Here is a 72,089-nt window from a genome sequence, read left to right on the forward strand (position 1 = left end):
TGATATTAACATTTTTATTGTGTACTGTATTATACATGTACATGAACATTAATATAAACATTTGATAAAGCATGGAGCCAAATTGACCCTCCTCACGGAGAGGAACAGAGCCAGTGTTCTTTCCTATTCACAGCAGGCACTGTCCAGAATAACAACACCAAGATAAATAATGCAAATGAACCAGCCAAACGAATTTTTATTAGAACACTTGGAATGGAAGGTAGACAATGCAATGATATTTTAAAGACCAGTTTTATATGTGTTATAAATATTTACTTTCTCATAGACGTAAAAGGTGATGAAGTTTTATCTTTTGTCATATATCTTCCCTGCCTTCCCTGCCTTCCCTACCTGCCTATTCTGTACACGACTCTAAAAGGGTTAGTTTAATACTTTAATGTTATACGTAATATACATACATAATGCATGTGTTCTTGGTGTAGCCGCTAACAAGCTCTGTGTTGCTTCCATTCCACTGGTACAGATACGTGACGCGCCGCCCAGTGTAGCCCAGAGTGGGAACAAGACATAAACTATAAATATTGTCGCTGTGGGCAGCCAGAAACCTCTTATCTCCTCCTAACTTTCAAACTTTTTTGTGTTTTCCTAAATTAATGCTCTACTTGAACGTACTACGTGTCACACAAAAGTATCAAGATCCACAAGCATGTCATGAAGTGACACATTTTGAGGTTGTAGGTTCTACTACTTTTACTATTTTGGAATTTGAATTCTGAAAAGTAACAGTTTTCGGGTGACAGTGGCATTCTGATGCACCGCCATTCAGATCATGTGGCTTCTGCGTGCGGTTAGGGTTAGGGACAGGATTAGTAATGTGGGCGAGTCGGAATGGCGGTGAGTCGGAATAGCGGGATTCGAAATGTCTTTTTTATTAAAAGACACCACGAAGAATTGTCATCAATACTAACAATTATTGATACAATTTACAATTTAGGCATTTAGCAGACGCTCTTAATCCAGAGCGATTTACATTAGGCAAGAACAAAAAAGCATGGGAAAACATCACATATATAAAACATATATGACACTATACATATAAACTATACATATTTACTATACTATGCTATACATATGTATGAAGTGCTATGACTATATACAATGCAATTATTGTGCTGTCTACATGACATGCTATAGGTCTGTTTCAAATGCTATCTAAGTCTAAAAGTGCTATCTAAGGAGGTAGGGTAAGTGCTATGGGCCATTTCATTATAATAGGCCTATTCTATTTAAACTATTCTACATATACGCTACATCGGTAAAGCCCTCAGTATAAAATTAACTCTGACATTGTACAAACGTAACCAACTGACCCTCATTTGGAATACATTTGGTTACATTCAAATGAATACATTAACATTTTACTGTGCAGTTTGTGTAGTACTTTGGGTGTCTTTGTTCAGGTGCAATGGCGTGATGCATGAGCGTTGTCCTATATGTGCACTTAGTGATAAGTGACTGCATGGGCTCTCTCGTGCTGACATCGTCTCTGTCGGGTGGAAACCTCACTATGTCCAACCATTTGACTTTTCAGGATTCACGTGCAAAAGTATAGCAGATCGACAGGCTTGTGGATCAGCTCATTTCGACTTTTGTGTGACGTTGTACTAGTAGTATGATCAATTAGGCTGTTGATTTATGAAGAAAAACACAAATAAGGTTAAAATACGGAGATAACAGGTTTCTGCGTGACAGCAACGATATATACTCCCATGACACCTGCAGTCTGAACCAGTACTCAAGTACTGCACTTAAGTATCATTTTGAGGTACTTTTACTATTTATTAACAGTTTGCAGAATTACGGTACAGTACATTGCAAGTACAACTCAATACTTCTTTATACTACTCCACTACATAACAGATGCAAATATTGTACTTTACACCACCATAATATTTTTTTTTAAACTTTAATTGCAAGTTATTTCATAGATTCAGATTATTGGGAATTAACCCATTTTGGGTGGGAAGTCCCTTTTGGTGTTTTAAACATTATGTTATAATTTAGCTATTGAAAAACAGCAGATCTACAAGCTCGTAGCGCGCCACCGAGTGGCGCGCTACGAGCTTGTAGGTCTGCTATTTTACTTTCCATATGCATTCTATCTCAGCCTCATTTTCTCGTCTGTCTGTCGCTGCTCTTCTCCCTATATCTCTGCCTTTAGTTTTCTCTCTCACTCTCAAATTCTTCTCTCGTCGCCACCCGCCCTCTGCCCTCCCCCACACCCGACCCGCCGACCCCCAGCCAGGGGCATTAAGAATAAGAACAGGTGGGTTCAGCTGGAGGGATTCCTGGCAGAGTGATTTGGTTTTGATCTCATATAAATCACATTGCCAGGGATTTCCAACTAGCTTGAACCAAAGGCCACACAGCAGCAGCAGCCTCTCCCTCCCACAGTGTTTATTCACATTTATGCCTGTGTGTTCCCCAGGCATTTCACAGCCTCGCCAGGGTTTGACCCGGGATGCCAGACTTGCTTTATTTATAACAGTGGTGGAAAAAAGCACTCGCAATTGTTTACTTTCAGTTAAAGTATCAATACTGCAGTGTGGAAATACTATGTTTCTAGTAAAAGACTGGAACATTCCAAATGTAATCTAAGTATACCATAGAAAGTACTCATTTTGCCGTTTTTCAAATGTATAAAAATCTTTTGAAAATAGCATACAAGCTCACAATGCGATATAACACATTGTGAACTTGTAGATCGGCTATTTTCCAATGGCCAAAATGTATACAGGGCTGAAGTGGGAAACTCATGTTTTGTAAAAAATAGTTTTAAAATAATTGCTGTGGAGTAAAACTGTAATTTTGCCTCTGAGATGTAGTGGAGTAGAAGTAAAAGTACAGAAAATTGGAAATACTCCAGTAAAGTAAAAATAAATACCTCAAAATTGTACTCAAGTACAGTAGAGTAAATGCACTTACAGTAGTTACCAATCAGAAAGCAAGCGTGGGGTGTTTTGTGGTGAATAGTTGATAGGGCGGGGCATTGACAGTATATGGGCAGGGTGTGGGGTTCCCCAGGTGCGCACATATAGGGGTGCAACAGTTAATCAATTGAATTGATTATAAACAATAATGAATAATGAGAAACCCTCGATAGACTTGCTACTAAGAAGATAATGGATAGTTGCAGCCCGACGCATATCAATTACTCATTAAAACAGGCAGCAGGTTGTTGATTGATGTGTGTTGCCAGATGGATGTCTTTAAATAATGATATGATATGCAGTCCACATATGTTACCTCGGGCAATGTTTTTGTAAATTTCGCTTCCATTTTTTATATATGGATATTAAGTACGTTGTTTTGATCACTTCCCAGCTGGTCGGCAAAAAAAACAAACAGATGCTATTTGGTCACAACGCTTTCAAAGTTATTATATTAGTTTTCAAATTATTCTTATTCTTGTGTGTTCACAAATGTGCTGGACTACAGTACCATTTTTACTTCATGTTCATGTCTTCTACTATCTGAATTTAGCAGGAGAAGAGCCAGAAGAAGGCGCGTGTGATGTGGTGGCCTCCTGAGTGAACATACACCCAAACAGCCGCGGGCCGGCAGCCGTGCAGCTCCTGTCCAGTTTGTTGGAGGTACAGGACTTGGCTTGCTTCGTGAACAGTTCAGTGAAAAGCCTGTGTTCACAGTGGCTAAGTTCCGCTCCTCGCAGACATGCCTTCGTTAAAAGGCTTCAGTAGATCTACGAACGAGGGCCCGTTCCAGGAGGCATTCTGAATGCTGCTGATGCTCATACTGTTGTTGTTCAGTCATCACCGACTAGCTATCATCCCTCTATAGACCAGATCAGAATGTTGGTAATCAAGTGAGGTGTTTCCGTGTAGGATATGTTTTAACAATAGAAAATACAGTGTCCAGAACATGGCTAGTTTCTCAACCTGTGGATATTTATTACAAAACAATTAGTAATTAAATCTATCTATCTATCGGTTAATTTATTAATTCGTTCCAATAAATGGTAACACAGCAACAATAAAAACATTTATTACATAGCCTGTCTGTGGAAGCATGCTTACTGTGTCTACATTTAGTTTTTGGGTTGGGTTGGCTGATATTTTTGTTTAAAACCCATTTTGGGGGCGGGAACCCCTTTTGGTATACATATATATATTTAGCAATACGTTATGCTTTAGCTATTGAAAAATAGCAGACCTACAGGTAGGTCTGCTATTTTTTTTAAATCAAAGAACGACTGACATAGAAACACAGCTTTTTCAGAAAACTGTCAAGATGTAGAAGACATTTTTAGAATCTGATCTCAGGTCAAAATGGGTTAATTCCCCCCCCCCCCCCCCCCCCCCCCCTCTCGTGCTCTCTCTGTCTCTCTCTCTCTCTCTCTCTCTCTCTCTTTCTATCAACAACCCCCCGTTATAATAAATAAATAGAGAAGTAGGAAAGCCTCATTCGTGCTCATTTGCACGATGGTGTCACGTGCTGGAAATGCCCCCCCAAGCTCACAACGTGTGATGCATTGTGAGGCTAGTGGGTATGCTCTGCTATATTTATGACACGCGTCAATCCACCGCTGTGCGAGGCGAGTATATGAGTCGGGCTGAAAGGAGGATGGGAGAGAGAATGAATGGTAAGCATGGAGGGAATGAGGGAGGGGTGCTTTGCCATACGGGAAGGAAGTACAGGAAATGTCCCATTGGAGAAAACAAGGAGCAATCTAAATGTGAACCCCCAAGCTCATTTACAGTCAGGGTGGCCATGTAAGGCATATTTATGCTTTGTCGTAGGACAAATATCACACGCCAAAAATAGCAGATCTACAAGCTCATTGTGAGCATGCAGATTGGCTACTTTTGGCATAAATTAGGCATTACGGAGCGATTGTGCGTGCGTGCAACTGTGTGTGTGTGTGTGTGTGTGTGTGTGTGTGTGTGTGTGTGTGTGTGTGTGTGTGTGTGAGGGTGTGTGTGTGTGTGTGTGTGTGTGCGCATGCACTGTGTGTTTGTGTGCGTGCGTAAAATGGTGACTTGCTCTGTGTTAAGTACTTTATTTATTCATACTTTATTACTTCATTTTGTTTCCTTTGAATGTGATAATACAGTATGTATTTCCTGTCCTATCTTCATATTTACATGCTGTTTTTGTACCTGAATAAATGGAAACTATAGCGTAAGAGAATGGTGGTACTATATACTGAAGAGCACAGTGGGAGACTCACTTCAGCATCTATAGACAAATCCACAGAGGGGTGCCCTGGGCGCAGCCATTACTGGGGTGTACCATTAAACTGATTAGCTACACCTAGGCCTAGCTAATCAGCTGAGCTAAATGGTACACCCCAGTAATGGCTGCGCTCTGGGGCCTGGGCACCTCTCTGTGGATTTGTCTATAAGGCCATTGTGGGCACCTGCTGACTGCTTCCCCTTGTGGTGAGAGCAAGCCAAAGCCAGTACAGGTATTCTGGGCTCAACCTCCTGTGCCTACTGAGCTGATAACAGTTTGATATAAAACAAGCACTGGCTCAGTTCAGCAGGAACCGGAGTTGGGCCCTCTATGTGGCAGCAGTGGAAGAGACGAAGAGGCCTGGATTTCTTTTTTATATATTGTCACTGTCAGGTGGAAACCTTGTATGTTTTTAAATTGTTACTTGTTAGGAAATAGAAGAAGGAAAGAAAGATAAAAGGTGTTCCTGTGGATTACAAACTCTTGCTGTCTTTTCTATACTTTAACTTTCAAGCTAAAATAGATAGAAATACAAGGTTTCTGCCCGACAGCAAGAATACATGCATGATGGAATGATATGTATATATGTTTGTTTAAGTATCATAGTCTATGTTCCCCATAGCTCTTTTCTTTCATGTATTAGTTATGTAAGATAATAAAATATATGTATACCAAAAAAAAGAGTCCTGGTACTTTTTGGTCACTTACGTTGGCACTAAATGCTACATAGTTGATATCCACTAACAAATGCCAAATTCATATCCATATCCCAATACAATTTATATACAATATAAAATACAACGTGCTCCCAGGTTCACCTATGGATCTATGAAGGGAGACAGTAAGCCTCCATGTGACTGCAGGCTGCATCTACTGACACTGTCCAGATGTCCTGATGTAATTATACTGACTAGACCTTACGGTTCTGAATATATGAACACCAATTTATGTACAGTGTGGGTAATGCGATGTAATAGATCACATTACTGATTGGGAGGGAAGGCTCCACTATGGCAAACATAGCAGATTTCCCCCCAAAAAGCATGTTTTTGCAATAAATGTTTTTAAATGCTGCATTTGCGGCGCCCCTATGGATGAAAATGGAATTGCTTTGGGCTCTACGTTGGTTAAACCACCCTCAACATGTGAATGAAATTTGGGGTGGATTGGATTCCGTTGGTGATTTGTGTCATTTGTTGTAAAACAGGCCCCTCCCACTAACTTTGGACGCCGATTACAGCTGAACGATACGGACTATGAAAGTTCTGCCTGTGGTGTTTTAATCGGATAGGGCCAGATGTCATGTGTACTGTTTTTGGTGAGATTTGCACAGAAGCTGTAGGTGGAAGAGCAAAAAGTGTGTTTTCAAGAAAAGTAAAAATGGCGGAAAATCTATCCTGACGGGAGATGCGTCATGACCCAAGGAATCCAGGGAACTTTACGACCAACTTTAAGGCAAAATGTAAAGTGGGCTGTTATAGCGCCACCATGAGACTGATGTAATTATTTATTACATTAATTTTAATAATTAGTATGAACCTCTCCTCCAAGTCTTGTAACTGTAGCTCTGATGGTTTCTGAGAGAAAAATACTTCCCATGTAAGTGGAAGGGGTCATTTTAATGCACTAATAAATTAATTATTAATCATTAAATCATTTGTTAAAGTGAAAAAGACCTCTGTAATATTATGGTCAATGCCTGTGTGAAAAGTCAGAGCGATTGGTGCAGGCAGTGTTTCAGACAAACAGACATTCATTCGACAGACAGACAGACAGACATTGAGTGAATTATAGTAGAATGATGATGATTATGTATACAAGGCTCATGTTCAATTTGAGTGATCGCGCGTGCACGCACACACACACACCCACACACACACACACACACACACCCAACGATCAGGATTGTTGGGTGGAAACCTCATTAGGCTCAACACTCCAAAAGATCTACAAGCTCAAAATGTGTCATTTTGCGCCACATTTCAAGCTTGTGGATTTGCTACTTTTGATGCTTTTGTGTGACGCTGTAGTACGCCGATGTTCAAGTATGGCATTAATAATTCATGAAAGAAACTGAACAAAAACAACAACAGAAACACACTAGTGTGGGTAGCTGTTCAAACACAACTTCCAAAATGCACACAACATATTTATTGATTACGAGGATGCAAAATTAGAATGTGTAGAGTGTAGACTACTGTTCGCATTAGTCGAAATTCTAGCACCTGATGTGCTTGTCTTGAGTTCAAGTTGGAGCATTCATTGCTTTATTTGGCTGTTGGCTGTTATCACTTGGCTTCAAAATGATTGGAAATAACACAGTATACTAGCTGTTGAAACATCTGCTGTCCATTACCCGTCTTCACTCCTCAGCGTGTGGCAGCCTGACCAGTGACTCATGTTGCCTTTTTTGGCTCATCATTTGGCATGTTTTAACCTCTCACTCACATTTAAGCCATATGCAGACGTCGTTCAACTGCGTTGTCCCCAGAAAATAAGTTACTTTCAACTGAAATCTAATTTAGAACTACATTTTGTTCACTTGAAAGTCAGTTTCCCCCAAAAAAACATAAACACACACAAGCACACGCTCGCACTCACACGCTCGCACACACGCACATACGCACACACGCACACACACACACACACACACACACACACACACACACACACAAACACACATAAGCTGGTGAGGTTTTACTGTGTAGATGAGATGCCTGCCAGGTCTGTCTGGTCTGTTATTACTGCATTTCTCAGAAAATAAATCTTACACTAGCTATAGCATCTCAACCGTGACCTGCCTCACCTCTTCTTCTTACACTGGCAGTAGCATCTCAACCGTGACCTGCCTCACCTCTTCTTCTTACACTGGCGGTAGCATCTCAACCGTGCCCTGCCTGAGGCTGCCTCACCTCTAGCATTCTCAACCACCTGAGCTCACCTCGGCAAGGCCACATTTTGTCATCATGTGTATAGTGGTGAACAAGAACTCAACCCCCAGTACTCAAACTCTGAATCTCAAAGTAAAGATAGGCTTCTACTTCTGGTCAAATATTACTGGACTATACTGCAACAGAATGTTTGCTCAAATTTGTACTTAAGTTAAAGTAATGGAGTACTTTAAATAATAAAATGTTATAATACTGAAAATAGCCAATCTACAAGCTCACAAACTTTATAAAATATAAAGTAAAATGGGGCTTAAGTGGTTAACACAATCTTTACATACGACGCGACATGAGGCCGTCATAAGGATTAGAAAAAAATAGTGCCTTGGACGTCTGTGTACGTCCTAGCGCATCCTCAATGATACGGGGCGAGATAAGAATATTCAGAATTTTTCCTTCTTTTTTTTTTGGCATTTCGCTTTTCGCTTGCCGTAGGCTAACGCTCTGTGCAATTATTAGCTTGTCATTGACTCGCATGTTAGCGCGGCGGAAAGAATGACTCGTATCTCCTAATCCAGGCTCTCCGTGGTGATGAATGCTCCTCATCCGTCTCTCCCGCAAAATATGAACGCTTTTTGGATCATATAATCGTATAAATTAAAACGATCGGGATGTTAGGTCAACTCTGTCAAGTCAACTTTTTTAGGAAAGTGTTTCCGGTTCATGGCTTTCAGAGTAAAAGCGATCAGACAACTCCGGCACCCCAGAGCTCCTATTTTGATGCACTTCCGGCACAAAAAGTGTTTAATGTATACAAATTGTATAACCTGCAAAACTCTGCAAAGCTCTCAAATTGTAGTGGGTAAAAAGTACAAGAATTGTCTCTGAGATGTAGTGGAGTAGAGGTATAACGTATTAAAAACAATACTCAAGTAAAGTAGTGCCATCAGAAATGTACTTAAGTCCTGTACTACTGTTACATTGCCCCACTGCTGCAAATATGTAGGACGACGAAGCACACAGCTGTGATGTCACAGTGGCGGAGGAGCCGAGGAGGGGGCTCGCGTGAGACCGCATCATCTTCTCCTTTCGGACTGAAACCACAGCTTTACATCAGCTGTCTGTCTTTCAAGTCTTTGTCTGTTTGTGTGTGAGCGTGACCGCGTGTGTGTGTGTGTGTGTGTGTGTGTGTGTGTGTGTGTGTGTGTGTGTGCGTGCGTGTGTGCGTGTGCGTGTGCGTGTGCGTGTGCGTGTGCGTGTGCGTGTGCGTGTGTGTGTGTGTGTGTGTTGGGACAATAAATCTTTCAAATTGGATGGTAAGTTGCTTTGTGATTATGCCAAAGCCGGCTCTCTCATTTCGAGAACAGACTAACACATAGATATAAATGGCAATCTATCTTCAAGTAAAGTCATGTCCACATGTATTCATGAAGCATGTTTCACTTTTTTTTTCAATATTTGGTGACCCCAGGGTCTGTACTTGGTCCCCTCGTATTTTCCCCTGCCAAAATGTGCTGATCTATAAGCTCTGTAGATCAGCTATTTTCGCGGAATGTTTGTCTACGAGGATGTGACAAAAAATATGATGCTAGGGTTTATGTGGTTAAACACACAATCACATAGATCACAAATAAAAGAAACACAGACAAACAACAAACAGATACAGCTCAAAGGCACAACAGAGAAATAGTATACATGGGCACAAGTCAAACATCAGCTACATCAGGAAGATTCAAACTCTAAACTAACTAAATAATTAATATCAACCACCTGGCTTCCCAATTTTGAGCATGTCATATATATATATATATATATATATATATATAATTGTTTTCCCACGATTTTCTAAGCCATCTTTTTCACCCGGTGCCAATTTCCTAAGCTATATATGGGCACCACTCTCCCTCTGCCAAACTGGGGAGAGCCCCGGACTGAGCTCATGCTTCCTTCCTGAGCATGTCATTGTAGAGAAAAATAGGCCTAAAAAAGAAAACAATCTTGATTCCCAACCATAAAACATTTGACTATCCAAGTTTTGGTCCAAAATATTTATGGTTTCATAATGTGTTATCTGGCATTGTAAAATGGAATCATTTTAGTGCCACCAAGTCAATCGAAAACCATTTGAAAACTGATCCTACAAGCTGGAAGGCTTTGTCACCTACGGGTGTATGTCTAGGGGATGTGTCCCAAAAATGTACAGTAATTGCTTTTTATTATGTTGTACATTCCTTATTGATGATGTTAGAGCCGAACGCCAAGTCAAATATCATATGCACACTTGTTTCTCATTCTGTAATAAATATTGGTAAATCTATTCGTGAGTTGTCTGACTGAAGTCTTGTTATTTGTAAAACACTCATCACTTCCAGTTTGTGTTCAGAATACCAAGACAAGTATTAGGCCTAAACTAATTAAAATAGAAATATCATTCTTAGTTTTACTGCTATTTCTTAGTCTGGTAGCAGTTAAGCAGTAAATGGTGCCAAGGTGTGGTCATTTTGACAGGATATCACCTCATAACTAGGGATGCACCGATCCGGCTTTTTGGCATTCGATACCGATTTCGATAAATGGGGGTCCAGTATCTGCCGATACAGAGTACCGATCCGATACCCCCCACAAAGAAACGTAATAACCTATTAAGCTGTATGCCTCACTGTGGACACTGTGGAGTCTGGAATCATTATTTTGTGTAAGGCAACATCAAGGCTTGACTTAAACATTACTTTCCCAACTTTGTAAAACAAAATGTAACAGACACAGATATAAATGCACTGAATTATTTATTAAATAACTGTGCAACAATTAGACCAGGTTAATGTGTGAGCAGGCTAGCCTGGCTGCATTCCACATGTTATACTGTCAATACTACACTGCTGTGTCAGAGGAGGTAGAGTTGTTTTCATACTGTAATTACACATAATTATCGGATCAGATCGGATCGGATAATGGATCGGCCCATTTGCCACCGATACCCGATCTAGAATTTTAGCCTGGATCGGCGCCGATCTCCGATACGAGTATTGGATCGGTGCATCCCTACTCATAACTACTCTCTGAGTCAGAGGAGAATGAGTAATAGCTGTCTTTAGTCATTCATGTGTTATGATGACCCAGTCACTGTTGTTGTGGTTTGTTTTCCTACTGTGTGTGTGTGTGTGTGTGTGTGTGTGTGTGTGTGTGTGTGTGTGTGTGTGTGTGTGTGTGTGTGTGTGTGTGTGTGTGTGTGTGTGTGTGCGTGCGTGCGTGCATGCATGATGCATGCATGGGTGCGTGTCTGCGTGCATGTGTGTACTGTACTAACTAGTGATGTGATGGGAAAAAGGTTACAAACAAAGCTGTCTGAAGAATTATTTCCAGTGTCCGATACGCATTGGGTTATCAGCCTGTCGAATGCACTGAGTTTTGTCATGAATCCCACTTCCCCATGTTTCTACAGATGCGGGTCCTGTAATCGGTCCATTCGAAGTTATTGCTACCGCTGGATTGAACTCCAACTAACATCAATTTGCCTCGATTTACCTCTACCACTTTCACCTCTTTTGTGTCCGAGCATAGACATGGTAACGTCCCGCCTGCCTCTGATTGGCCTACCGATACTGCCCGGCTTGACTGTCCTCCGAGGTGGATATAGCTATGCTGGATAGTCTGTTGCGAGGTTACTCCGTGGTGGGAAATAATAAAAGTAGTTACGATATGATACAAGAGAACTGTAACTTGTAACTTTTATTTTTGTAGGCGGTTCATTTTCTCTTCATGGTCCTCACTAATCACACTATCACAGGCTACATTCATGAGCTGGACAAAAACATATATAGTTTTCAAAGGCACAATATTTTTGTTGGATACAGCCACATTTGAATGCATCAATTATTTGTTGTATTTTTCCCTGGACCAAACGGGATACCCAAATAAATAAATAAATAATTATTTGCTACCATGTCATGAACCATACAGTCACCCTGTCAGTCACAATAACTCGAACCTCAGCAACCACAACACACCACCTACTGTTTATCAGTCAATTGAAAATTGACATTTGGAATTGTTGGCTTTCATGTCAAAGCCCAAAACCTCTAGCTCGAACCAAAAGGAAATAGCAAATTCACTCCTAGGATTATTATGAGTGAATGATCACTCATAATAATCGCCCACATACACATACTGTTCCCATGCAGTTACTCACATACCTTCCAACGGCAGATAGTGATACAACACAACATACAAAACTGTAGATTCACATCAGCGTTCAATTCCAGAGCCACAAACAGTTGCTGAACGTATTTAATTGCAACCCAGTCATTGGGTCCCAAAATGACAGTATACCCTGGTAGTACACCAGCTTGAATCACACAGTAAGCACACAGCATACAACACAAGCATGCAGCAGCAGTAGTAGCAGCAAAGAAGGAAAAAACAAAGTTCCTACCTTGAGCCGTCTTCACAACTAGTTTATGATGAGCCCTCCAGCGGCGTCTCCAATCAGCTCGTGTACCTGTGGAGCAGGTTGAGAGACACACCATAAGCTTTGTGTATAAGTAAATAAGTAAGGTAGAAAGAAAGTAAGCTGACCATGAGCCACATACTAGTGTACACCAGTGGGTTTCAACCCTTTTCATAACAAGGTGCATTATTTATTGGCCATTTGAGCCATAGACCACCGTTTGATGTGATTTAGTCTCTCAGGCCCCAAACTAAAGAATATTTTGTTGTTGTTGGATAAGATTTTGTCCATGCTGTATTGATGTTGGTACCATTAGAGAGATAACAGGCAAATGTTGATCATAATAACAATTCTTCTACATTATCTAATATACTTCTTGTAAATTAGGAAATACAGATTTAACAATAATTTAATTCTTGAGAGCGTAAAATGAAACCCATGTCCATTTGGTTTAATTTTAAATGGTAAAATCATTGATAAATGGTGCATTTCTAAAGCGTTGTTTGGGTAGCACTGCTTCTGGTTTGTTGGGCTGAGCATAGGGAGCCCCCTCATGCTCTGCTGGATGTCTACGACTACCACAGTTGACAGCAGGGCAAATATAATTCCAGAAGACATGAAGTAAAAGTAACACTCCAGAAACATACTGTTTGAGATGATGCACACTGGAAAACGTAGGATATTATATTCAGCATGTGGACCGTCTCCGTCTGACTGATGGTTGCGGGCTTGCGGCACCGTGCGCTTGTGTTTGGAGTTCATGATTCATCCATGGTGTAAATATGTTCCGACACTACCACAGTGTGGTGAAGCATGATATTGCACAATTACTGCTTCATTGCATGGACTGCAAAACCAATACTTTATGTTGATAATTTTGCCTATTAAATCCTAAATCCAAGTTAATTCCGTAGGACTATGTGGTTTGCATGGGCAACAGTGTGTCTTTATATCATTAATTAATAACGTAACATAGCCTAATTTCAAATTGAATATCATTTTTGATTGATTGATTGAAATATTTATTAACAGTTTGCAGAATTACAGTACATTTCAAGCACAAACTCAATACAAAGACTGTTAACTGTGAGTGGACGACCCAATAAAGCATTACACTTGTTTACAACAGGGTCCACATTGTTCAATTCATCAAAACATTTAGAGACATACAAATAGACATTTCTATGTAGCTAAAGAACATAACAGGAATTCATCATATAGGAAGCAAAAAGGGAAAAGATACATATACAGTGAGGGGAAAGGGGGGGTATTCATATATATCATATACCCCAATGGATGGAAGCAAGCCGTATGCTTTCTTGGGTTTAACATTCCTGTGCTTTTTTCTGCAAACTGTTAAGTAATCAATCATTATATTGATTGAATTTGCCCAAGTCAAACCAAACGCCAATCGTCATCAGTCTGATCATGACAACTTCCTGTCATTCGACCAATCACTAATACTCTATGCCAATCACGTGTTCCAAAGTGCTGATAAAATACCAAAGAAGCAGAACGCAGCCAATCAGCAGCCGTTCTCAACCGGACAACGGTTTGATTCAAACGAAACGCAGGCAAACAGTGCAGTGGTGTGTTTTTGTTGAAAAATAAAATACTCTGCGTTCGCTCGATTAGTCTTCTTTTTAGTGGTAAGTACGGTGATCCAATGCTGTTCTTCTTTTCTTGACCAAATGTTAATGTTATTTAGATGGCCAGTTGTTTAGACAAATGCAATGTTTAGCCTGCGGTGTCTAGTTTATTCGAGGCACCACTAGATGTTGTTCTCTCGGCACTCCAATGCGACGTGGAGAACTTTGACAGGAGTTCATGCTTATTCCGATAAGTCGATCGGGATAAAGGCCCTGCTAAATGGCTAAAGTGTTGTTCATTGTGTTTAATTTCGCAAAAAGTAATGTTCGGCTAACGACTGTTACTTTACAGTGTTTTCGGCGCAGGCGGAACTACTTACCTCGAAGAAATGGAGGCACATATTATTGGGAGTCTGCTCGGCCAGACTGTGAACATAAGCAGGAGCGATGGTCAGTCCATGTCATTTCTTTGCTCTATATTCCCACAATCATTGCAGTTATTGCTAACTAGTCTTTTTGTGTAATTATGGGAAGGTTTTTTAAAATAGGATAAGTATTTATCCTATTCTACTTTTCTTCAACTGTTCACTCGGCAAATGTTTCAGCTTCTGAGCTATGCCTTCCTCTGTAGCGGCTATTTGTATTCAGCCCTTACGTACGTCTCACACCTGAAGCTGATTATCTCAATCAACAATGATTCAATTGGGGTCGCGTAGGAGTACTAGTACTTCAACTCCTAGAGCTGTAGGCTATGGACCAGAGCAGGTTCAATTATATGTATGCAAACCACTGCCCCTATTAAAAATGCACTTATATCTTGGCCAGAGCTTACTTGCCGTATGACTATTTCTGCGTTACATCATGCATATAAATTGTAAGAGCATAATTCAGACTTTTCTTTTTAGTAATGGTCCAAGTATGCCCTGGTTGAGCTGTGTATTTTGAATAGGGGCATGATTTGTATGAGTTTATTGAAAGGGCTTTGGGTATATGACAGCCTTGCATAAGCCAGGGACAAAAGGACTGAAGACATGGCCAACAATGATTGAATATGACATGGTATTATAAAGAGCATATTCCTGATTTTGGGTCTACTGTAATATTATTGCCATGATAACCCTATGTTGTAGTGAGTGATCCAGTTGACTATCTCTGATACATTTTTTTTAACAAATGTATGTTCATACCCATTTCATGAATCTATATGCAACTAGGCCGAGTTCATTCTTCAGTGGTCAAGTCTGTGGACGAAGCCAAAGGTGCGGTTATGGTTGAGTGGACAGAGAGGAATGCAATCAAAAGGAAGGAGGCAAGTGTCAAAGCTGGTGTTTATGGATTTTTTTAAGTCGGCCAGGTCAACAAGTATTCACCCTTGGTTGACAAATGTTTCACAGAAACCCTGCCTAACCTCTACCCATGTTCATCTGTGGTGTACAGGTGGATTTTGAAGACCTGAACGCCAACAACAAGGAGCTGCTGCTTCACCTCACCTCTTTCGTTGTGAAAGAGACTCCATCCATGGACAAGGCAAGTGTGAACAAGATTTCCATGCAATCAAGCTTCTTTGGCTTTTCCATTAAAGTGAAACTGATCGATGGCCTGCACTGGAGAGTGGAGATGTCCCTAGCCTTGTTTGTACTGATATGTACTTTTTGTTTTGTCCCCCCCCCCCTTTTGGAATATCCACATAGTGAGTCTGTAACCGGAGATGAAACTGCATGCATGATTGTGAGCTTCATATAATTGGTCCTTGCTAATGTTCATAATCATTTTGTCTACTGTGCCTCGGAGGACTAGACGCGTCAAAAACCTGCTTACCATTGACATAAATGGATGATGAATCTAATCTAATAAGAACTCAATGCTTTCTATTACTGGAAATTTGGCATGCTGTAATGGAATCCATTGTACTTAATCTAAAACATCGAAATTGTTTGCTGGGGGAAAAAAACTGCCTAATGGTGTTCTGGTAAATCGCTCCTATGAAACACAGAAGAAACTTATCATGAGCAATATGAGTGATATGGCTTGTTGCATGAGCTCATAGTGTCATGTCTGTCATGATAACTGTACACCTGTCTCTTTTCTTTCCCTTTGCAGAAATACCTTAGCCGCCTGCGCTCGTCCAGGATTCCTGCTCCTCCAACTGGTATGTAAATTGGTTTTCACTACACTTCTGATTCATGTCCATTTTGGCATTTGTATATATTGACTGTTTTCTCCCAACAATTTCTTTCGAAAGCCACTGTTCCAGCAGCCGTTGTGGCTGAACAGACAGGTTGGCATGCTATACATGTTTCTCTTTGTAAAGCTGACGATCACATAATCACAATCACTTATTCTCCATAAGGTCATGAATGGGTGTTTTGGGATTATGTTGCCTGTAAAGTCATTGTGTAGCTGATGATCATATCTGAACAGTTGAATCGTTACAGGTTAAGGAAGGGGTGAAATGAAATCGTAATTTAATGGTTTTACGCATGTCCCATCTCATGGGACATGTGTAGATTTTTTTTAAATTATTATTTAAGACAATGCAAGGACAATGCACCTTAATCAACATGTGATATTGCAAATGAAAATGGAACAGTTGCCCATAAGCTAATTATAATACATTTTGTTTAGATATTTTAATGTGAAAACAGTTAATCACATCTGACTATGCAATGACTTTATGCATGTTCCCTTATAGGCAACCCCACGAAATGCTGTCTTCAATTGATAATGTAATAATCACCAAATGGGATTTAATATGCTTTTAAATGTGATTTAATGTGCTTTTCGTTTCAGTCTTGTAGATGATTTTAATACCTGCTGAGCTTAGCCTTTCACTTTTCGGTGGGGGTGCATGTCAGTCTTTAAGGGCAGCCCTGCCGATTTAACCAGACTGTTAAATCTGTGATGGAGCTCTGACATTCTGATGACACTTACTGTAGACTGCCTACCTACCTTTGCAGTTGTCTTTTGCAAACTGCTTTTGCTGTGTGGCTCAGAAACCCCAAGTCTTTGTTTCTCTCCCCAAGTAAAGTGCATGCTTTAGTTTACTTTACACAATGTGGAAAAGGAGATTATTTTAAAGTTCAATCATTACCATCACAACTTGGGTTCCTGTTTGACTTACATTTCACTTCTTTAGTTTCCAGGGCTTCGACAAGGCAAACATGCATGTTTGTGGCGCCACTTCAACCCACATTCGTAGAGCCAACTCCTCCATTTGCCCTCCCCTCAACTGGTTGGTATTCACTTCACCCCTGATCTGGCTACATAAGACTAACATGCATGCATCTGTATATTTATAACTAACTCTTATCTCTCTCTCTCTCTCCTTGGTAGCCACCAAAAAGGTGAGGAAGGATGCAGGCGCCAATAATCGTCACCGTGAGGAGGCAAAGGAGAACGATGAGGCCCAGGACATTGTAAACAACATGGTCAAAGGTCAGGATTGGGGGGTGGAATCATATTCGCTGAACTACAACTGACACTATAAAACAATGTTTTACATTGTGTTAAACAAGAAAATGTTTCTTTAACCCATTCTGACCTGAGATCAGATTCTAAAAGTGTCTTCGATTTTTCAAAAATAGCAGACCTACAAGCTCGTATCGTGCCACTCGGTGGTGCGATATGAGCTTGTAGATCTGCTATTTTTCAATAGCTAAAGCATAACATGATGCCAACACCAAAATGGGTGCCCGGTCAGAATGGGTTAACAGGACTAGACTTGTTTTTTCTTTTCTTTTACTGACCGTAATGTTGCATATTCTGTACACAGGCCCAAGACCATCCATGGCTCCAAAGGATAAAATCAAGCCCAACAAAAGGATGTCTGGTGTTGTGAAGCCCCCTGATGCTCAAATGAAGAGGGGGAAGGTGAGACAAATTGCCTAGGAATCCAGTTAATAGTCTAAGGCAGGAGTTCTCAACGTTTTGGGCCAGGGACCCCCGGAAATGCTTTGGCTATGTCTCATGACCCCCTCCCCCCTCCCCACCCCAATTCAAATTGACCACTACAAATACAATAACCTTAATAATACAAGATGCATCATAAATAAATTATGCATGTACTATGTAAACTCTTAATTTCCATTGTCCAGCCATTCAGTAGCAAAATAAATAATTACATCAACTATGTTCATGCACTTTCCCTAGCCATAATGGCCTTACAGGCGTATGCAAAGGCAAACAATTATGAAAGTTAGTTTGTATATTATGTAGACATGGTTGCAGTCAACTGTGTTTTGTATATATTTATTTAACCACAGTAGTTGCAGGTGAAAGTAGCTGGTCCAGTGTCTATGCCTTCTGCAACTATTGTCACTCACTGGACTGGCAGATTTAGGCTGAGGCGTGCTGGTAGACTCTATTTGTCCTTTGGTTTAATTCCCATTTGTTTCCTGCAGTTTGGAGAGGTCTCCCAGTCCCGGCCCCACCAGAAGTTTTATGAAATGATCGAGGAGTTCAGAGAGACCCTGGACATGAACCCTCCCAAACCTATGGATGAAGTAAGATGTTAACTTTGTTATATTTTCTTGCTCAATGGGTGCATGCTGTATCAATTTTGTAACGTGTATATGGATGATTGTAGCATTCACCCAGAATCACTAATGGGAGTTGTACTTATTAGGGCTGCAAGATATTGGCGAAACGTGCATTAACGGTGTTAAATATTCTGGCGATGTGATCCGGTTTGCTGCTCACATGGAACCCAGGTGTGCGACTGGGTCTAAAAGAAGGAAAAAACATAACCTGAATTGTAATGGTTATTTTCCATATTTTGTAGCCCTACCTACGACCTAGTATGTCAGCTTAGCACATATTTGATGGCTTATCACTGATCTCAGTTTCTCAATTCTGATCTTTATTTCTTTGTACAGGTAGAAGATCAAAAGTTATGCGTGTGCATACGCAAGCGGCCGTTTAACAATAAAGGTAAGCGGGCCATTCAACAATGTTTAAAGAAGAAACATGTTATCAAAACCTGTCATCAGTTTTGCATGGAATTACATTTAGTAGTACACCACTAAATGTACTACATCTGTGTTGGTCATCTCGGTGATCCCATGTTTCTGACCTTTTCCACTTGCATCCTATACTTTGTTCCTATGAGAGGAACCCTGCAGCATTCCTTTTTATCAGAGGTAGAACCAAATCAAACACTAATGACAGCGGAGCCTTGAGGTGTTGCCAAAACAGACTAGTACACTAAAATGCATGTTCCAATCCATACAGTATGACTTTAAATGAGTACTTAACAAATGTTACTGCAACATGAGGTTTTCACTTGACGGCTGATTATTTATTTTCCCTGATCTGTCATATTCCCAGAACTGGCTAGAAGGGAGATTGATGTAGTGTCTGTGCCCGGCAATGGAACTGTGCTGGTCCACGAACCCAAGACCAAGGTGGACCTCACAAAGTACCTGGAGAATCAGGAGTTTCACTTTGATTACTCCTTCGATGAGAACGCCACCAATGACATGGTCTACAGGTAATCCTATGGCCTATTTCTTTACTCCAGTGCTTCTCAAACCCCAACGTGCTTTGTGGGACCCATTTCCCTACATGTCATTGGTTTTTAGACTGCAAATAACCACTGGAAACATGGCATCCCTGTTCTGGGCCAACATTTGCAGAAGTGGTTAAAAGGACAGTATTAATTATATCCCCCCCCCCCCATAGGTTCACAGCCAAACCCCTGGTCCAGTCGATCTTTGATGGTGCCATGGCAACTTGCTTTGCGTATGGACAAACGGGCAGTGGAAAGACTCATGTAAGAGTGCAGTCTGTTCATAGTGCCGGAGAACACAAGATCACACATTTGATGCACTATGGGTTGAATCTGAGCCTACTAATGCAGTAGTTAAAATGTACCATGTGCTTATGGTATGTCACTTTACTTATTTCCAGACCATGGGAGGTGACTTCTCTGGGAAGCGCCAGAACAGCACTAAAGGCATCTATGCCTTGGCAGGTAAGCCATACTCATACAATTTCCATACCAAAAACCATGTAGTCTTAAAAATGGCTACCTCATGGATTAAGGGTCGCAGTCAAGCATAAAATGCATCGCGGCACCACACATTGTATGCTTGTAGATGGCTCATTGCTGGTTATTAATTATTTTGCATTAAAACTTGCAATAAATGCAACGTCAATGTTCCAGAAAATCCTAATGAGCTCAGATATGTAAGCAAAGGTTAAAGCCTGGTTGGCTATGGCAGGCTAACAAAACATAATTATGCTAATTGTTTATGAAACTGTGCTAATTCACAAACCAATCACACTAGGACTTGGACCTAGCAACATCTTTCAGTAATTGGATTTTATTATTGCTTTAATTCATGTGACCCCCACTAGGCTAGTTAAACCACTTAATCCTGTATATTATGGGGTTCCCTACCTTCACTGAAAATCTGTTTCTCTTAGCTGAAGATCACTGACCGTTCACATTGCGCTGTGAGCTTGTAGATCTGCTATATGGGGCAGAAATGGGTCAACTTAAAAAAAATGTTGTCCCTTACACAGCCCACGATGTGTTCAGCCTAATTACCAGCCGAAGGTATGCCCACTTGGATCTCTGTCCATACGTCTCCTTCTTTGAGATCTACAATGGCAAGGTATGAAAACTATTAATCTAATAAACATGTGCTGTTGTACCCAAATGTGTAGCGATCTTACATTTTCAACCTAATCTTCGTATCGTATCTGGTTTCTAGTATCTCTAGTCTAGAACAAAAGCCTAACCAAATTTGATGTAAAATCTAAGTAAAAATTAATTCAGTTGTGAAAACGGATACAGGCTTTGGGCCCTAGGGCCTAGGTTTGTTTCCATTGTGTTCCTCTGTATAATATCGGCAGATATGACCCTGCAAATTGAGATTGGATCATATCGGTCATAATCGTGCAACCCCTAATTATAAAGAGGGATGGAATATGGCTGGAATGGTCCTGAAGTCCTACATCATATTATGGACTTGTGTGGAGGGGGAAAAATAGTCGATACCCCTTGGCTTGTACAGTTATCTGTTTTTAGAAAAGTTGTATTAAAAACACTTGAATAGTGTGTTGTCTATAATGACATAGCAGATTGAAGTGACTAAGCGATAATATCTGGCTGGAACTCCCTGCCTAGCTGCAGGGCTGGAGCAAAACGACAAAGTCGGAAAACGAGAAAGTGAGTTGATCAAATGGAATCTATTTTCGGTACTGCTTCGTCTATTTCTCGCTTGAATATTTTCAGACATTTTTGAGAGCAATGTTTAGCTGCAAATGACATTGTGTGTGTTTGTGTTTACATGGCTGTCATGTTGGAAACGGCAGTAAATCAGCGGGGCGCAGCTGGTGCTCTGAGGGTTTGATTAGGCATTGGTCTGTATTGGAGTACGTTATCAGAAATGACAGACCGCTGAATTCACCGATTGGCCAATCAGAATAAAGCATTCAACAAAGCCATGTAATCTATTCTAATTGGTGGGGTGTGTGGACCAAATGAACCAACATGACAAAGTGTTTTGTCATTTCAGGTCTATGATTTATTGAACGACAAGACCCAACTGCGTGTTCTGGAGGATGACCGGCAGCAGGTGCAGGTGGTCGGCCTGCAGGAAGTGGGTGTCTCTGCAGCGGAGGACGTCATCAAGATCATAGAAGTCGGCAGTGCTTGCAGGTAGGCTACAGTATATTAATGCTGAACAATGTCACCCATGTTTGTGAAGGCTTTGTTTTCAACAATGGCGAATCTACATTTTTAACCCATTAAGACCTGAGACCATAGTCTACAAAATGTCTTCCAAATCCTGACAGTTTTCTGAAAATGTATCGGTGCACTGGTGCTCAAACCTTTTCATGTCAAGGACCAACTGAATTATCTGTATTTGGCCGCAGACCCCCATCTGAAAATATATATTTTCCAGGCACCCCAGAAGCAAATATTTGAGTTAAAAATGTTCACTGAGAATTTTTCAAATATTTCCCCAGATTTCTTTCTTTTTTTTTTCTCAAAAATGGCTATTTTTCAACAGCTAAAGTTAGAAAAATAATGGGTAAAAGCTAAGCCGACACAGACACACTGTCCTACAAACTGTTCTCTTCTGTCACTCCTATAGGACGTCTGGCCAGACTTCTGCGAATGCCAACTCGTCCCGCTCCCACGCCATCCTCCAGATTGTCCTGCGATGCAACAACCGCGCACGGACCTTGCACGGGAAGTTCTCTCTGATCGACCTGGCTGGGAACGAGCGGGGCTCGGACGTCACCAGCAACGACCGCGCCACAATGGTGGAAACCAATGAGATCAACCGCAGCCTGCTGGCCCTGAAGGTATTGGCCCATTCTGAACGGGCACCCATTTTGGTGTCGGCATCATGTCATGCTTTAGCTATTTAACCCATTCTGACCTGAGATCAGATTCATACGAGGTTTCCGCCGGACACACACTGGTCTGATGAACCCATTCTGACCTGAGATCAGATTCTAAAAATGTCAGTCGTTCGATTTTTCAAAAAATAGCAGACCTACAAGCTCGTATCGCGCCACTCGGTGGCGCGATATGAGCTTGTAGATCTGCTATTTTTAAATAGCTAAAGCATAACATGATGCCGACACCAAAACGGGTGCCCGGTCAGAATGGGTTAAAAATGGCAGATCTACAAGCTCATATCGCGCCACCGAGTGGCGCGATACGAGCTTGTAGGTCTGCTATTTTTTTTTAAATCGAAGAACGACTGACATTTTTTAGAATCTGATCTCGGGTCAGAATGGGTTCATGAGACCAGTGTGTCCGGCGGAAACCTCGTATGAATCTGATCTCAGGTCAGAATGGGTTAAGCATAGATATAAAAATGGATGCCTCATTGGCCGCTGAAGTTCGTTGGAGCGATGTGTGTTGAAGGAGGGGCAGAATAATTTACCCTGGGGCAAGGACTGTATAAAGAGGACAGGAAGCGAAGACTGTACGGGTGCTACCATGTTGCTCCATGGAAGGAAAGAAACATGCGCAGTTGAGACCAGGAAGTTGGACATGCATATGGCCCAGCAGATGGCGTGAGGTGACTAAAGACCTTGCTGAATGTAGGGACGCTTGTATCTCACTCTTCTGCCAGCCTATATGCTGAAGCCAGCTTGGCTCAGTGCTCACCATGAACGGACTGACTGAGACAGCCGTGTCATGATCAGTGCAACTATAATATCTATATAATTTTATGTAATACAGTGGTTTTCAACCTGGTCTGGGGACCACCAGCACCCTTGAGGGGGTTTCAGCTAGGTAGTCTCCAGCTTGGTAACCAAATGGACTCTTATAGATCTTTAACTCTTGAGAGCGTAACCCGTCCATTTGGTTTCATTTTAAACTCTCAAGAGTTCAATTATTAAGATCTGCATAATAAGTCTACACAAGAGAATGTAGAATAATTGTTATTTTGATCAACTTTTGCCTGTTGTCTCTCCTTAAGTAGGCTACCATCATCAATACACATGCTGTATTGATGATCGTACATGGAGAGATTGTGGTCAAGATCTTATTAAATGAAAAAGTTTTGGGTCTGAGAGGCTACATCTCATAAAAAAATGGTGGTCCATATGGATAAAATGCCCAATAAATAATGGGACTTGATACAAAAAGGTTTGAAAACCACTGTATTACATAAAATTATATAGATATTATAGTTGCACTGATCATGACACGGCTGTCTCAGTCAGTCCGTTCATGGTGAGCACTGAGCCAAGCTGGCTTCAGCATATAGGCTGGCAGAAGAGTGAGATACAAGCGTCCCTACATTCAGCAAGGTCTTTAGTCACCTCACGCCATCTGCTGGGCCATTTGTGCCATATGCATGTCCAACTTCCTGGTCTCAACTGCGCATGTTTCTTTCCTTCCATGGAGCAACATGGTGGCACCCGTACAGTCTTCGCTTCCTGTCCTCTTTATACAGTCCTTGCCCTGGGGCAGGAAGTACACAGAAGTGTGGAAGGCACGTTACGTCACACTGCCACTCGAGTGATTACTGGCCAATCGCAGCACATATTTTCCGGGCCTTATCAGACCCGAACATGTGCTCTGTGACGCACGCTCATGCTTCCACGGTGCTTCGCAAGGAATCTTGGGAAAGTTTTGCCCTCTCTTGAGAAAGGGCGTCTACCTTTATGTCTATGGTATTAAGAATGGCTGCACACTTGTCTCTGAAGTTGCAGTGGTGGAAGGAAAGGGCAGAAACCTTATCTCCATATTATTATTTTTTTTTTTAACTCATCACACAAGCATCTAAACCGCATTGTGAGTGTGTAGATCTGCTGCTTTGTTACAGAGTTTGAATGCTGACTGAGAAGTGACAGTTTTGGAAATTATATGAATATTTTACTTCTACTCTATAAATAACATTCATGTTAACTAAAGCAGATTAATAATCTAAATATGCAACATACCTAGCCAACGCTATTTTACTTCGGTACAAAGGTATGGCATCAAAAATGCACTTGAAAAAATAAAATAAAATGCAGGACATGACTTGCTCTGATCTGAGTTCCCAGAAGTTCTTTCTTGCCACCTTACGGTTTTAGATGCTGAGTTAAAGCTGACATATCTCTGAGGTCCTTTAGTGACATCTAGAGGCAGTGATCGGATATTACACGAATCCATGAGCTGCAAAATGGACTGAATTCTAAAATGCACTTCAAAATGTTGATGCTCAATATATATTGGTTACACATGCACTCTTATTTATTGTAATTTGTACTCTGGGCTCTTAATGAATAGTGTTTCTCTCACTCCCACAGGAATGCATTCGCTCCTTGGGGAGGAACGGGGACCATGTGCCGTTCAGACTGAGCACCTTGACGAAGGTACTCAGAGACTCCTTCATTGGTGAGAAGTCCAGGACCTGCATGGTATGTATACAAACATGGAACCATTAAAATGCCTACTGGCTTCCAGCGTGTTTCGGAATAAATCAATGGGTTTTAAATATTTAGATGCATGTCAGTCATACTGACTGAAGGTTGCCTTTTGCATTGATTGACAGTTGCACCATTTCTCCTACTGCAGTTTACTCGACAAAAAAAAAAAAAAGGTCACTTTGTTAGTTCCTACTTTGTTATTTATAGAAAATGGAAATATATTTGCATAAACAGACTTATTTGTACTATAGGCAGACAAAGGAATCGGTGCCACTTTGTTTTTGCAAATGATGACTGTCGATTAGTATCGGCAATAAAATGTATGCTAGAAATGACTCCGGTCTCCTGGCTAGAAGTTTTGTATAGGCTCTATAAAGCACCATAGGCTAGCAATTCTGTTGGCCTAGGACTTCTCTACTTGGAAGTGCCCACAACCTACAAAATTGCAAATACACTGGTATTTGAGTTTTTTTGCTGCCAACAGATTGGAGAAGAGTAAAAAGACCTGACGGATGAAAAATGCTTTAAAACCATGCAAATGACTGGTGCTCAGTTGGTTAACCATGAATATTAACGTACCTGCACCTTTCCTCCTTCTCGCCAGATTGCACTGTGCGCTCCAGGCATGGCTTCATGTGACTACACCATGAATACGCTGCGCTATGCGGACAGGTAGACGTTTATTTCATGAAACTACACCTGTGGTCCCCATTTGTACACTTAACAGAGTTTGTTCTGGACCTGTTTGGAACCTTTCTAGAAACCCTGAGGGTCCCTGGACCTTGAGTTTCTCTGTCCACTCAGAGTGGGACTGGAAATTGGTACACCGCAAACTCAATAATGTTAAATATTCTCCAGATCATTTCTTCCACTTAGTTAGTATTTACTGTGTATAGAATCGACTCTGTAAAATTAGAAAATGGTATTTACACTGAAGAATTCTCTCTTCAGTTTATTTGGACTAGTGCAGTCCAACGAGATGGTTTTGGAGAACCGCTCAGACAATTTCCATTCCACACAGGTGTCAAGAGTGTCACTCGAATAAACGGCTTCACAATGTAAATACATTAGGTACTGCATCAACAAATCTATGTAAATATCGTTTGACTTTGTATCAAATCATTTTGCAATGCAAATAAATCAATTATTGATCAATACTAATGTGTGCATTGTATTTAGCAATTTTAAGAAAAGGGGTTTAATTACTTTTCAATATCGCTACACTTGGTCTATCGATAAATGTGTATTTGTTCATGTCACGGTGTGGGTTTGTCCATATGTGTTACTTCAAATACAATGTCCATGTATGCAAGAGAACCACTGTTTACTTATGTATATCCATAATGTTTCCCTTAACCCATTTAGACCTGGTGCAGCCTATATCTTTGAATCCGCGAGCTAAATGGGTTAAAAGAGAACTGCACTATCCACACGGATTTAATTTCTTTGTTACTGTGGATTTTAAAATCATTGTCATCAACCATGTATTGTAATGCGTGTCGTTACACCTGACCCTTACCATGCATATACACAGAATGGCCATGCATACAGATACAAGTCACCTTGATTGGGTTTTCTTGTCATTTCTATTAGGGTGAAGGAGTTGAACGGTCCCAAGGCCCCGCGTCCTGCCAAGGCAGCAAAACCCATAGACAGCAGCTCATCGGAGGAGGAAGAGGAGGAGGAGGAGGAAGGGGAGGAGGAGGTCAGATTGGACACGGCTCCCAAATATCCTGACTGAAATAATAAGTCATACTAGTCTCTGGCATTTCATTGATTGTTTTCCTCTGCAGGACTCGATCCAGTCTGACCCCTACGCCCTGGTGACTGAGCTAGAGGACAAGGTCCAGGGCGAGATACAGGTAGAATTTCACTTGACTAATAACATGTCCTTGTTACTTTTTGAGACAGTTTCTGGCTTGGTGTTTGACGCTTCAGCCTTCAAGTCATAGCTGCGTTATTGGAATTTGGCCACTTAAATTCTATATACATGTGTTGGGTGACCTGGGTATACTTTGCCCCCTCTTTTCCATTACCAATTCTCTCCCAAAATAGCTAAGCTCATAACGCAATTTTTGCCAATGTTATCAATCGTTATATGTCCAGGAGAGGGATGCATATGGTTCCTAAAATTACATCTTGATTTGATTGTTTTCCAGAGAGTTAGTGAAGTGTCTCAGAGAGCCAGTGAGGTTCTTGAACCAATGAAGCACATCTCATATGACGTGGCGGTTGCCCTCCCTGATCTGCTGGACTACTCGCGACGTGTGCAGGAATATTCCAGCAGTCTGCAAGGTTGGAGTTATTTATTACACTCTTTAGATTGAGTGTCATGATACTTCTTGTGACCAAAAGCATTGCATATACAAGCCATGGTGACGGCCAAATTGCCAATATGTTTTCTCATGAATAGGCTAGTGAGGGCATAATCATATCCAGGATCAGAATCCATATTTCAACTTCTGTTTTATGGGGGAATTAATGCCTGGTCATAGAACATGCAAAAGTAGCAAAGTATGTATAGCATTGTGATCATGTCATTTAAATACTCTTGTTTTTGTCAGTTGGTCTTATAAAAAGTAGAGCTTGTGACCTATATTGACTCCTTGGAACAGTTTATTTTTTAATGTTATACCTTGTCCTGAAGGTAACAATTTTGGCCATTTAGGTTTCTATCTTGACAGCAGTGATTGTTTGCTGAAGTAGGAAGTATATGGTAGGAAGTATATGGTAGGACTGGGCGTTCACCAAAATCAGAAGGGAACCCTGCAGTGTCACTGACATGTCTCTGTCCGGTGGGAACCTAGGGCACATTTGGAAATGGCGCACTGTGCAATGCAAACTAATAGGCAAGTGCGCTCCGGTGCATTATTTCCGAACGCACCCCTAGAAATGTGTCAAACAGGATTCAAATGTAAAAAAGATGGCAAAGTAGTAGATCGGCATGCAACACGTCTGTGCTGCGTTTCGAGCTTGCAGATCTGCTACTTTTGATGCTGTAGTTTAGCAAGGTATGATTATTTCATCATTGTTTTCCTGTCACCATGTAGCTGCTGTGGAGGCTCTGCAGGCTGCTGTGGAGGAGGAGCGAGTGTCACGTCTGCCTAAAGCATCAGGCTCCCGCCGCCACTGAGCAGCCCTGGAGAACGCCTGTACTGTTACTGTTTTAAATGTTTGGTCCGTTTGAAGTTGTTCTTAAATGTGTTTTCTAATAAAGTAATTTGTCATACTACTTGGGTAATTTTGTCTAACTTTGGAGTGGTCCCATGTCTGTGAAATGATTCCTAAAGATATTTTGCCAAGTGCTGGTACAGTAGCTCCTAGTTGCCTATGGGCTCATTTCCCCTAATCTAAGGATGAGGCTGTAATTTTACAGATTAGTTAGTGTTGTATTCATTCTAATGAGTCTTGCTTGATATGCTATGAAACTGCACACATTTGACCACTTAACATTGCAACTGATGTGTAGGAAAAGTGTACTTGTGTAAATATTGGACTGGGGTTGAGTACTTTGTCCCTCACTGCCGATTTGATGGTGAACTTAGTAGGGTATGGTCACACCAAACTGTAATTCTGTTTATTAAGCTGCCTCATGCTACAGAAACAGGAGATGGGCTCCTGCCCAATGGGCCTCATGCTACAGAAACAGGAGATGGGCTCCTGCCCTATGGGCCTCATGGCTACAGAAACAGGAGATGGGCTCCTGCCCTATGGGCCTCATGGCTACAGAAACAGGAGATGGGCTCCTGCCCTATGGGCCTCATGGCTCGCCAAGGCTTACTTGCATGAGATACTAGTGATCTGCAACTTGGCTGTGTCTGTCATGGCACAGACTCCATACTAGAACCAGCTGAATCGTGTGTACTATATTATGGATACGGTTTTGTTGTAGGTAGATGGCACCTGTTTAATTTGGCCTGTAGATTTGAGAGGTGTACAATGGCATCCCATAACTGACAAACACCAGGGAAAGGCAATGGGCATGCATTATGTAAAGAAGACAAAATTACATGGCGAGAAAAATATTCGATTGAGGTTTCTGGGGGAAATATGCCACCTACATATTACTAGCCTAAGACATTTTTAAATTTAGACTTTAGTACTCTAAATCTTAGGATATAGTTACAATTTCAACAGTTTTTCATTTTTCTTAGTTCTAGGATCTGAGGAGCATAAAATGGGAAAAGTTTTGGATTTGGATAATTTATGGTGAATAAGAAACAGGAGGCTTTCCACAAGTACTACTAGTACTGCGGCTGGGTGACGCAAGTTGCGCAGAACCAAAGAGTAACGACCAGCAGGGTTGGGAACATTATCGATGTAACAACGCCGGTACAACCTCGAGAACTGCTCGTGCTGTGCTCGACCCGACCGACACACTGCAGTGCAGATAAACCTACCTATGAGTTAAACTAAACAACGTTCGCATTTCAGTAATTTATCAAGCAAAAACCCGAATCATATATTACATAATGGACCTAACCGAACAGGTAAATAGTAAATACACATTTGTTGTTCATTTTACGAGCCTGTGAAAGGCAGAAATGACGTTAGCTTGCTTGTTAGCTGTCGTGGCTGCTGCATTCACATGGAAACTTCATTTATGGCAATGAACTGAAGCTAATGTCCGTTAGCAAGGTTAGCGTAGTAGGTATATAGTATATACCCTAACCATTGTTCTATTAATGACACACTGTAAACCACGAGTGTAGTTAATACTGTAGCCATGGTTCACATGACGCTCGTACTTAATGACAGTCAGTGTTTCAAGGCTATTAATCCTGCAGAATCTGAAATGGGCTAAAATGTGCTCTGTAATGTGACTGATGGTAAAGATTAAGAAGCTAGCACTCTCACTCACTCACTCTCTCTCTCTAGGTTTTCCCTAGCCCCTCTCGGAACCCTCCATAAAGCTTTTCTGAAATTTTGATGTCACTTTATTGTAGGGTCCCTGTTCATAACTATATTTTCGTATGGGAATTTTGGAACGCGGACATAAATATGCTCACTAACATCGTATCTGCGCCGTTTGACGGCCTGTTTTCCTTTGAGGGCTTCTGAAATCGTGAACTATAAGTATCTATACAAACCGCTGCGAATATCTCCTGTGGCGCGGAAGCCGTTAAGTATTTTTAATCTTTGTTTGACCGATTTGGTCGCTTTATTTCTTCTTGTTCCTCTGCTTTTCTCCTTGTACATACTGCCACTGGGCGAACTCATTGCCAATCACGGAGTCAATTTTCATTTCTATGCTGATGATACCCAATTATATCTATCTGTGGCTCCAGATGATCCCTGTGCTTTAGACCCGCTGCTTACCTGTCTGTCTAGCATCAAATGTTGGATGAGTGAGAACTTTCTCAAGCTAAATGAGGACAAGACAGAAGTTCTCATAATCGGCTCTAGTGAGCAGAAATAATCAATATTAAGCAGACTTGGCAACCTGACTGTAGACAGTAACAGTACAGTAAAGAACCTGGGGGTTATTATTGATTCCGAATTGAATTTTAATTCACACATTAATCATGTTACCAAGATTGCCTTTTTTCACCTTAGAAATATTGCACGAATCAGAGCCTATGTGTCCTTGGACGATGCAAAAACGCTAATCCATGCCTTTGTTTTCTCTCGGCTTGATTACTGCAATGCACTTTTTTCAGGACTGCCTAAGAAAACAACTGACAGATTACAACTTGTCCAAAATGCAGCAGCCAGAGTTTTAACTAGAACTAAGATGAGAGAACATATTACTCCAGTTTTGGCATCACTGCACTGGCTTCCGGTTGTTTTTAGGATTGATTTTAAAATTCTCTTACTTGTCTATAAAGCCCTCAATGGTCTCGCACCTTCCTACCTACATGACTGCTTGCCTAAATATGTCCCAAACCGCCCGCTAAGGTCTTCCACTGCTGGCCTGCTCGCTTTGCCTAAAAAAATGGCAACTAAAAAATACGGGGAAGCAGCTTTTTGCTTCTACGGGCCATCGGCATGGAACAAGCTCCCTCTGTACCTTCGTCAGGCAGCCTCTGTAGACATTTTTAAAGCTCAGCTCAAGACCCACTTCTACAACATTGCCTTTAAGTGATCTTATATTTTTTGTTATTCATGTCCTCACTGTATTGCATTACTGCTTGTTTTTTAATGTCGTTGCCTTGCTTTTCTTTTATGCTTTGCTTTTATTTTATTCTCCATTGTTCTGTAAAGCACTTTGAGCTGCATTTGATGTCATGAAAGGTGCTATACAAATAAAGTTTTATTATTATTATTATTATTGTTTGTTTATCGTTTATTGTACCGCCTCCCGGTGTGCGGTTGGCTTGTGCGGCTACGTCCCTGCCTCTGATCTGCTCTGTCATAGCTATAGCGCCACTAGCTAGCCAGATAGGCGGTACAATGAGGTGTCAATAAACAAGGAAGGAAGAGAAGAATCAAAGCGACCAAATCGGTCAAACAAAACGGCTTCCGCGCCACAGGAGATATTCGCAGCGGCATGTATAGGTACTTATAGTTCACAGATTCAGAAGCCCTCACACGAAAAAAAGTCGTCAAAGAGCGCAGACAGGCCGTAAACACGGTGTTTATGTTTTATTATGGCCGCGTACCAGGTGGCAGGATACTGCTGCAACAGCACCCCATGGTCTGTGTCGTCAAAAATGTCAGAAACTTCAGTACCATTGGGTTCTGCTTGGAGGGCTAGGTTTTCCCTGGCCTAGCTCTGGTCCATAGCCTTAGGTTTTCCCTTGATTTCTAACCGTGTATATGATTTATTTTTTATTCTTGTTTTATAGTAGGCTACTGTATATTTGTATGTCTTTAAATGTCCTGATAAATTGAAAATAGAGAAACCATGTAAACAAGTCTGCTTTTTCTGGTTTTAGCAGAATTTGTATTGACCTGTACTTAACTTGAACTGTACCAATTCTGCAATACATTTTCAATTAATAAATTAGCCATACTACTAGCTAAGGTTATATCGGAGCCCTTTTGCTTCAGAGCCTGTGTACAGTAACAACAGCACCTTGAAAACATTAACAGATAGATGTAGAATGGGTACAGTCCAAGGAAGGTACAGGTCAATACAAAAACTGCCACGAGGATGAAACCAGAAAGAAGTTTACATCAGGGTCTTCCATTTTCAATTCATCAAAACATTTAAAGACGTCCAAATACACACATCTATGCAAAAAAAAAACAGCAAATCCACAGTTAGAAAAAGGGGACTAATGTTGCTATTTTTTCTTAATCCTATCACTTGTACTCTTGCTCTCTCTGAAAATGGTTTGTTGCTGGACTATTAATCTTTTTTATCCCCACCACACACCTGGTCTCATAGATCAACCAGCTGGAAGCAGATCTGCAGGAGCTGGGGACCCTCCTAGAGAAGGCAGAGAGGACCAGAGTGCAGGAGCTGCTGAAACAGGAGCAGAAGAAGCTCGAGAAGGAGATCGCAGCCAAACGGCAACAGAAGGAGCAACAGGCCAGAAGAGAGGCCGACCCGACTACAAAAGCAGCATACACAGTCAAGATCACCAACTATGGTATTGATCTATTTCCTGGTTGGGCACTGGCTAGTTAGTTGAGGTGTAGCTGTACTTTAGCCTCGTGCATGACTAAACTAAGTCCACGCATGAGAGAGATTTCAAATTCCATCCTTTACACATGTGCATTTTCATTTACAGGCTGGGACCAGTCAGACAAATATGTAAAAGTTTACATTACGTTGAAGGGCGTGCACAATATTCCCTCAGAAAATGTGGACGTTACCTTTACAGAGAGGTAAGGTGGTGTGCTAATACAGTATGTCAATTTCTAACACCTTTCACCCTTTGATCCCCTTTTCTTACGGTCAACCTATTGATCATTCCCATTTCCCACCAAGTTTCATGGAATCTGAAAAAGAAATCTGCAAACTACATATTTTGACATTTACCATAATGTATTTATAATGTATTTAGATTTAACCTTACTTTGTTCACAATTATGCCACATTGACAAATGTCAGCCACAGTCCTCTTGCTGTTTCATTTAGTTTATTGCCAGAATCAGAATGGAAAGTAAAATATAGGTTATCTTTCAAATTTAGCAACGTTGTATTCCTCTGTAGAATTGTTATAGCCGTCTTAGACATCAACATCATAGGGTATTACAATTGATATTTCTGTCGTCGGTTTCCTGCATTGTGTCTGAAAGGGCAGTTGTTATCTGTTCTTACTCTTCTCACCAGGTCCTTTTCTCTGCTGGTGAAGGATCTAGAGGGGAAGAACCACCAGATGACGATGAGCAATCTGCTGGGCCCCATCGATCCAAAGGACAGCTCCAAAAAGGTGACTGGACCCCCGATCCCCAACAAAAAACATCTGTGGTTTTCACCCATAACCTCAGACATGCCAAATTTAAACGTTCTACAGCCTTCTGTTACATCATAGTTGCAGTACTACAAAATTCTACATTCAAATTTAGGGGTGTCATGATCATGACATTTTACACTTGACGAATAAATTGTCATACAAATAATTGCGTTTAATTGTTTAATTGAGTTTTGGGCATTGAACATTGGAACATGCGTAGATAAAAAAAATGCATTTCTCTTCCCACAGGTCGGATATGATAAATAACTCTAATATAACATATAGGAAATCTCTGAAATTGATTGGGGTTTAATATGTTCCAAACACAAACACAAACACAAACTATCAATACTATCAATACTAGATTAAGACTAATTCAGTATAATTGGATAATGAGAACTTACATAACCCCGGAGAAAGTGAATAAATTTGATCCAAACATTCCTGATTTATGTTATAAATGTGGGGAACATAAAGGTACACTGTTCCACTGCTTATGGGAATGTGAGGAGATTAAAACATTCTGGAGGTCTGTGGTCCATTATGTCTCTCAGATTTCGTCAGGTCCAGTTCCTCTTTGTCCTAAATTATGTATACTCAGTATTTATCCATTCAATTGTACACTAAATAGTAATGAAAAAAGAATGACCGACCTTTGCCTGTTACAGGCCAGACGCTCAATTGTGCTATATCGGAAGAATGTCAATGCCCCTACGATCGGCTTTTGGCTGAGGAACTTAACAACAAGTTTGGCACATGAGAAACTAACATATCGTTAGCCTCATAGGATAAATGCCTAAGTCATTTTTTGGCGAAATTGAGATTTCTGCCTACAGGTGCTCTCCTGGGGCTGCTGCATCGTCCTGGATTAGCGCCTATGTCCTCGGCCAATCACAAAGCTCACTATCTTCAAAAATGATGATCTGCCTAAGTCACTTGTGTGATTTGAGCATTTTTACGTTGCCGCCTAACTCACTTTGTGTGACTTGGGCATTTTTACATTGCATACACAGCAAACAACAGTTACTCTAATAGACCCCCAGGTGTTTAGTATGGAGTTAACATCACTCTAATAGACCCCCAGGTGTTTAGTATGGAGTTAACATTACTCTAATAGACCCCCAGGTGTTTAGTATGGAGTTAACATTACTCTAATAGACCCCCAGGTGTTTAGTATGGAGTTAACATTACTCTACTAGACCCCCAGGTGTTTAGTATGGAGTTAACATTACTCTAATAGACCCCCAGGTGTTTAGTATGGAGTTAACATTACTCTAATAGACCCCCAGGTGTTTAGTATGGAGTTAACATTACTCTAATAGACCCCCAGGTGTTTAGTATGGAGTTAACATCACTCTAATAGACCCCCAGGTGTTTAGTATGGAGTTAACATCACTCTAATAGACCCCCAGGTGTTTAGTATGGAGTTAACATCACTCTAATAGACCCCCAGGTGTTTAGTATGGAGTTAACATTACTCTAATAGACCCCCAGGTGTTTAGTATGGAGTTAACATTACTCTAATAGACCCCCAGGTGTTTAGTATGGAGTTAACATTACTCTACTAGACCCCCAGGTGTTTAGTATGGAGTTAACATTACTCTAATAGACCCCCAGGTGTTTAGTATGGAGTTAACATTACTCTAATAGACCCCCAGGTGTTTAGTATGGAGTTAACATTACTCTAATAGACCCCCAGGTGTTTAGTATGGAGTTAACATCACTCTAATAGACCCCCAGGTGTTTAGTATGGAGTTAACATCACTCTAATAGACCCCCAGGTGTTTAGTATGGAGTTAACATCACTCTAATAGACCCCCAGGTGTTTAGTATGGAGTTAACATTACTCTAATAGACCCCCAGGTGTTTAGTATGGAGTTAACATCGCTCTAATAGACCCCCAGGTGTTTAGTATGGAGTTAACATCACTCTAATAGACCCCCAGGTGTTTAGTATGGAGTTAACATTACTCTAATAGACCCCCAGGTGTTTAGTATGGAGTTAACATTACTCTAATAGACCCCCAGGTGTTTAGTATGGAGTTAACATCACTCTAATAGACCCCCAGGTGTTTAGTATGGAGTTAACATTACTCTAATAGATCCCCAGGTGTTTAGTATGGAGTTAACATTACTCTAATAGACCCCCAGGTGTTTAGTATGGAGTTAACATCACTCTAATAGACCCCCAGGTGTTTAGTATGGAGTTAACATCGCTCTAATAGACCCCCAGGAGTTTAGTATGGAGTTAACATCACTCTAATAGACCCCCAGGTGTTTAGTATGGAGTTAACATTACTCTAATAGACCCCCAGGTGTTTAGTATGGAGTTAACATCACTCTAATAGACCCCCAGGTGTTTAGTATGGAGTTAACATCACTCTAATAGACCCCCAGGTGTTTAGTATGGAGTTAACATTACTCTAATAGACCCCCAGGTGTTTAGTATGGAGTTAACATTACTCTAATAGACCCCCAGGTGTTCTGTATGGAGTTAACATCACTCTAATAGACCCCCAGGTGTTTAGTATGGAGTTAACATTACTCTAATAGACCCCCAGGTGTTTAATATGGAGTTAACATTACTCTAATAGACCCCCAGGTGTTTAGTATGGAGTTAACATTACTCTAATAGACCCCCAGGTGTTTAGTATGGAGTTAACATCACTCTAATAGACCCCCAGGTGTTTAGTATGGAGTTAACATTACTCTAATAGACCCCCAGGTGTTTAGTATGGAGTTAACATTACTCTAATAGACCCCCAGGTGTTTAGTATGGAGTTAACATCACTCTAATAGACCCCCAGGTGTTTAGTATGGAGTTAACATTACTCTAATAGACCCCCAGGTGTTTAGTATGGAGTTAACATTACTCTAATAGACCCCCAGGTGTTTAGTATGGAGTTAACATCACTCTAATAGACCCCCAGGTGTTTAGTATGGAGTTAACATCACTCTAATAGACCCCCAGGTGTTTAGTATGGAGTTAACATTACTCTAATAGACCCCCAGGTGTTTAGTATGGAGTTAACATTACTCTAATAGACCCCCAGGTGTTTAGTATGGAGTTAACATTACTCTAATAGACCCCCAGGTGTTTAGTATGGAGTTAACATTACTCTAATAGACCCCCAGGTGTTTAGTATGGAGTTAACATTACTCTAATAGACCCCCAGGTGTTTAGTATGGAGTTAACATCACTCTAATAGACCCCCAGGTGTTTAGTATGGAGTTAACATCACTCTAATAGACCCCCAGGTGTTTAGTATGGAGTTAACATTACTCTAATAGACCCCCAGGTGTTTAGTATGGAGTTAACATTACTCTAATAGACCCCCAGGTGTTTAGTATGGAGTTAACATTACTCTAATAGACCCCCAGGTGTTTAGTATGGAGTTAACATCACTCTAATAGACCCCCAGGTGTTTAGTATGGAGTTAACATTACTCTAATAGACCCCCAGGTGTTTAGTATGGAGTTAACATCACTCTAATAGACCCCCAGGTGTTTAGTATGGAGTTAACATCACTCTAATAGACCCCCAGGTGTTTAGTATGGAGTTAACATTACTCTAATAGACCCCCAGGTGTTTAGTATGGAGTTAACATCACTCTAATAGACCCCCAGGTGTTTAGTAGACATGTATTAAAAAATGCCTAAGTCACAGATTATTTTCTTGAAAATGGCCTAAGTCACTTTTTTTTGTTATGGAATGACTCTCATGTTTATCTTTTTGTAAAAAACATTTTGTTAACCCCTCAGGAAGCCATTGTAAAAATCTGCATTAAAAACTCTTACATACTTGCGAGAAAATGTGTTTTTTCTTATTATCCGAAAATCATAAAAAATGACTTAGGCATTTATCCTATGAGGCTAACGATATGTAATTAGGAAGAAACCTGCGGTATTCTATAAGATATGGGAGAAGTTCTTGGACTTCATTAAGCGAGGTGATATTGAAGAGGCTTTGGATGTATAGTGGTTAACTGAGTAGTCAGCTGTGGGGTGGGGGTAGGGAACTGTGACGGACATTGGGCATTTGTTTGTTTAACTGTATGTAATGTGTTTTATTTTCGTTTTATTTTTCGTTTTGTTATTTATTTATTTTTGTTCTGTATTTATTATTGTCAAAACATTTCGTGATAAGATTTTGTTTGTATTTGTGCTGCCATGGGGATGTGGGGGGAAAAGATATATGTAAATTGTTTTGAAAATACTTTTTTGTACTGTAAAGAACATGAATAAACATATGTTTAAAAAAAAAATATATATATATATAACATATAGCAGGTTGTTCATTTAGCAGCCTGACAGCCTGTGGGTAGAGGCTTATTTTATTTTATTTATTTATTTTATTTGTATCATGTAATCTTCATTCTCTTACCCTATTAGATAAAGACCGACATGGTCTTGGTTATGTGCAAGAAGCAGACGGTCAGGAAGTGGGACTGTCTAACACAGGTGGAGAAGCAGTCTAAAGAGAAAGAGTAAGTTTCATAGATATGAATTTGTCAACATGCGCAGACATTCTGACAGTGATTTCACCTTGGTTACATTGAGATGTACCACTGCTGTATGTTAGGGGGACTGAGTGGTAGATAATGGACTGAAATGATCCACTAATGACTAATGCATTCGATGCATGCAAACCTGTAGTCCTGCACAAAGACAACCCTAACCTCTCTCTTTTCCCCTCCATCAGTAAACCTGCTGTGGATGATGCTGCTGCAGACCCGAGCGAGGGCCTCATGACTATGTTGAAGAAGATTTACTCAGAGGGTGATGACGAGATGAAGAGGACCATTAACAAGGCCTGGTCAGAGTCCCAGGAAAAGAAACTTAAAGGAGGAGAGGATGGAATGATGGATTTCTGAACTGCACAATTCCATCTATCCCTTCTAAACGCAAGTGAAGTCAAATGATGACAGAGTAGAGAAATGTTTGACAATGGCAATAGGTTGCAACAGCAGGGTTAAAGGGGACCCCCCCAGTTCTACATTTGAAACGACTATAAGACACAATATTGAGAGCTCTGTTGTTTTTTAGATTTCTTCTTTTTGTTTCCCTATGGCCAAAGTTCCAACTGAGTGAAGTTTGTTGGTAGAAAGATGTTTGGTGGAGACCTTGTATAACCTGACCTTACACATTTTCAGGAAATGGAAAAAAGAACCTGTGTTCCAATCGATCCAATGTAGTTATGATTTAGTCCCAAGCTTGATAATGCCTTCCATTGATTAAATATTTATAAAACCCACAGAGAGACTTAACCACTTAGACTGTCACTTCTTTTCCAATTTAGCTAGAATATCCGATCTACCAGCTGTTGCTATATTTGCAAAGCATGCTGAGCTTGTAGATCCCTATTTTTGCGCAACTCTTATGGAAAAGAAGGCCATTAATTTACCCAAAAGAACAAACAACAAAAAATACAAGGTTTAATCGTGATGTCAATGATGTGGAGTAAGTCACAGATATGCTGTATTGAGGGAATTGATTACAAGTGTAAGCCCTGGTTAGCCCCTTTGGCCCTGTTGTGTAAAACAGACTAATAATGTGTTGGTACTAGTTACATGAACAGTGGCAGTTTACTAATTAGTCAAACTACAGCAACAATCAAAATGCTAAGGCAGCCAGTGAGACATGAGGTTACAGTGCATTAACGTAAATCAATTAAGCTTCTTTTCGAGTCCATGGCAAATATCTTTCTTCCTATATCGAGCAATATCAATGAAGCAATGCTAACCGAAATTACACCTTTGTAGAAAGGTGCAAAATTGTAATATTCATACTCTTGACAGTAAAATATTGTCTTGTCCAGCCAGACATCTTGAGTCCGCATGTACTTTGGGTTTCTGACTTCATCAAACTAATCATACAGTAGTAGTTTGCATTAATTAAATGTGTATTCAGGGGAAAAGGTTAAATGGAAAGAATGTTTAATCTGTAATGTGGACCAAAAGACAGACCTTATCGGACCAAATCATATCTGTACCAATATAATTATTAGATGTTTGATTGGGATTGGGTTCATGTTGGACACAATCATCTAATGTACAGTAGAGTCAAAATGAAACATTACAGCTACAATCTGTAACTTCCAATCGTCCTACCTGAGATTTGAACCTATGTTCCCGTGTGTTGAAATGATTCATTACCAATGAGCTAATAAAGCACACCTACTTACTTGGAGAGAAATTTAATTTTAACCTACAGGCAGCATTGCTTTTCAACCAGATATAACCTACCACAATCAATTCAATAGAAGAGCAGGGAGATCGAATACCTCCACCACAGTTGCATTAGTTACTGTATATTGTATAACATTTACCATACAGATTGGTAACTTAAATTAATATTTTTCTCACTAAAATAGTTACATAGTGGAGATGTAATGTTAACCATGGTATAACTGAATTTGAAACCCTACAGTAAACGGCACATAAACCTGTGGATATGGCATTCGTGATTTCCATGCTGTACTTATCTGATTGGCATCCAAAGGCTTCTTCAAATATCAAACAAACGACAGTATGATTTTGAAAATGGTCAGCAGTAAAGGTATACCAGGACTCCAGGAGTAGTGGTCAATAGGCTAAACATAAAACAAAATAAACACTCACACACTATTGGACACCTAATGCAAAAACCTTTTTATTGCACCTTTATTGCTGTGACATTTGGAGCTCATACGCTCTCCACCTGTCTGATGTAAAGTGCAATAGTGTTTACCAATGCTGTCCAGAGGCTGAATATACACTGTTATCCCAATATGTTACAATGTTTTAATATATCACTGTTGTCGGGCTGAAACTTTCTATCTCCATATTCTAACTTTTGGTCTTTTTTTTGTCTCAAAGTTGTTTTTTTGCTCGCTGCCTTAATTATCATTCCATAATTATCTGAAATAATTGTCTGAAATGTTCCAAATCTGTCATAATTGTTGCATTTGTTATATATATATATATATATATTATTTACGCAAGTTGCACTTCTTTTTTTTGTTATTTATTTTAGTCAAGCTCTTCTCAAATGTGTTTTCCTTCCAATGATGTAGAAGTTGTATAATTGGGGTGGTATTTATGTTACCGTTCGCCCACCACTCACAAGCTTGCATTTGCCATGGTAATAATACATGTCTCTCTTGTATTTGCCTCTGGTCTCATTTTGGTGTCTCCCCTATTGTCCATCCCAGTCAGGATGTTCAGGCACTGATGCTATGGCTGTCATGGCCTTTTACTTGATACATTTTCATGCAAATAAAAGTGTTTTTGACATTGGAACACATACAAAGTTTGCCTTTTAAGCTTTGTAAACAAACATTGCACAGGGCAGATAAGACCCATAACTTCAACATACAAAGAAATGGTACCCATAATAATCAAAGCGGGCCAGAACGTGTCATGCTTTTAATAATTTCATACCATTTCTCAGAAATGGCAGATCTAACCTAATTATGAACACAATCAACTTCTCATTTTATGTTGTCAATTCAGCTATACCTGTACTGTATACTGGTAGGTTTCAGGTAGGATGAAGTCAACAACAAGCCATCAGAAAATACACAACAGGGAAGTGTGTGTATGTGTATGTGTGTGTGACTGTATATACTGTACAGGGGCGGCAGTGGCTCAGGGGTACAAGAGTTGCGAGTTGGGAACCAGAAGGTTCCCAGTTCGATCCCCCAGAGTTAGTGTCGAAGTGTCCTTGAGCAAGACTCTGAACCCCTAATTGCTCCCGATTAACAGGTTGGTGCATGCTTTCCTCTGCCATCGGTGTATGAATGGGTGAATAATGCACAATCTATGTAAAGCGCCTTGGATAAAGATATAGGCGCTATATAAATGCACCATTTATATATATGCTAAACATTTGTGAAATTTGTCCTCTGCATTTTATCCATCCTGTGAACTTGTTGATCGGTTATTTTCAAATAGATGATGTGAGTAGGGTTAAAGTAGTTAAGGAAGTATTTTAGACGGGTACATGCATGGGTATCTTGGTGGTGTATCGAATCTTGTGGACCAGACCCAGTGCAAGATGCTGTACTCTGTCGTCAGCCCTAAGCCATTCCAGACTGTCAAAGTGGGCAGGGGTGAGGTGGGTTCTAAAACTGCAACTCTGTCTGTCTCCTTGTCTGTACCTGGGTTCAAACTAACATATATGACAGTCTGGAGCCTTGTTTTAAGGGCCTACGGTGCTGTGGTACCAAGAGGTGCATGCATAGTCGAAGAAACCTTGTACAAGGGCTCCTGTTAAGGTCTTCAAGGTGTTTCTATTATCAGAGCCCTCTAACTCCCTGCAGAAGTATTGGCCGAGACATTTTCCACTATAACATAACGGAACACAGAAAAGATAATTTCTTGCATCACTACTCTACTAATACAACATTCATGCAGTAGGGCAGGCCTACATGGATGTTGCAGCTCTGAATATCACACCTGTTGACAAGAATAATAAGTGTGTTTGTCTGTGGTCACAGATGACATGGAGACCCCACACCCCACATGCATAAAGTAAAGTAACATGGGAAATCAGACATGGACAAAAAGTGTTTTCTCTTCATAGCCAAAATATTGCTGTGTGTGTGTGTGTGTGTGTGTGTGTGTGTGTGTGTGTGTGTGTGTGTGTGTGTGTGTGTGTGTGTGTGTGTGTGTGTGTGTGTGTGTGTGTGTGTGTGTGTGTGTGTGTGTGTGTGTACAGTGTGTGTGTGAGACGCAACTTGGCCTGTTGTAGCGCCACCATGAGGCTGATTTGAAAACTGGGCATGCACGGCTTGGGAAGCTGTGGATATGCAATAGCCAAAATATTGGTGTGTGTGTGTGTGTGTGTGTGTGTGTGTGTGTGTGTGTGTGTGTGTGTGTGTGTGTGTGTGTGTGTGTGTGTAACACAAATTATTGTATTAATATAATTGTCTTAATTAGTATTAGTATATGAACCCACTTAATCCAACAAAATCTTGATGTGGCGGTAACCTCCGAAGGCCCTCGTTTGAGTCGTTTCCAGAGGGCCCATAGGCTCTGATGCCGCAGCCTGGTGTTGAACTGTTGATATTGTTAGTCTTAACGACGGTTAAGGTTGTGGTTGTGGTTGTATGGGTGATGTAAAGTCAACTGCAATCAATTGTGTGCTTTTAAATCACTACCACAACATACAAAAAGATGAAAGTGCATGAAGTCTGTCATGACGAGTCTTATTTTCTCCACCAGGTGGCAACCTTGTTTTGTATTTAGACAACTTTTTTCCCCCTTCCCATTATTGAATACTTTATTAGCAGTATGCAGAAAAAGTCACAGTAAAATACAATACAAACAATGCTAAAATTATTTAATCCCAAGAAAGCCTATGGTGTATATGTTATTTCCGTTGGGGTCCTTTGGTACTCAATTAATCGAAATAATTAATGATAGACAAATAGGTAATACTATGCAAAACATGAACAATACCTATATAGGCCTATTACCATAATAAATTAATAATAGCCTATAGTGAGTCCTAAACTAGGCTCAGAAAAATACTAATAGGTCCAATTTATATTCTAACAGGCTATTCTCTTTATTGCTCCATTTCAAACTCAGAATCTATTTATTCTGCCCATGTCCTCATCAGTCATCACCCACAGATATGTAAGAAAATGGTATTTGATCCTGCCGAGTTGGAAACTTGGAATGCTGTATTAATGGGGGTCATACTTAGCCTAGCCTAATCAGGAGGAAGCTGACGCTTTTAAAGGACCACTTCACCACTTTTCAACCTATCTTCATATAATTGATCCTCACTAATGTTACAAAAACCTACTCATAGTGTAGGTTTTTGTGGGCAGTTCAGAAACCCATCCACCACCACCAGTGACATCATTGATGGGACGAGTTTCTGAACTGCCCACAGCCCTCCTATGAGACACGACTAAGTAAAGAAAGTGCCCCTCGGGGCACAGGTCTCCACTCTCCACCAGGGCAGGTCAGGAAAGTCAGTGAAAGATTTCACGTAAATTGCATGCTCCGTTGTCTCCGTTCTGGCATTTTGTTCCAAAAATGTGCCAATCCACCTGTTGGTGGCGCTATATCAGGCCAATGTGAAAAGGGTGGGACATATTCCTCAGCCTAGTAGGAAAGTCTGTGAAAGATTTCACTACGTTCATTTTTTGAGGCTTCAAATGTTTGGCTTGGTGATGGAAATAGAAAATCTGGCCTCAAAACCAAGTCCTATAGGTTAATAGGCCTACTAGGCTACTTTAGGCCACAGTGACTCCTGTTTTTATCTGCAGCAAACCCTGCAGCCCTGCAGTGGCAGAATAAATTACTACAGTCGTGACAACCAATTTATTATGCAATGAAATGAATAAAAATGTATGCCCGCGGTTTACAAATTGAGTGTTAAATCCATACAAATGGAAACCATTCCCCTTCCCCGTTTAAATTGATGCATGGAAATATTGATTAGACTTGTTGTGCATGCATGATGATGTGTCACCCGGCTTCCCCCCCCCCCCCCCCTATTAAAGCATGACGAAATTAACAATTATCAACGTGTTTGCTTTTCATAAAGCCGTCTCATTCATATTTTCACTCAAAGCAAGGCAGCAGCCATAATAAACACCGATCTATGATTGAGAACATGCCTGGGCAGATCATGTGGAGTTTCTCCCCCCCAGCAGCCCACCCACCCGCGGTCCCGCCCCCGTCCGTGACGCGAGTGTATATAGCTGTGGGAGCAGCGCTCCTTCCCGATTCTCGCTAGTCGCTACACGAAAGCAATCTGGGTGCCGTGCGTGGACTTTATTATCACCCACTGCACCGGGGCGACCGCCGAGGAAGAGGAGGAGGACCCATCGTCTTATAAACTGTGAATTAACCGGCCGTTTTTGTCGCTCAAATGGATACCGGGGGTTGTTTCACCGCGGCCCAGCGTCTGTCCTGCCACACGATGAATGCGGATTTATTCAAGCCCTGTTCGGAGGCTCGTGTCGGCGGCGGCGGCGCTGGAGGAGCGCCGCAAGCCGCCGTGAAGACCAGCCGGGCTAGTACCAAACCCGAGCAAATCAAACCGGAGGTCGCCCAGGTGGTGACCGACGCCAAGACGGGGCGATCATACAGCAAAGGAAAGCTTTTGGGAAAGGTATTCATGTTATGATGATTTGATCACACAACGGTCACATATTGGGTGATCTATATTTGTATTGGCGATTTGGCGGCGCTTCGCACACGTTTGATGAGACGACAGCTGATGATCAGTGTCGCTTCTTGTAGAATTGTTAGTGGTGACAGCATTCCTTGATGCGACAACTGGGGGGGGGGAGAAACATCTTCCGACTCCCAATACAGATTTAATGTCTTATGCTGGAATACAGCCTCCGTCATACGAGTGTCTGTCGCCGTCGTACGAGTGTCTCGAAAATGGCAGATCTACAAGCTCACAGGGGGGCGCGATGCGACTCCTTGTGAGCTTGTACATCTATTTTTCCGGTTTAAAAAAAAATAAGTAAATGGCCTCGTGGTTGATTTGAGTCGAGCGCGTCATTGCTGAATGAATCAAGGTGTGTCCGCACACCTTTTGTGTGTGTGATGCTCAACATTATTCACCAGGCAATCGAGTGTCACTATTTTTGTGTGGGCGACGAATATTTGTTCCAAGGACAGCCACTAAATTTGTCCAATTCACATCCACGCTTTCATTGGGACACGATTTGACTCCTTCGACGCAGACTCATTTTTTGTGTGTGAAATTGTATTTATATATGAATGGAGAGGAGTGGTTGTACATCAACGTGTTGCACGTCATCCAGACGCTGCTTTTAGGCATGCAGCCAAGTCCCTTTCTCTCTCCTTTTCTCCTGCTGCCTGCCGCATAGCTGAGCGTCTTGTCAATTTCACGGTTAATGAATGCAGTAGCTCAGTCTGCCTCATCCCTCAGGCCGACAAGCTGAATTCTTTGATCACATTCTCGAATAAACGCAATCTGTAGATCAAATATCCTCCTGCATGGAAGCTCACAAGCCCCCCATGAGGACATAGGATTTTGGTCACTCAAATCGCCAATGAATTATGTCGATTGAATCTAGAGATGGATGATAACTGATTTACTGAATGAATTGATGAAGCATTTCCAGTAGGGTTTTGGATCAGATGCCTTGGATTGATCGTTTCCCATTATGTGAAGCCCCTTCTTCTTCTCCCTGCCAGCCTAGCAGAACAGACTGTAGTAGTCTATGCCATTGTTGTTGAATCATTTTGGCCATAGCACTATTGATCGAAGGATCAGAGGCTTTTGCCACAGAGACCAATGATCGATTGCTGTTGCTGCTTTACGACCCACAGCCACCATAACCGACCTGTCTTGAATGTTAATGTCTGCTTCTTTTTTATCTCTCCAAAGGGTGGCTTTGCACGATGCTATGAGATGACAGACCAGGCCACCAACAAAATGTATGCCGTTAAGGTGATTCCACAGAGCAGGGTGTCGAAGCCGCATCAAAGGGACAAGGTATACAATCCTAACTATCTGCCCCCCCTCCCAACATAACGACACCAGTTCATCCTCTGGATTTCACGGTAGTTGTCGATTGCTTCAGTTGCACTGTCATTTTTTCCCAACAGATCACAAATGAGATAGAGCTCCACAAAACCCTGTCACACAAGCACGTGGTAAAATTCTCCCATTACTTCGAAGACCAAGATAACATCTACATATTCCTTGAGCTCTGCAGTCGCAAGGTGAGACTACGATGACTGTGTGTTTAAAGCTCGCTACTGTATGTATACTCTGCAGTGGTGCAGTCGGATAAACGGAGCACATCTCCCTTTTGAATCTATGTCCTCGCCTCTATCGGCCAAGTTGCTACATTTACCACGGCCCCAGGCTAGACTGTACTCATTGTCTCTCTTCTGCAGTCCCTGGCACACATTTGGAAGGCACGGCACACATTGACGGAGCCAGAGGTGCGCTACTATCTCAGACAAATCATATCGGGCCTGAAATACCTCCACAACAGAGGAATCCTGCACAGAGACCTCAAACTAGGTATGTGTGTAACCATATGAACCCCTAGCATCTCTGTTCTGGGGTGAGCCTTTGGCAAAAGATCACACTGTACAAGTTCACAATGAATCGCAAGGTGGTGACGCCTTGTGAGCTTTATGATAAAAGGATTCTGTTGTATTGGTCAGTAAAAAAGGAGTGGACCTAGTATAGGGCCCTGGGTCAACTAAGCATAGGGTTTTAGAGGTTAAGAGTGCACAGTTAACAAGTCTATTTGACGTGTGCACCGACCTGTTTGACCAATGAATGCATCTGTCATTGTTAAATTCTTTTAGGTGTTTTCTGTGTGTTAATGTTGAGCGTTGCATTGTTGTGTTATGTCATTCATGCAAATTCCTCAACAGTGGCATGTGAGGAATCCACTTTGCCTTTTGGTATGTGCAACTGTGGTGTACGGAATGCTGACTGAGCAAACGCCTTTGTTTCTTTCAGGCAACTTCTTTGTCAACGAGAACATGGACCTACGGTTGGGAGACTTTGGCCTTGCTGCCAAGTTGGAGACAGTCGAGCAGAGGAAAAAGTGAGGCAAATTTTTATTTAATGAATAATATTGAATACTAGTTATTCTGTATTTGGAACAATGTTTAAATAGACATATCTACATTCACTTCACGAATCATGTTTATGATTTATTATACTGCTAGAAAGAAAAGATGCACATCAGAACTGATATAGTTTACATAGTTCAAATAATACATTGTTTGTATAATAGGATATTTCAACTTGTAAGTATTAAATCAATTTGCTTTATGCAACATTTTGGAATGGTTTTAACATTATTATCTCAGTCATTAATCACCTTCAACATTCATGGTATCATGTAATTCCAAAAGTACCACAACATGGTATCATGTAATTCCAAAAGTACCACAACCGGTTCCCAAGGGTTGAATGAAGTGCTGGAGGCGATACAGTAGCTTGTATTACTGAAGTTGCATAGATGGCTGTGGTGACTATAGGCTTGGGCTCGCCTCTTTTGTCATCTTCAAATGTATAATGTTGCCTCATTGGCACTTGGACTACAATAAGCATCCCCCCCTTACAGAATATCCTTATTTTTTTCTCGTGACAGAACAATTTGTGGAACCCCCAACTACCTGGCCCCTGAGGTGCTCAACAGACAAGGTCACGGCACAGAGTCTGACGTCTGGTCCCTCGGCTGTGTGATGTGAGTTCACCTACTTTCAGTTTTACAACCATGGCACACAGCCCCACTAAATCGAATAAAAGTATTTGCTGTGCTGTCATGCGTTTAAATATTTGCTTTTCTGTGTTCTGCTCTGAACAATGAACCATTGCCTGCATCTGGATCTGACTGGATGTTGTTTATTTAAATCTTTATGAAGAAAAATATGTTGTATTGTATAATGAGTTCATTTCACTATCAATTTAATCTGGGGTTGAATGCATGTGACATATAATTATCCCAAAAAACAACACATTTATTAAACTCATGGTACTGTAGCTGACTTCCAAATGTTGGTTCTTGTGACCAGGTACACGCTGATGTGTGGCAACCCTCCCTTTGAGACCCTGGACCTGAAGGAGACTTATAAATGTATTAAGGAGGTTCGGTACAACCTGCCTTCCACCATTTCCCATACTGCCCAGAAACTCATCTCTGCCATCCTCCAGAAGAACCCCAGTGACAGACTCAACCTGGACCAAATTCTCAACCATGAGTTCTTCATCAAAGTATGCCTTTTTTATGTGTAATCTTAATTACTTTACTTTTACTTACTTTACTTACTCACTTTAAGATGCTTCATCATTGCATTCACCATGTAATGTAATTGGCTCACATACAGGTATGATGGAATTTGGCCTGTATCATTTTGTCTCAGCTGATTTCCAGGAACGGCATTGAAATGAGGATCTTGCACCAACCGTGCCCCATCCTAAACGACTCTTATTTTCAGGGTTTCACTCCTGACAAGCTGCCTCCCAGTAGCTGTGTGACAGTTCCAGAGCTGCATCCGCCCAGCCCTGCCAAGAAGTTCTTCACCAAAATGGCCAAGAGCCTCTTTGGCAAGAAGAAATCCAAAGGTAAGCAGCAAGGCCACCCCTTGGATGTCACACGCATTATTATTTTATGCAGATTTGCACAGGACCGTAGATGCAACAGTTTACAGATTGTCCTCTTTGGTTTGGAATTTACTCAGAAATGCCTCTGTTTTTAACCGAAGAAATGTAAACTGTTGCAGACTTCTTTAGATAAGAACCATATTTAACATGTCCTTTCTTTTCTTCAGCAGATAAGAGCCCAGAAGAGAAGGATGAGAAAGACATTTCTAAACTAGTCTCTGGCATCGTCAAATGTTCCATCAGTCGACAGATCAGTTACAAGACAGTGGGATCTAATGAGGTACAGTGTTTTCTCCCCGCTTCTGTAAATAAATAAAACTCCCCAGCTAACAGGAAAGTGACTAAATATCAGCAACAGTTAATCGGACTAAAGACAAAGTATAAAATAGGGTTTAAGTTGTTGATAAGACTAGTTGATTTAGTCCATTCTAATGAATTAATTAATAGTTAATAATTTGAGATTATTCAACTAATCAAAGAAGTAGGCAACATCGTGTATGAAAAATAAATGGACGGATCGATGGATTCCAGCACAAGAGAGTCCACATATCGTGATGGCTTATCTTTAGTTCAATTGAATTTGCACCCGCCCCCACTGCTAAGATACGTCTTCTTTGTATGATTTCCATTATGTAAACGAAAGAGACCTACTTCAAAGAGCAAGCGGCCGTTAACGGCTTTGGTTGTGTTTCACTAAGGTGGGGTAGTAATTTCACTGAAGCTGTTGATGTAGATGTGTATGATGTGTAAAAATAGACCGGATTCTAAGTTATATACTCAACAGCTAGAAGGCAAGCATCCTGCCAGGCATATTTATAGCTGACCAGAAAATATTTTGAATGAACACCTTGGTTACTTGAGGCTGCAATTCAGTGGAACTATGCCATGTTTCCGTTCTATAAAGCCCCTTGTTGACGGGTAAAATTTGGAGAGACGGAATATTTCTGTTGTAGAAGATGGAGAGAAGTGATGCACTGCATTCAGCATTAGCCACTTGAAACCTGGCATCCTTATTTTGGGCATGTCATTGTGGCGTAAGCATGAACTTGAAACAAGCAACATTGTTGTAACAAAATTGTTACATAAACGAATGGACGAAGTGTTGAAGCAGCCTTAAATGTTTAACCAATATTCGGCAATTGTCAGTCCTTGGAGATAAGCAAGCAAGCGCCGGCAGGTAGCGAATAGTTTGAACAGCAGCTGGCGAATCCTTTAATCACACTGGTCAAGTTAACTATTTATAGAGCCTGCGCGATTCCATTTCAAACTACATTATTTGCCCTTTTGACTATTGGCCAGATATTGAGCTTGTTCTAAAAATGGCTACATGTAAGCAGTGCACCATAGATTTACTCTGTAACTGCCCAAGTCATTAGGTTGTTTCCTTGGGGGAACATTTGCATAGAAATAACCATGGGCGTCCAAAACAGGTTTTCCATGATAAATTCTTTAACGTAAAATTTAGTGCAGAATAGTAATAACAGCTTTTTGTGACATGTTAAGTGGAGGACTGATTGTACACCTAGGCTTGACATGAGAAAACGGGTTTTATGTAAAGCGTGGCAAATGGCATTGCATTGCAAATTGAACATTGAGCAAATTCATTGTTTTTAGATTACATTATATACACCAAGGTGGCGCTGGCAACAAGTCTTGTAGTCGTAGAATACATCTGTTCTCACAGGAGTTTTTAAGTACGTTGTTCTGATGGATATGTTGTCCTTAGGGGGGAGGGGGGAAAGAACCCTTGACATGTATATTTTAAACGCATATGTGGTAATTGCATGACTTCAAACACATGAACCTGTGAGTGTTCATCATAAAAAGTATAAAATCTAAATACTGTTTCTGTCTTGTCTGTCCAGACTCCATCCCCATCCCCTATTGGTCAGCTGGTCAGCTCTGTGCCTCTGGAACCTACGCCTGCTGAAGAGGAATCCAGGAAGTCGATCTCTCGTTCTTTCAAGGGCACTGTGGCGAGCAGCACGGAACGTAGGTTCAAGTTATGCTCCGTTCACACTGGCCTTTTGTCAGCTGTCCTTGTATTGGAATGTTTTTTTTGTTGTAATATGAACATCTTAACCAGGATTTATACTTGAATTGTATGCCGGTGTCGCGTACTGACCATAGCCGATTTACAGCTTAAACAAATCGCATTATGAAGTATATCAAGTCTAATGTTTCCTCGCCTTCCCTCACTTTCTTTCCTGCAGCGAGCGAGGATGTGCTGACCCCGGCAGCTGTTGCGGAATCGGCCATGAAGGTTCTCAACAGCTGTTTGTCTGCCATGCCATCAGGTAGGTTGGCTTCCCAGGCAGCAGCGCAACACTCCCTTTTAGCTTCGCATAGTCTACAGCACTGGAAAGACTCCACATGCAAACTGCAGCACTATTTTAATGAGAAATGACACTGTTGTTTTTAATTGATACATTTTAATGATACAATTAAATCTCGGGTAGATTACACCCCAAAGATGCCGGAGGATCATCTACTAGCCAAATTGTGGATATGCCTAATTCACGTTTAATTTTTATGTTAAGTTGGTTGTTTTTCTCATACAGAGATATGCATTACATGGATCATTTTGGTTTAATCACCCAAAGCTTTTCCTTACCTCAGCCATTATTTCAATCATTTTAGCAAATGACCGCAAATATGCCTCAGCAGATATTCTAACTCCAAATGCCCCCGCCTACCCCCCCCCCCCCCCCCCCCTCCTCATATGACATTTATTAAACCTCTAACATCATTTAACTTTTTTCCCTCTCCTCAGCAACCAGAAACCCTCCCTGTCTGGCTAGACCACAGTCCTTTTTGTGGGTGACTAAATGGGTTGATTACTCCAACAAATATGGTTTCGGGTACCAGCTGTCCAACCACAGTGTTGGCGTGCTTTTCAACGAGGGCACGCACCTTAGTCTCTGTAACCAGCGCAAGTAAGAGCCCTTTAACAAACTCTTAACATGTATCTGTTTTGCCATGTATATATGCCTATCTGCACACTCAAAACCCACCTTTTAAAACTGGCTTTCCATACATACACACACACACCCTTCTTGTTTGTCCTTTTTTATTTTGATTTCTAGTTTTGAACCTTTTAAACCTTTTAACTAGTTTTTCTAATAATAATGTCTGTACTGTTCTGTAAAGCGACTTTGGGTACCCAGAAAAGTGCTGTATAAATCTTATATTATTATTATCTGCTGCTCTTTTTGTGGGACTAAGAATTATTATCCAAGTCTCCCCTGAAAGCCTGAAGCATTAGACAAGGTGTTATACAAAAAGACTAAATAAGCTCAAGGCCGCTTGTATTGATCGGTTTGTTTGTCGAGTACATTCTGGTTTTTCTAGTTGAGCGATTACTCCCAACACACGTATTTATCTTCTTCACTAATGGTATACTCTTTCTTTCCTTTCTGCCCGTCCCAACAGGACTATCCACTACTGCTTGACCAACAACAAACATTTCACGTTCCAGGCCAGCTCTCTGCCCGAGCAGCTCCACAGTCAGAAACAAATTGTGGTGCTCATGGCGAACTACATGGAGCAGAACCTTATGGAGGTACGACACGGATCAGATACTTTCACACTTTAGCATGCCAGATGTTTGTTTTAACCCATTCTGACCTGAGATCAGATTCAAAAAATGTATTCTACATCCTGACAGTTTTCTGAAAAAGCTATGTTTCTATGTCAGTGGTTCTTCGATTTTTCAAAAATAGCAGACCTACATGCTCGTACCGCGCCACTCGGTGGCGTGCTATGAGCTTGTAGATCTGCTATTTTTCAATAGCTAAAGCATAACATGATTCTAACACCAAAAGGGGTTCCTTGCCCAAAATGGGTTAAAGGACACTTCTGAGCCTGGGTACAGAGTACACAATTAACTTCCTGATTGACACATTTAGAATTGGGCTTTTAAAGTGAATGCACTTATTTTTTTTTTCCTTTCTTTAAAAAAAAAAAAAAACTAAATAGAATATGAGTGTTTAGATTTGGCGTCGTAGGTAATTATCAGGGGGAAGAGAGAGTTGATCGTATTGGCTCTAATGTTCCATAAATGTCTTGTTTTCTGTCAGGGTGGAGATCTGCAGTGTGACGAGGAGGCTGCTCAGTCTCCTCCTCTGCTGCTCCAGTGGGTGAAGACGGACCATGCTCTGGTCATGCTCTTCAACAACGCCACCCTGCAGGTAGATGTCCTGCGCACGTTGGCTTCTGTGTACTTTATTGCGTGCGGGAAAATGGCAGCCGTACGAGTTCACAAGACGGTCGCTGGTTGACACGAGGGCTTGTTTTCAGGCTTCACCAAATGTGCTGTTGCATTCAACTTTAGACCCATTAGACACAACTGGCCCTAGTACCGATTAGACCTTTGTAGATTGTATTTACAAAAAAAAATAATCTAGGGCTGGGCAATGTATCGATACATATCGTTAAAACATAATCTGGGATTGTGGTCTTTTTAATATCATAACTGTTTAATATCATAAATGTGTTTGTCCTGCTTTTAAAGGCTAAACTAGTAAACTTCTAAACGGTTACCTGATTGTTCTATTTTTTAACTTTAACCATTTTGTTATATAGACATTACTGTATAGGCATTACTGATTATCGATTTTATTGTGTACATTTAGTAAAAGCACCAACTGTCATTCCCAAAATATCATCACAATATTGATAGATTTGTTAAAATTGTGATATTTGAACACTTGTTTATTCACCATTTCCGTCCTCCTTTTCAGGTGAACTTCTACACGGACCACACCAAGGTCATCCTGTCCAAGTCGTCCGACGGCTCCTACCTGCTCACCTACATCAGCCGCGACCGCGTCTCCTACACGTACCAACTCAGCACGCTGACGGAGCTGGGCTGCTCCGCAGAGCTCCGGCACCGCCTCCGCTACGTGGTGCAGCTGCTGCAGCACCACGCCGACGCCTGAGAGGGTGCAGGGGCGATGACCAAGACTGGTTAACCACCCAGAAGGCAGGCTTTCTCCTTGGGCAGGTGCCTCAAGGGACATGGAACCTTTTTTTTGTTATTGGGTCCTCTGTAAACTGATGCCTTTGAGGCAGCTGCTTATCGGGTTGATGGCTATAAGCTAGAAGACCTGTCTCGGTTGACATAAACCAGTCGGGTGGTTGCTGCATCAAGGGTTTGTGCCTATCCAGCTAATGCCTCGAAAGTCATCTACCTGGGTGGCATTGATGACTGCCCTACTACAGGACATGCAACAGGCTTCTTTGGCCAAAGTCTGATGGATGCCTCACAGGCAGATATCTAATGGACTACCCAAACTACTGACTGACTTTCCTCACTCACTCGGACCACTGCTTCTTGGCTGGATCCCTTAATGCCACCAACCAACCAGCCTGCTGCTTTATGCTCGACCTGGGAGCCCGCAAACACCAGGCATGGCTTCCCAAAGGCACCTGGACAGTGAAATGATCTTGGTTCCTTTGCCAGCGAATGGGACAAAGTTGATCCTAAGGCCGCAATGCTTTTAAGCTGTGTTGTTCAAAAGTATCTTGGACTGTAAGATCACCGTTAGGCCATTGACTTGCATTGGAATGATTATCTCGTAAAAAAACAACTGCTTTTGGTAAATCGGTTTCTGATCAAAGAGCGAGATCCTCCTACCTGAGGCTGTTTTCGGGCCTCTTTGGAATATGGTGCACACATTCAAAATGGTTTTATTTCTTTTATGTATGAGCCAGTTATTGTTTATTTCATCTACAGGATCACACTACGGTCTTGACCTCACACGCACACAAAAGAAACCTGGCCTTAATTTTGATTCTGATGTTAAGAAGCAGCTTTTGAAAGTCATGCTCCAACATCGTGTATTATTTTCTTTTAAACGAGAAACAAACTTCACTGATGGGTCGTACACGGCATCACGCAGGGGCTTTGGGGCACCACAATCTTGCACTATTATTATTTTTTTGTATTTTTCTTTGTACAGCTGTACTTATTTTTACATCCACGTGTTGCTCTTTTATTAGTTTTTAAACTATAGATACCAAAAGGCTTTGATTCTTTTTTTTTTTTTTTGGTTTTATGCGCGTGTGCCGCACTTGAAAAGGACTGCGCTCGGTAAACTAGAAAACGGTTGGTTGGAGTTCAAGGAGGGAGGAGCGGAGGATAAAGTGCCTTTCTGAGGGATGTCTATGGTGCAATAACAGCCCTTTTCTGAATGTTGAACCAGATACTAACGGGATCATAGATGGGCTCTGCAAGTGGGATCTACTTTTTACCTAGAGTCGCGTTTAAAATGTGTCTAGCACTACAGTCTCACTACCTGGTATAAGCTTTGAATAAAACTGGTATACTAAATATTTAGCTGATTTAATATCTAGTGTGGATAAAAGAAAACAAATTGTACTCCGTTGTACTGTATTCCTCATTGGTTTACATTGCTTTCTCTGCACAGAGTTGTATCCTTAAAAACTGTGATCCTGAATGCAAGTATTATACAAATGTACAGGTATTGTTTTCAAAAATCCAACATTGTGAAAGCCATCTGCCAGTTCAGAAGAATCTTTATTTTTTTGGCACATAATGTCCTTGTTTATTTATTTTTATTTATACGTGGTTATTTTTTATTTATTAATGTGTAAATGTTAGTGTCTTGACATGAGGATAATGTTCAATTCCGCTCACCTTTTTTATGTACTGTATTTGGGAAAAGTTAAGAATAAAGTTTATTTAAAAGAAACCATTTGATATACTCCTTTCTCTGAAATGCATTGCACACTTGCATGATGTTTTATTTCTGCACACTGACAGGATTTGTCTTGCCCACACTACAGTACTGTTACTATGTGTTTCTGTTAATGGCATGGTGCCATCATCTGCCCATAACCCCTTATCTGTAGTAGATGGGAAGCATTTTTATATGCTGGTTAAAAGGTCAACTTAAAGCATACAACGTACTGAATGTGTATTATGGTAATCTGAAACGGCACTTATTACACATTCTCCCATAAACTCCCAAAAAAGCTAAATGAAAAGGAACTTTAGACATTTTAAGTTCACTGTACTTTGAGCATGATTGCTTATTTTTCAACCAAGGACCCATTATGAAAAATGGATGCTCAATGCTGGGCATAAAAATATATTGCTACTTGTGAATCAGGGCCTTTCTTGAATTATTGGTTCCCACACAACCCCAAGGACTAACTCGTGATTTGACTGCTATATTCACTTCTGTCCATGAACACGCCTTGGCATGATTTGACATACCTACTGTACACTGCATGAATCACTTAACCCAAATAATGAGCCAAGAAATGTCATCTTCCTGCTAATGCTAAGTGGCACCATGTTGGCTTGTTGGCCACATGACTTGATCACAGCTTTCGTTAAAGAATTATCAGATTTTCTCTTTCCAATGCTAAGTAATCCCATACTCTTGGAATCTAATTTAGTAAATTGACACATGTCACTGGCTAATGGGATAGCTTGGAGGCCGTAGCAGCCATTATAACACCTTTCTCACTCCAAATACACCCCGTGAACAGTAGCGAGAGCATAGAGTGAGTGGTTCTGGAACTCCACCACAGAAACGTCGTCCAGCTGATCATCCCAGAGACAGCTACTGGCCACTCGTACACCTTGGTTCTTTCTCTGACCAATCACAACCTGGCACACCAGCTTGTATCTGGGCGGGGTGATCTCTTTTACTTTACCTGTGAAATGAAGAAAGTACTATGTTAGGATCCATCAATCAGACAGATTGGGACTAGCAAGGGTCATGATCAAATCTACTGTAGAACATGATCCTTCATGAGAGCACGGCACCATTTCATTTAGATGAAGAAGATATCTCATCTGATATTTATAGTAAGGTTTTTACTGTGTGGCTCAGAAGGGAGGTCACAAGGGTGAAGTCACTGAGCAGTGAGTTTACATAAATGGTTGCTAAGTGGCTGCCACCCTGTCATGCTCAACAATCTGACTAAGCAAGCACTGCCTAGAGTAGACTGTGCAACTACCTCAAAAACAGGTGTTTCACCCAGATGGGTGTGGTTGAGCAGTAAGACATTTGTACAATGTGTGCACGGCCATTGAAATGTCACTGAAAACAGGTAAAGGCAGGTGCAGTCAACGATTCCTGCTCCAGGCAGTCTCTGTCCTCTCTGACCTGGCCCCTGGGCTCCTGAGAGCCAGAGTGACAGCTGGCCAGCCTGGCCCGGTGGCATAAGACACTCCAGGATTATGATTTTGAGGTGTGCCTCCGGCTCCGGGTGGACCGTCTCCATGGCAACGCTGACGCCCTGTCCCAATACAACCCTGCAAGCAGGTCAAGTGCCTGGGAAGTGAAGGAGACACTTCCAGGGCTTTGTGTTGGGTGCTCTGGTTACTGGGGACTGTTATGCTTATGAAATGGCTCGAACTAGTGCTGGTTGTCTGGGTTAGAACCCGCTGGGTTAGAACTCGTGTCCGGTGAGAACTTAACCGAGATGCCGAAATGTCTGACACAACGACGTCTGGCTTGTAAGGCCAGACATCGCTGAGGATATCTGGGTTGTAAGGCCAAATATCCTGTCACGAGGAGCGTAGCAAAAATGCTGCTAGCTAGCTCTAAACCTCTTTGGGTTAATCTTATATAAGGTTGTACTGGATGCAAGTCATGATGATGATGCCAGCCAACTGTGTACAGATCACCATGACAATGCCACGAGTGTACGTATACCCATAGAGTATATGAGGTTTCTACATTGACCTGATGTAATCACCGTATATCCCCGTTATCTCCATATATGGAGCTCTAGGTGAAAGCCTTCGATCACTAAAGTTTCACTTTCCTTGCCAATACTTAAGAAACATTTAATAAAATTATAAATTATATTATTTCTTCTTCAACTGTATTGATTTAGTTCTGATATGTAATTCTAACTCATTTTTCCTTTTCTGTGCTTTTTGTGTTTTCACTTCTTTATTGCACTGCTGGTCTCTTTGTAAGGCAGCTCATTTGTATTGTTCTTTTAATGTATGTTATTTAAAGGAGAATTCCATACGTAAAAGGCTTTCTTACCTTTCTTTGTAGTTGTTATGTCCCCATCAAAGAGGTCCAGGTGTTATTTTGTGCAAAAGCTCCTTATTGGCTATTTCCCCTACCATAAGCCCTAAATGAATTGCATTGAATTGAATGGGATGTATGGGGTGTTGTGCTAATTCGCTTATTTCCATCGAAATAAGTAGTAAAGTGTGCCGCTTGGGATATTATTTACATTATGAAGAGAGGATATATACAAATAATATACAATAATTTTGAGCGATGGAAATAAGCGAATTAGCACAACACCCCATAGCCCCATTCAATTCAATGCATTTCATTTAGGGCTTATGGTAGGGGAAATAGCCAATAAGGAGCTTTTGCACAAAATAACACCTGGACCTCTTTGATGGGGACGTAACGACTACAAAGAAAGGTAAGAAAGCCTTTTAGTATGGCATTCTCCTTTAATGACATCTTGTTTTCTTTTGAAATGTATTGTTTGTATTTTATATTAGCAATGTGCTAATAAACTATAATCTAGAGGTGGGGGCTTTGTAGCATACCATCCTTGGGTGTGCCAGTTGGGCTTGCTGTGTTGACTATTGTTTGAGATAAGAAGTAATTTTAGTTTGTTGTGATTCATGTTTGCTATGTGTACTATCTGGTGACAAATATTCATGTTATGTGGCCTTTGTTGCGGAATCCTGGGTGATGGTTGGGTTGAACATTGTTGGAGACACTGTTATATAGTGTAAGCTGCGGTAAAAAGAGTTTCCTATATTGAGAAGTTGTCATGTCTCTTCCTACCAATCTTCAATCTACACTTTCTACAGTACTGCTCATTATGCTGCATTGATTCACACTGGTAGCCTACAAATGATACAGGCTACCATTATACCAATTATGCTGTGTGCAGTAGCATTGTGTCTTTCTCTTTTGTATCTGCCAGTGTATCTGCCAGTGTGAACACTGATGTTTCCGAACAACATACTCCTCAACATGTCTGCCAAGAGCAGTCCAAGGTGGCTGCAGGAGTCATTATACTGGGCTCCATCCAGGTGACTCTCCAGTACAGCTTGGATTAGTTCCTGAACTCGGGATGTTTTAAACCGACACTGTTGTTCTGGTTCGGTCCGATAGGTGTTTTCCAGTTTCTGTAGTGGAGGCTGTTGGACAGAAATGTAGAAAGTAGGAAATCATAATTTAACCATTTCCCCAACTACACAAGGCTATAATTCCCATGAGAGACAACACATTTTGTTTCAACTATTGCTTAATACATACAGACCTGGTGAAGGAGGAGGCCTGAGAAACTGGTCCTTCCAGCATGAGGCAGCCAACCTCCAAAGGAGAACCTCTTGCTGAGAACAGAGGACTGTTGTCGCACCAAGGAGGACATTAGTTAGTTAGCTGACAGTGACAGAGCCCCTGTAGTGTACAGTATGTCTGCACTGTGGGCAAATTAAGCCCTCAGAGGTACAGTATAGTGAGTAACGTGGGTGCTGTTGAATTGGCTCAGTAAACCTAAAGTTGCTGCAACTAAAACAGTTTTGTAATTAAGAGCAAGCAGTCACATGGATATCAATGTGCATTACATAATCTCTGTGTAGAGGGTATACACTTTATGCATGCACATGCATGCATAAATTAAGTGAGTGGCTGTCAAGGCCAGAAAGTAGGCCTAGGTTTTTGCCACTCTGCAGTGATGTCACGCGCTTACCCTTTATTAATAATAAATAGCAGATCAACATATCGTTAGCCTCATAGGATAAATGCCTAAGTCATTTTTTATGATTTTCGGATAATAAGAAAAAACACATTTTCTCGCAAGTATGTAAGAGTTTTTAATGCAGATTTTTACAATGGCTTCCTGAGGGGTTAACAAAATGTTTTTTACAAAAAGATAAACATGAGAGTCATTCCATAACAAAAAAAAGTGACTTAGGCCATTTTCAAGAAAATAATCTGTGACTTAGGCATTTTTTAATACATGTCTACTAAACACCTGGGGGTCTATTAGAGTGATGTTAACTCCATACTAAACACCTGGGGGTCTATTAGAGTAATGTTAACTCCATACTAAACACCTGGGGGTCTATTAGAGTGATGTTAACTCCATACTAAACACCTGGGGGTCTATTAGAGTAATGTTAACTCCATACTACACACCTGGGGGTCTATTAGAGTAATGTTAACTCCATACTAAACACCTGGGGGTCTATTAGAGTAATGTTAACTCCATACTAAACACCTGGGGGTCTATTAGAGTGATGTTAACTCCATACTAAACACCTGGGGGTCTATTAGAGTAATGTTAACTCCATACTAAACACCTGGGGGTCTATTAGAGTGATGTTAACTCCATACTAAACACCTGGGGGTCTATTAGAGTAATGTTAACTCCATACTAAACACCTGGGGGTCTATTAGAGTAATGTTAACTCCATACTAAACACCTGGGGGTCTATTAGAGTAATGTTAACTCCATACTAAACACCTGGGGGTCTATTAGAGTGATGTTAACTCCATACTAAACACCTGGGGGTCTATTAGAGTAATGTTAACTCCATACTAAACACCTGGGGGTCTATTAGAGTGATGTTAACTCCATACTAAACACCTGGGGGTCTATTAGAGTAATGTTAACTCCATACTAAACGCCTGGGGGTCTATTAGAGTAATGTTAACTCCATACTAAACACCTGGGGGTCTATTAGAGTGATGTTAACTCCATACTAAACACCTGGGGGTCTATTAGAGTAATGTTAACTCCATAGACAACACCTGGGGGTCTATTAGAGTAATGCTAACTCCATACTAAACACCTGGGGGTCTATTAGAGTAATGTTAACTCCATACTAATCACCTGGGGGTCTATTAGAGTAATGTTAACTCCATACTAAACACCTGGGGGGCTATTAGAGTAATGTTAACTCCATACTAAACACCTGGGGGTCTATTAGAGTAATGTTAACTCCATACTAAACACCTGGGGGTCTATTAGAGTAATGTTAACTCCATAATAAACACCTGGGGGTCTATTAGAGTGATGTTAACTCCATACTAAACACCTGGGGGTCTATTAGAGTAATGTTAACTCCATACTAAACACCTGGGGGTCTATTAGAGTGATGTTAACTCCATACTAAACACCTGGGGGTCTATTAGAGTAATGTTAACTCCATACTAAACACCTGGGGGTCTATTAGAGTAATGTTAACTCCATACTAAACACCTGTGGGTCTATTCGAGTAATGTTAACTCCATACTAAACACCTGGGGGTCTATTAGAGTAATGTTAACTCCATACTAAACACCTGGGGGTCTATTAGAGTAATGTTAACTCCATACTAAACACCTGGGGGTCTATTAGAGTAATGTTAACTCCATACTAAACACCTGGGGGTCTATTAGAGTAATGTTAACTCCATACTAAACACCTGGGGGTCTGTTAGAGTAATGTTAACTCCATACAGAACACCTGGGGGTCTATTAGAGTGATGTTAACTCCATACTAAACACCTGGGGGTCTATTAGAGTAATGTTAACTCCATACTAAACACCTGGGGGTCTATTAGAGTAATGTTAACTCCATACAGAACACCTGGGGGTCTATTAGAGTGATGTTAACTCCATACTAAACACCTGGGGGTCTATTAGAGTGATGTTAACTCCATACTAAACACCTGGGGGTCTATTAGAGTAATGTTAACTCCATACTAAACACCTGGGGGTCTATTAGAGTGATGTTAACTCCATACTAAACACCTGGGGGTCTATTAGAGTGATGTTAACTCCATACTAAACACCTGGGGGTCTATTAGAGTGATGTTAACTCCATACTAAACACCTGGGGGTCTATTAGAGTGATGTTAACTCCATACTAAACACCTGGGGGTCTATTAGAGTAATGTTAACTCCATACTAAACACCTGGGGGTCTATTAGAGTAATGTTAACTCCATACTAAACACCTGGGGGTCTATTAGAGTCATGTTAACTCCATACTAAACACCTGGGGGTCTATTAGAGTGATGTTAACTCCATACTAAACACCTGGGGGTCTATTAGAGTGATGTTAACTCCATACTAAACACCTGGGGGTCTATTAGAGTGATGTTAACTCCATACTAAACACCTGGGGGTCTATTAGAGTGATGTTAACTCCATACTAAACACCTGGGGGTCTATTAGAGTGATGTTAACTCCATACTAAACACCTGGGGGTCTATTAGAGTAACTGTTGTTTGCTGTGTATGCAATGTAAAAATGCCCAAGTCACACAAAGTGAGTTAGGCGGCAACGTAAAAATGCTCAAATCACACAAGTGACTTAGGCAGATCATCATTTTTGAAGATAGTGAGCTTTGTGATTGGCTGAGGACATAGGCGCTAATCCAGGACGATGCAGCAGCCCCAGGAGAGCACCTGTAGGCAGAAATCTCAATTTCGCCAAAAAATGACTTAGGCATTTATCCTATGAGGCTAACGATATGGAATGAATTCTGTACTGGCCATATATTGAGCGTGTCTTGAGTGTACAGGGTTTGATGAGGTCAGATCAACATAAGGAATGTCAGAGCAGGTCAGCTCCATATATGGAGATCTAAGGGTGGCAGCTGGGGCAGTGTCTTGAGTGTACAGGGTTTGATGAGGTCTGGCCATATATGGAGCGTGTCTTGAGTCTACAAGGTTTGATGAGGTCAGATCAACATATGGAATGTCAGAACAGGTCAGCTCCATATATAGAGATCTAAGGGTGGCAGCGGGGGCAGTGTCTTGAGTGTACAGGGTTTGATGAGGGCCCAGACATTACGTTTCTGGCCTGTTGAGAACTCTAGTTTTCGCCGGCTGAACTTGCAGAGAAATGCAGATTTTCGTAAATGGAAATTAATCTGATTCTCCAACTTGCAGCGTCAGCCAGAAAACCGGAAACGCTTTGCCGACGCTACAAGTTGCAGCGTGGGTGGAGCTTCATTTCCATCCACCAGCTGTTTAAAAACCACTAAACCAGGAAGCGACTCCTGCCGCTCGCGGCATCTCTCCGCCCCCTTGTCACCCCCTTGTCTAGCCCTACTAAACAAGTACCCACAGGGATTAAACACAAGCTTTTAGCTGAAGTGAATATATTCACGATATGAAAACCATGCATCTGTGACTGAAACAATGAATGTACACATTTTGGAAGTACGTTAAACATGGAACCTCTGCGGCATTAGGTGAGTAGTTCATTGTATATTCATTGTTCATCTCAGTCTTAACCGGCCACACATGAGTCTTAACCGGCCACGCATGAGTCTTAACCGGCCACGCATGTCGTAGCCACGGGTGGGTCTTAACCGGCCATGGAGGTCTGACTAACGGGATGTCTGGCTTATGGCCAGTCCCCAGCTCATGCTGGTAAAATCATGATCAACAACAGCTGCCAAAAAAACATTAACAGGTGACCATACAGTACAGTACTGTTACTGTCACTGCCTGAAAGAATGTGATGCTATTAAATTGAAGTTCACTTAGCCTGCTCATGCCCTTGGCTTAAATAGTGGCAATGCTCGTACTTGGAACTGTTTGGCTGCCGTGCCAATTCTTATAAACAATTTAGTTCTAGTTCATTAGTTGAAGTGGGGTGCTGAACTGTTAACTCTCAAATGGTTTGAATTTGTGTGAGAGAAAACTGCAGAGTGGCCGAGGCTTGTAAGACCCGCAGTCAGGGGTGTATCCACACCTGGTCCTACCTGGGCCTAGGGCCGCATGTATTTCTGAACTCGGCCCAGCCACAAAAAAAAAAGTGTTTTGTTTTTTAAATATAATGATGACAGTAGCGTCATTACATAACATAATGTGAATGCAATCACTGCATTCAATTTAGAAAAATATGGCAGTGGGTGTATTATTATTTATCTTTTCCTATTTGGATCCGAAGGATCCATCTATACCTGCGTAGATTGATTGGTCATGCCTGCCTGATGCCTGTCATCATGTGCTTGTTGCTAGAATGTGCATGGCAGATTTGTTTTTCTTCACACCAGAAACTTGCGTCTTTGTTTATGATTAAATATAAATGAGGACCCTCTCTGAGAGTATCCTAAATGTTAGCCACACAATGTCAAACGTCTATTGCAAAGTGTTTGGAAATAAAGGAAGTCAGCAGTCCCTAGAGGAGCTAGCCTATACTGTATGTTTACAGTTGTATCCTGAGGACTTCAGCTTTACTGGGCAACTCCACAACAGCGCCCGCCCTTGATTGTGGATTACTACATGTTTGAAGACATCAAAGGTCAGAATTGAATTGTAATTTTTGCTGAATGGATTTCTCCATTGATTGTGCCCATGTTGTCTGCTGCTATGCTATGGGGTGCTATTTTGCAAATTTGTAATTTGGAAGTGAGTTGAAAGAAACTAGCTGTTGTTACACTCAGCAGTATTCAATACTCAACACTACTAGTACCTACTTCAATACTATAGTAGGCTGCCTGGGAGTGTGTGCATGTTGTCTATGTCCAGCTGAAGGTTTGTGTTTGTGCACAAACATTGTCTAAATACAAACATGGAATGCTATTGACAATGGATGGTCAGCTTTGAATGTTTGTGTAAACACTAAACACAAACACTGAAGACGAAGGTGTGATTTTTGAGTGGTGCAGCCACTCCTACAACCAGCAATGTCCGTGTCTACCTAAGTGGCCATGAACACGAGTATATGCCTATTAGTACCATATAGGGTCTGCCAAAGTCTCCCGGAGGGGGCGTTAACATATGTGTCACGTGGTAGCGGCCGCCATGTTGGCAGGCATTTCTGCTTTGTTTACAGTCAGCGACCATCCGTGTGCGTTCTAATTTTTAAACACCAGAGGGAGTTCAACGAGCTCGTTCCTGGCGACAACACAGTGAGCCAACACCAGGATGTCGGCCTCGACATACCTTACAAGGACAAGCATTAAATGTAGTCGCATTAGTGGTGGTAGAAGATCGAATCCTCTGTTCAGTCAGTGTGTTCATAGGGGTCGAGACCGTCAATATCCTTGATTTTGTTGAGGTAACGCTCCTTTTCCTCAAAGTTAAGCTTGTCCTTGTAAGCAAGGTATGTCGAGGCCGACGTTTTTTCTTTCCATCCTGGTGTTGGCTCACTGTGTTGTCGCCAGGAACGAGCTTGTTGAACTCCCTCTGGTGTTTAAGAATTAGAACGCACACGGATGGTCGCTGACTGTAAACAAAGCAGAAATGCCTGCCAACATGGCGGCCGCTACCACGTGACACATATGTTAACGCCCCCTCCGGGAGACTTTGGCAGACCCTATAGGGGTGCTGTGACAGAAACAGAGAGAGAGATAGTGCTGCTCTGTTGCCTGCTAATGAGAGAGAGAGAGAGAGATAGAGATAGAGAGAGGAGGAGGGGGGGGGGTTGCACCACTCAGTTCACACTAGTGTGATTTTTGTTTACATTTGGGAATGTGATAGGATGAAGTGTCTTGTAGCAGCCTGATATTACACCTGTCAATCTCTAAAACACCTGACTTAATATTTTTAGGAAATTGAAGGCAAAAATATTTATTTAAAAAGTATTTATTAATAAAATAAAATGGGTATTAATTAATTCATTAATGCCAAAATGTAGAGCAGTGTGCCCAGGGAGATTTTCCCAGGCCAAGGTAACAATTAATTCCTGCATACGCCACTGCCCGCAAGTTGGTCGGTTCGGGGGACCCGGCCGTGCGGTCTATCCCCACGGCATTGATTTGTTCCGCCAGTGACAGTCATCCTTGTTTTATTCCACAAAATCTATATACTATTAGATGTCGTTATAGCACTCATGTGAATGCAACCATGGTTATGTTTAGGTAAAACATAATTTGTGTGCCGAGCATGCTGTAACATTGTGCTCACTGTGAACGGTTGATAATCTCTGGACTGAGAGCTGCGTCGGGTAGAGATGGAAGCCCTCCGTCGCTGGCTGGCCCAACCCGCTGAGTCAGTTGATTCATTGAACTGGACCAATGCTTCCTTGGAGAGAGGAGACTGCTGGGCGGCCATGTTTGGGCCAACCTGGAGCAGGGAATGACGGCGGTATATATATGGCTGTTTACACTGAGCAACAGACTATTAAGTTACAGTGAATTTGAGGAATCAGCGAGGTAACAAACTCACAAGCAGTTTCAGTGAGTTTGAGAATTCACTAGTGAGTTTGCTAACCTTTGACAGGTGAACGTGGTGGTTATGGTGGGTGCCCCAGTGCCCCACCCTGTTGTGAAATTGCATAAGGAGGAGCCTGTAGCTCTTTATGATAACCACATGAGATGAACTATAGTTTAACCCATTCTGACCTGAGATCAGATTAAAAAAATGTCAGTCGTTCTTCGATTTTTCAAAAATAGCAGACCTACAAGCTCGTAGCGCGCCACTCGGTGGCGCGCTATGAGCTTGTAGATCTGCTATTTTTCAATAGCTAAAGCATAATATGATGCCAACACCAAAATGGGTGCCCGTTCAGAATGGGATAAATTAACTTCATGCATTTCTATAAATAGCAGTTAGGATCCACTCTTATGCTGTTTTTCATCTGGCTGTGCTTGTTATGTTTGTATTTTAAATGTACTGTACTGTATGTATTAATTCATGAATTTCTGCTGTCTCTCTGAGAAGAGAGAGATTTGTTTTTTAGAACATCAACAGTTTCTACAGTCTTAAACAAAGCAAGTCCTTGCAACATGCAACTACAGCCTTTTATTCACAATGGCAGTTCAGGCGGTGACACGAAGTGTTGCCCACCTGCCGCTGGCAGGTAAATAAAAGTTATTTCGGGCAGCTAGTTTGCTTTCTGGTTGCCGACCGGGAAAGTGCTCATTTGAGAGGGGATGCAACCGTCTATAAACACAACATAAGATATCTGTCTATAGTGCATGTCTAAACACCTGAATGTGGCCATGAGCTCTCTGTCTTCTGGTCTTTGGAATGTAAATTAAGAGCACTGTTAACCTATATGTGCTGTTTTCACTGTAGCTACACTTAAACATTTAAATAACAACTGTAAACGCATAGTCATATGTAGGTATTTGGCATAAAAATGGAGGTATGCCATTTTTTTGTAAGTAAAAGATTCTATGCTAAATTGAACGCTAATTCATAATGTACCTATCATTTTATAATGGACGATTTACTTTTTGTACAAGCAGGCATGACGTTTGTAAGTAGAACATGACCTGTACTGTGTACTCAGTGTACTCAGAGACCCTGCAGTTGCAAGGAGTTACATGACCTTATGATGAGTTGTTATGACGTTAACACTGTTTTGGTGCAACTAGTTTGTGCGGTCTTGCCTTAAAGTTCCTCATCAACGTCAACATACTATCACAAGCACATTATTTGTATTGCACGACGTGCAAATGTCTGAGTGCAAATATCACATGTGCTATAGCTCGTGTGCATCAATGTCAGATTGTCATAGTGTGTCACAGTGTTACATGCTGCATTATTGGACATTATGACATGACAGTACTGTATGACTTGTTTACAAATGTAAACACGTGTAAACTATGACTTAACACGTGCTTTGCACGTAAAGAAGTCGGAACATAGTTCATAATGGTATGATGTCCCTATATGAGGTATTAACTGAGAGTGTAAACATTTTATACCCTTTGCCACTAACCCTGGGTGTCTCTATTTTTAGCAACATTTTTCAGAAGTGTTTTTGCAGTGTACACATTGTTTAAAACGTGTCTAGCCAGTCGCTGAAAGAGCACATTCTTCCCCTTTGACCTGATCATATCTGGGTAGTTCCAGCCACATATGTAAAGACTTCACAAACGCCACATTCATAGTATCTGAAGACCAGTGGTTCTCAGAGTTGAGTCCGGGGACCCCTAGGGGTCCTTAAGGGAGTTCCAGGGGGTCCCCACTCCCCAGCAACATTAGTTAACCACGTCAACCCATATATGGTTAGGTTGAGTCCTTCAGGGCTCTAGTGTATTTTTTGTTTTCTGTTATTGTGGGGGAAGCTTTTGCTGAAAATAACCGGTTGACAAGCTTACAGATGGAGCGTCACGCTGCGACACATTTAGCTTTTAGAACTGCTATTGCCCTGCGTCTTCCCCACGATAAGGATACTGGGGTTTAAGTGGTTAATATAGCATCAACATCTCTTCAACAGAAAGAGTATGACTGTTAACACACTCACCTTGTGTACCTGCTGGATGAGGCTGTAGTAATAATAGTGATAACGGCGTGATAATGCTCTTTTCTGCACGTGCTGCACTACAGGTTATAGTGGAGAACGCTCTGTGGAAACAACAGCAACCACTTTATTCTTCTGAGGCAACCAGTAAATGATTGTCTGAGAGAGGGGTAGTCTTGGAGGGGCAGCAAACACAACACACACACACACACACACACACACACACACACACACACACACACACACACACACACACACACACACACACACACACACACACACACACACACGAAGACACTGAAGGCATATGCTTGACCACATGCATATATAGGCACATGCGTAAGACACGTGCAAGTATATGCGGGTCATGCTATACTCTCTCTCTCAATCTCTCTCTCTCTCTCACGCACGCACGCGAGCACACATTTACATATAAACGCACACATACACATGTATGCACGTACGCATGCACACACACACACACACACACACACACACACACACACACACACACACACACACACACACACACACCACACTGGCTTACTGCCATAGCCGCAGCTGTTGTCATGGTGAAGTACTGGCTGATCTTTCCAACCATAAACAGTTTGACACAACCGATATGCTGTGTGTGTGTGTGTGTGTGTGTGTGTGTGTGTGTGTGTGTGTGTGTGTGTGTGTGTGTGTGTGTGTGTGTGTGTGTGTGTGTGTGTGTGTGCGTGTGCGTGTGTGTGTGCACGTGCGTGCGTTCGTTGGAGCAGCAGACTACACATTAGTGGACACATCACTCAGATCAGCTGCTGTCTTTCAAATAAACCCAGTGGGACGAGATTATTTAATTCTGGCCTCCTCCAAGGCCACGGTGAACCAGCATAATTTAACCTGGAGAAACTTCAGTGCTTTCCTTTGACTCTGCAAGTTATACGAGGTGACAGCACCCGGTTCCCAACCTGTACTCTCAAGACTAGCAACGGCAGTCCCCCCAAAACACTCAGGGTTAGTGCGCCGTGTTCTTTCCTAGTTGACAATTTATGCATTGCCGGCCCCAGTCGTGGCCGTATATCTTCATACATGCCTACTACTACGCAGTTTATATCCAAACCCCACTGAGAGTGAACCACTTTAGCCCTAGCCTATCTGTCATGCGACAAATACTGAAAATAGCAGATCTACAAGCTCACAACAGGTCGCACCGCAACTTGTAATGCCTTTTTAAAACATTTCTTTAATAATGACTTGCCCAAACTGAGGATGCCAAGTTGAAAGGGCTTCTGTAACAAAGTCTGTATATGGGGAGCAAAGACGCTATTACTACTTTAGGTTTAATTGGCTTGTAACTGTGAGCTAGCAATTACACACCTTTCATTGCCACTTACACCTTTTCAGCCCCACATTATCAGAGAAGTGCAAATGAGAATGCATTTCCGTAATCTGATTCTCTGTGCCGAGTCACAGGCTACCTTAAAGCCAAATTCATATTCAATATGAACATATTACCATCCCTTCAACTAGCCCTTTCTCTCCTGAATGTCTCAGCTGGTCCTGTTGAGAAGCTTTGAACAAGAAGAGCAGGAAGGGGTCTTTCATGTGCACATGGAGAGCCTGTAATGAGGAACAATACAGCTTTGACTAGAGCAGTGATTCATTTTTTTAATTTGAGCAAACATGGCCTATGTTCACGAGAAGACAAGATTGAACACCCACACAATTCAAATTCTTATTTGAAGAGCTTCAGCATGGAAGCATATTGTTACTGTTGTGGTGGAAACCTTGTATGTCCAAAACCATTCCGGAAAAGGAACAAATTACCATGTGTCAAATGGCTCCAATAAGTCACGTTCTTGTTAAGAACTGTTAAAAAACACAGCCTCTCTTTTGGGCCTGTCATTATAGGGAAAATGTATAAAGATTTTCTAAACTTTTCTATAACATGACGAAGTATAAAACATGGCATTCATTTATGAAAAAGAAAATCGTAAAAAAAAGATGAAAAATATGGATATACAATGTTTCTGCCTGCCTGGCACTGGCAGAAACCTGCAGCGAATTCCCCAGGGCTACACCCCATCACTTTACAGCTGGGTGAAGTGGAGACCAGCTAACTGGCTTTTACAAGGAGAAAAAGGCTGTAAGGAGGGTCACTAATCATTTTGACAGAGCCGTTTCTGGCCAGTGTGGATGTCACATTGAGATAGAGCGGAAGAGTAAGGCAGATAAAAGCTAGACGGGCAAAGTGGGAGAGAGACGGGCAGAGGCGGTGTGTGCACGCCAGGGCGTGAGGTTCAAAGGGAAGGAAGGAGGCATGCGGCAAAAGCCTCTCCTAATTAGCTTTCACTAAAATTACTGATGCTATCTCATCTCGCTGGCAGGTGTAGAGAGCGAGAGAGCTTACAGTAGTCTTACAGTACATCACATGTCTAGCCTGACTCTCTCTCTCTCTGTCAGCACTAGACAATTTAACCCTAGCGTCCTAATTTTGGGCAGGTAGTTTAGGTATTTAGTCAAATAAGTATAATTTGAAATTCCTTTGCGATGTGTGTTTAAGTTAACTGAGTGTAGGCCTATATTTACAACATACCGGTATATACACATCCATAAATAAAGCGTCAGAAGACATACTTTTTGACCTCTTATCCAACAGTGTTGTTGCGTTTCAGACACTAATGGATCCAGTCGGTATTGATGCATTTCTCATTTGGATTAATCATGTTTGCATACAGTAGGTGACCTCTTATGCAGCATTTGCTCTATCAACGTGAGAGCTTTTTATACACACATGAGAAGATGCAATAACACCCAAACACAGTGACATGCACACGTACAGTAAGTACAGTAAGCCACATGAACAGGGCATGCATGGACACTGTCAGTGTGGCAAAGGGACAGTGGTGTAAAGTAAGTAAGTACATGTTTATACTTAGGTACATTTCTGAGGTATTTATACTTTACTGGAGTATTTCCAATACTTTTACTTCTACTCCACTACATCTCAGAGGTAAATATCTTACTTGACTGCAATTTTTTTGAAAACCTGATTTTCGAACTTGTGAAATGGGACATTCTGCAATATGACAATATTGATGCAGAAACTTTTGTACCTGTACTTGAGTATACATTTTTAATACAGGACTTGTAACAGAGTATATCTATATTGCAGTATTGGTATACTTTTACTTAAGTAAAACATTTGAGCGCTTTTTCCACCACTGGCCAGGGACCCATTCTCCCAACCTGCCGGGTGTGGCCTTCCTCTTAATGAGCTGCGTCTACCGCCCCCTTTGCTTTGCATACAGTAAGTGCGTGACAACCATGGCCTGTACAAACGGGTCGCTGCATATACTGCGTCTGTGATAATGGATCTGTGTTTGATGATGTTCTGCAAAAGTTTAAGCTTCTTCATCATTTTTGATAAACACTGGCATTAACACAGTTAGAGTATATAAGGGTCCGCTTTCACGCTGTCAAAATGAACTTTTGCTGTGCACTTTTTCCATTGTTGTTGGCCACGATGTGATATTTTTTCAATGTATCAATGACACTCATGTTCCTTTTTCCAAAGCATTTTAAACGTAATATTTCCATGTTGTTGACCCATTTTCAACCCAGCGTCCCCATTCTGGGCATGTCATGATACCAGAACATTTGGCAAAAATAGCCAAGTCCACGCCGCAATGGTTGTGAGCTTGATATTATATTATTATTAAGTATATACTTTATGGTTAAAGTGGTCTTTGCTTGTTCTGACCTTTATCTGAGTGAGAGGATTTAAGCTGGCAGCCTGTGATCTTTACACAGTAAAATCCTGAGTGAGCATTCAATTTACTGAGAGAGTACCAATGGATGGACCATCGGACAGTTCACATGCATATTCTCTTTTCCGGGGGCATTTTGGGTTCGTCCTGTGTGCCACATCTGTGGAAAGCCACCCTGTGAACTTGATGACTTACCCCAGAGACCTCCCCTCTGGTGATTTCTGTTCCTGTCCAACTCAGTCTGTTGTCTGTTCTCGCATGCTCTGACGTTTGTTCCTCTTGTGGCAAAATGACGGATGAAACCATTTTCTGTCTGTGCAGAAGAATTCACCAAGGTGTCCAGAGGCCGGAGACGGCTTCCTAATAACCCAATTGTTCCCTGTCATTCTCTCTCTCTCTCTCTCTCTCTCTCTCTCTCTCTCTCTCACTCTCTCTCTCTCACACACAACATCTGTGGGTTAACAGCTTGCTAAAGAAATGTGTATTTGTAAAGAGAAGAAATATAAATCATTTGATGAATCATAGTGGTATGGTTCAGATCATAAACTCTACTTTGTTTAGCCTATGTGGAGTCCCCCTGGGGTCTATAGCAGGCCCCCTCATTATTTTCCCTGTACACCACATTTCCTTACCAAAAAAACAGGAGTAGATCTAGGCTCGCAGAGAAC

General features: G+C 41.4%; 3 protein-coding genes and 3 long non-coding RNA genes across 7 annotated transcripts; all 6 read left to right on the forward strand.

The window, feature by feature from the left end:
- The first annotated feature begins 14,096 nt into the window (after positions 1-14,096).
- LOC310870373 lies at positions 14,097-15,665 on the forward strand. The gene is made up of 4 exons (XR_014570230.1): positions 14,097-14,198; positions 14,491-14,588; positions 15,353-15,447; positions 15,576-15,665. It is a non-coding gene; the product is annotated as an uncharacterized lncRNA (long non-coding RNA).
- A 495-nt stretch (positions 15,666-16,160) lies between these two features.
- Positions 16,161-17,351, forward strand: LOC310870374. Its single transcript, XR_014570231.1, has 3 exons — positions 16,161-16,287; positions 16,381-16,416; positions 17,275-17,351. It is a non-coding gene; the product is annotated as an uncharacterized lncRNA (long non-coding RNA).
- Positions 17,352-17,473: 122 nt separating this feature from the next.
- On the forward strand, positions 17,474-26,798 carry kif2c (kinesin family member 2C). Its single transcript, XM_083782074.1, has 13 exons — positions 17,474-17,573; positions 17,911-18,008; positions 18,539-18,640; positions 19,013-19,067; positions 19,464-19,626; positions 19,818-19,908; positions 20,046-20,109; positions 20,664-20,755; positions 21,662-21,804; positions 22,244-22,457; positions 24,912-25,022; positions 25,636-25,703; positions 26,625-26,798. Exons 1-13 carry the CDS (start codon positions 17,564-17,566, stop codon positions 26,770-26,772), a joined length of 1,359 nt encoding a protein of 452 aa, XP_083638200.1. The 5' UTR covers positions 17,474-17,563; the 3' UTR covers positions 26,773-26,798.
- A 24-nt stretch (positions 26,799-26,822) lies between these two features.
- On the forward strand, positions 26,823-28,179 carry LOC310870770. The gene is made up of 3 exons (XR_014570264.1): positions 26,823-26,893; positions 27,191-27,326; positions 28,082-28,179. It is a non-coding gene; the product is annotated as an uncharacterized lncRNA (long non-coding RNA).
- A 1,180-nt stretch (positions 28,180-29,359) lies between these two features.
- cacybp (calcyclin binding protein) lies at positions 29,360-40,524 on the forward strand. Its single transcript, XM_083782231.1, has 6 exons — positions 29,360-29,521; positions 32,365-32,569; positions 32,711-32,807; positions 33,256-33,355; positions 37,771-37,865; positions 38,081-40,524. The coding sequence occupies exons 1-6, from the start codon at positions 29,504-29,506 to the stop codon at positions 38,250-38,252; spliced, it is 687 nt and encodes a 228-aa protein (XP_083638357.1). The 5' UTR covers positions 29,360-29,503; the 3' UTR covers positions 38,253-40,524.
- A 3,598-nt stretch (positions 40,525-44,122) lies between these two features.
- Positions 44,123-55,200, forward strand: plk3 (polo-like kinase 3). 2 transcript variants are annotated; one of them, XM_083781090.1, is made up of 15 exons: positions 44,123-44,493; positions 45,751-45,858; positions 45,972-46,088; positions 46,266-46,395; positions 46,846-46,933; positions 47,486-47,581; positions 47,910-48,108; positions 48,333-48,459; positions 48,666-48,778; positions 50,364-50,490; positions 50,712-50,795; positions 51,272-51,434; positions 51,931-52,060; positions 52,578-52,688; positions 53,241-55,200. In XM_083781090.1, exons 1-15 carry the CDS (start codon positions 44,251-44,253, stop codon positions 53,436-53,438), a joined length of 2,034 nt encoding a protein of 677 aa, XP_083637216.1. In that variant the 5' UTR covers positions 44,123-44,250; the 3' UTR covers positions 53,439-55,200. The 2 variants fall into 2 exon arrangements, with proteins under 2 accessions (XP_083637216.1, XP_083637217.1); XM_083781091.1 differs by having other exon boundaries at positions 48,669-48,778.
- The last annotated feature ends 16,889 nt before the right edge of the window (positions 55,201-72,089 follow it).

Source organism: Protomyctophum parallelum (assembly GCF_964188405.1).
Source record: "Protomyctophum parallelum genome assembly, chromosome: 14".
Classification (NCBI taxonomy): Eukaryota; Metazoa; Chordata; class Actinopteri; order Myctophiformes; family Myctophidae; genus Protomyctophum; species Protomyctophum parallelum.

Bases quoted from the DNA above. Each gene is read 5' to 3' on its own strand.
- kif2c (XM_083782074.1), top strand. The intron at 18,641-19,012 runs GTAAGATGTTAA...TTCTTTGTACAG, and splicing joins CTCCCAAACCTATGGATGAA to GTAGAAGATCAAAAGTTATG. The intron at 25,023-25,635 runs GTATGTATACAA...CCTTCTCGCCAG, and splicing joins AGAAGTCCAGGACCTGCATG to ATTGCACTGTGCGCTCCAGG.
- cacybp (XM_083782231.1), top strand. The intron at 32,570-32,710 runs GTATTGATCTAT...TTTCATTTACAG, and splicing joins AGTCAAGATCACCAACTATG to GCTGGGACCAGTCAGACAAA. The intron at 33,356-37,770 runs GTGACTGGACCC...TTACCCTATTAG, and splicing joins CAAAGGACAGCTCCAAAAAG to ATAAAGACCGACATGGTCTT.
- plk3 (XM_083781090.1), top strand. From the start codon at position 44,251: ATGGATACCGGGGGTTGTTTCACCGCGGCCCAGCGTCTGTCCTGCCAC. The intron at 46,396-46,845 runs GTATGTGTGTAA...TGTTTCTTTCAG, and splicing joins GCACAGAGACCTCAAACTAG to GCAACTTCTTTGTCAACGAG. The intron at 50,796-51,271 runs GTAGGTTGGCTT...CCCTCTCCTCAG, and splicing joins TTTGTCTGCCATGCCATCAG to CAACCAGAAACCCTCCCTGT.